Genomic DNA, 60948 nt, shown 5'->3' on the forward strand with positions numbered 1-60948 from the left:
TTTCTTTTTTTTTTCTCCTTATTATTTGAATTAAATTGTTGTATTTTGTGGGTGGGAAAAAATTATATCTTTACATAGTTACAAAATCCAACCCCTAAACACAATATAGTTTTTTTAGTTTATCAATTGGGATCTCACCATCCACCTTAGAAGGATAAGTGCTCCAGTGGAGGAATAAATGATATATGACATTATTTTGTTATTAAATATTATATAAAATAATAAATAATTAAAATTAAAAAATATTTTATGGTTAGATAATAAATTAATTTCATATAACACGCCTGATATATCTCCAAACTTAAAAAAAAGAAAAATGAGACTAAATCCTTAAACTTTCAATTCCATGCATAGATTTTAAAATTTTAAAAATATATATCAACAGAATGATCAGCATATTTCATCAACAAAAAAGAAAAAATGAATATTCAAATTTACACCGCTGCTATTTTGTAACAGAATTTTTATTAGTTTCGATTGAGATTTATTAAACACAAATTAAAAAATTTATAGAACAGTGGATAAATGACAATTACGTAGGATGATGACGAAGCTTTCACAATCATCCTGGAAAAACTCAAAAAAAAATTCCAAGTCACACAAGGTCGCACGATTTCCATGGTTTTCATTTGGATATGGGCTGTTGTCAATTGCGAATTGGTTGGATCATTGTTCATCCAACACATCCACGACCAATAATCCTCTGCTTATTTCAACTCCACCATCCACGGCGGCCGTCGTCGGGACACCACCTCGCCGGCGATAACCCAACACCACCGCCGCGCCTTCATCTCCACAAACAATGGCCGATTTCAGCTCAACCTTCCATTTTCTTCTAACTTTTCTCCTTCTGCTTCGCCCCTCTCTTTCTTCTGCTCCGAATCTTTCGGAGCTGTTCGAAATCTGGTGCGCGGAACATGGGAAAACGTATTCCTCCGCCGAAGAAAAGCTGTACAGGTTCGGTGTTTTTGCCGATAACTATGATTTTGTTTCTCATCACAATAATTTGGGCGATTCTTCTTATGCCCTATCTCTCAATGCTTTTGCGGATCTTACGCACCACGAGTTCAAGGCTTCTCGCCTCGGGTTTTCCCTTTCCGCTGCTTTGCGGAACTCGCAGCCGGTTCCGCCGCAGGAACCGTCGCCTCCGCTGGATGTTCCTGATTCGTTAGATTGGAGGAAAGAAGGAGCAGTGACGGCTGTCAAGGATCAAGGAAGCTGCGGTATTTTTATATGCTATGTTTTTTTTTTTTTAGAGATTATAATGAATTCGATTGAACAACTCTGTTTGTTCTGCTGCGGATGTTCAGGAAAAAAAAAAAAAAAAAAAAAAGAAAGAAACCCTAGGGTCAATTTTGATGATCACAATGCATTATATGACCTGGGAATCCCTGAAAAGGGGTAAATTAGCTTTAGAATATTGCGGTTGCTCTTTCAAATCCATTCCAAGAAGCCATTTGTAGTGGGAATTGTGCGTGGAATTCTTCTGTTTCTTGAAACAGAACATCATTGTATTTAATCCATTACTTTTGAGGTGCCGAAGTTATGCTGAAGCTTTGCTCATCTAAATGGGGGCAAACTGATGGCTCTTGTTTTCAGGTGCTTGTTGGTCTTTCGCAGCAACAGGAGCTATTGAAGGAATCAATAAAATTAAAACGGGGTCTCTTATCAGTCTCTCTGAACAAGAATTAGTTGATTGTGACAGATTGCACAACTCTGGCTGCGCAGGAGGACTTATGGATTATGCATACCAATTTGTGATCACTAACCATGGGATTGACACGGAGGACGATTATCCATACCAAGGTCGTGATGGATCGTGTCGTAAGGACAAGGTAATAATTCATTTGTCATTTTGAGGGAAGTGCTTTATAAACATATGGATGAAAATAACGTATTTCATTTAGTCTCGTCATGCCTACTATCACTAGTTATTTCGGTTTTTTACTAGCAGTTTAACTTTTAACTTTAACCTCAGCTTTATTTATCGGTCTAAACAAGATACGACTTATTTGATTGAAATTAATTGAATGCGCAATTCTAAAAAAAGAAACATTTCTGTGTCTTCCTCATTCATAAGAACAGGCTTGAAACTGTTAATAATACTTCTTTTACTTTTTTGAGTTGTTGGATCGGATGAGTTGTTCAAACCTTTTGATCTCTACCTGAACCGATAAGAAAAAAGGATCGCTTCTTATGGACTAGTTGATAATAATTCTTATATAATCCATGGCCATTTATAAATTGAAAATGCTATGCTAGGATCACAACAATTGCTTGCTGACTTGCATTTTGTGTCTATTGAACTTGCAGCTAAAGAGGAATGTTGTGACCATTGATGGCTACATTGATGTTGCTCCCAGTGATGAGAAAAGATTGCGGGAAGCCGTAGCAGTTCAACCTGTGAGTGTTGGTATATGTGGCAGTGAAAGAGCCTTTCAATTATACTCAAAGGTCGGTCATATCTCAACTGTAGTTTGATATTGTTCCGTTCGTTATATGTGAAGTTATTACAAAATCAAGAGCTGTATTTACTTGATAGGGAATTTTCTCCGGCCCGTGTTCAACTTCTCTGGATCATGCTGTGTTGATTGTAGGATATGGATCAGAAAACGGAGTTGATTATTGGATTGTGAAGAACTCATGGGGTAAAAGTTGGGGAATGAATGGTTATATGCACATGCAGCGAAACAGTGGCAATTCCGAAGGTGTTTGCGGAATCAACTTGCTTGCCTCATATCCAACTAAAACTAGTCCCAACCCTCCTCCCTCCCCTCCTCCAGGTCCAACAAAATGTAGTCTTCTTACTAGCTGTGCTGCTGGGGAGACCTGTTGTTGTGCAAAGAAATTTCTCGGCCTTTGTTTATCATGGAAATGTTGCGGATTGAGCTCTGCCATATGTTGCAAGGACGGTCGTCATTGTTGCCCCTTCGATTACCCAATTTGCGATATGAAGAGGAGTCTATGTCTCAAGGTTTGTTCTTTTTCTCACTTCTTTGCGATATAGTGTTTGAGATGAAAAAATCAATTTACTCCACAAACCAACTCGATTTCTTATCTTGTGTTGTTTTCTCCCTTCAAATAAGTTCAATCATTATCTAGAAATGGACCCATTTGCATAAGCACATGTCAGAAAAGAAAAAGAAAAAAACATAATATAACTCGTCTCTTGTTAAAATGTTAGAAGTGTTTTCTTGTCTCTGTTCTCTCTTTGTTTTCATGCTCCAGACTGACAGTTGATATCGTCTTTGGCAGCAAGCGAGAAATGGTACAACAACAGAAGCACTTGAGAAAGCGAGTTCTTCTGGAAAATCAGGTTCTTGGAGTCCTTTCTAGGGGTTGGATTAAGCGGTTTCATTTATAAAATGAATAAGAGCTGTCATTCTTGTTACTATTGTGTTCTAATCGGTTTTAGCGGCCATTTGAAGCCTGAGAGGTTCCTTGAGTTCCTTTCTCATTGTACTTTAGAGTTTTGTGATGAGACTTTTTAAATATTATAGACTTGTTAGGATTTAAATGTGTGGGATTACTATCTAACTTTATTAGTTCATGTATAATTAGTTCTTGTATATTTGATGTGAAATGAGAATTTATTTCTTTCTTTTTATTTAGAAAGATTTTTATATTGATATATTACTATTTAATATGATGATTCAAAGCTGACTATTCTCACTTTTATGACCATTAGTGTATGATTTGATTAAATGGAAATTTTCAATTTCACTTTCGTATATCCGATGGTGGAGATGAAAATTGTATTATTATCACAAACTCTGATGCATTTTTATTCTGTAAATAGTGAAGAAACTTTTAGGGATTTATCGAAAGCACTTCTACTTGTTAAAAGTACGTCTCCCTCGAAATTATCATGCTCATGTATTACTATCTCAAGTCAAAATATTTTTTAGATTGCTTTCAACTCTAAGTGTTTGATAGAGAAGTATTTAATAAGCACTATTAAAATTATAAATCCAAACGTCAAGTTAGTTAAATGTTAAGCTTCTTTTTTTCGACTAAAATGATAGCAACTTGTTTTATAAGCACTTCACAATCAATCAGTTTCGAAACGAATAAAATGAATTGATGAACTTTATTAGTTGCAATTCAAAACACGACGTGCCTTTATAATCTTTTTACTTTACAACTAAAATAATATCTTAAAAACTCAACTACAAAATTTATGTTTTTTCACTCAAGTGGCTGCCATCCTTTTGTCTCAATAAAACAAAGTATCATAATAGTATAGAATTATTTGTCGCGTCTACACGTTAAATTTTTAATTTTTATTAAATACCACTAACGTCAAAGACTTAGGTAAAAAAGATATAAAAGAGTTTCCCGGCACCAAATATTGTAGGATCATATGGTTACCCCGTGAGATTAGTCGAGGTGTGCGTAAACTGGCCCAGACACTCACGGATAATATATATATATGAAAGAAAAAAAAGGATCTGCGTTAATCATATGTAGGAAGAGTATTATAAGCATTTATTGATAAGCATAATATTATTTTCCCTACAAATGGAAGAAAAAGAAAAGACCACAGAATTTCATTTTTCCAGAATTGATTATTAATGGATCATATCGTTCCATCCCCAGCTTTTTAATTAGTTCTCTAATTTGATATCAGAACAGTTTGAACAGAGAAGATTTGGAAGTCCTTTGGCTTCCAAGCCAGTGTTGCATATGAACTCCAATGGCGTCCAAATACAAGCTGCTCCTCCCATGGAAGCCAACCACCTTGCCCTCTGTCGTAGTCGAGGTGAAAAACGACCCTATCTCCTCCCCGAACGGACCAAACTTCCCTCTGCTCGTGTGTAAAGTAAGCGATTTTATAACTTGTTGTCTCTCATCTTTACTGACGTAACCATAATATCCTGATATACAAGTCAACACTTCATGTGGATACTCCAATTTTACCTGCAAACACAGCCAGAATAGATTGATAGGGCAATTGTGAATGTAATATTGTCAGGAGGTGTTCAAGGTGTTAAATTTATTAGGTACCCGATGTACGGTTGTTCCGCCGTTTCCTCCATGCTTAACTGACCAAACTGATTGCTTATTTCGATCATATTCAATTTGGATCGAACAGAAACCTTCCAGAGACCTCGTCAAGTATATCTGTTTAATACCAGAAAATACTCCATCGTCCCAAGGTTTCCCACCATCCCCGCCCCATGGCCCGGGTCCACAGGGGGCTGGTTCTTTCACTACACCGTGAGCAACCTATGAAACAAAATCCATAAGCTCTTTCATGAATATACTTATACCAAACATATGTTAACTCCCTCCCTTTGTTCACATCCCAAATGATTAGCTGAGTTAGAGAGTACCGCTTCAGCTGATCCTCCTTTTGACGGTGCCAGTTTCTTACTCCAATGGGCACTCTCGGTTCCGAGTGATGGTGGTTCAGCAGGAACAATATCACTGCAGGGAGGACGAGACAGCGGGGTCACCTTTCCTTCTACCACGTGCACGCCAAGAGCATCTAGGAACAAACCTTTCCTCCCATGAAAGCCAACAACCTTTCCTCCCTCCCTGACGTTGGTACTAAAGGGGGTTCCTAGTGCCTCTCCGAATGGTCCGTACTTAGTTTTTGTAGTATGGAATGTGAGTGACTTGATAACATTAGGTCCCATGTACATTACAGGTCCATAGTGTCCAGTTACATGAGTCAAGATTTCGTATGGATAGTCGAAGATAACCTGCAAAATGGTCACTGCGATAAGAGAAAAAGACGGAAAGAGATGTAATAACTGAAATCCGATACAGCGTGCCTTCTGATAGAATATTATGCACCTTGTCATGTTTGAATCCTCCAGTTCCACCAGCTCGGCTTCCCCATATAAATTCCTCATCGCAGGCATACAGAACTCTTATGTAAACAATTCCAACATTGCGCGACACGTTTATTTGTCTAATACCAGAGTAACATCCATCATCAAATGCTGTTCCGCCCGAGCCACCCCAGGGTCCGTATGGTACCACATTTTCGACTTTTGATGGTACCTTCTTAACAGGCCTCTGAGATTGACCATAACCAGCCATCATTTGAGTTCTATCCTTACAAGAGTAAATGTGGGAGGGAAAAAGAACATACTCAAAATGAGACAAATAAAGGTGTAGAAGAAAAAAATTTCATCTCACCTTGTCTATGGATTCTTCATCACTTGATTCTGAGCTTGAGGAACTAGATGCTTGTTTTGAGGAAGTAGTTGGAAGAGGCTTTCTGAATTCATCCTTCTGCCTTACAGCAAGAACAATATCATAATTTTGGCCAACACTTCCTTGTATAATTGAATAGGCTTCATTTTCAGTCTTATTAGCGACATAATTCTGTGATTGAATCATTGCTTTAGGTGGCGTTTGCATCTGAATAGGCTTTAGGTAAACTCCAATGGCATCCAGGTACAATCCGCTCCTGCCATGGAACCCGACAATCTTGCCCTCAGCCACTGGGAACGAGAAAACTGTTCCTAGTTCGACCCCATAAGGTCCGAACTTCCTTTTGTTGCTCACGAAAGTAAGGGATCGAACAAAAACTTGGCCAAATGACACGAAGCTACCATAGTGTCCACGGATCATAGTCAAGTACTCATCCGGAAGTTCAAGCTTAACCTATAAAACCCATAATGAAAAAATAGTACATACAGACTCTTATAATCTTCATCAATGGCATCAAAATAAAACCAACTCGAATCATCATTTATGTCAATTTTAAATCTAAATTTCATTACAGAGAATTACAGTATTGATTATCATGCTGATAATCAATAATCCAACAAAGTATGGGGGGGTTACCGTGTCAGTTTTAGTGCCTCCATTTCCTCCATGTCTATCTGACCAAATTGAACTTCCCTTCACATCATATTGAATCTTAATGGAGTCGATGCCAGCTCCATGACAAATTACCAACTGCCTAACCGTCGAAAAAACTCCATCATTCCAATTGTTTCCACCTGGTCCTCCAAAAGGTCCACCCGGGACTGGCTTAATTTTTCGGGAATCATCAAAACTCTGTGAGAAGAAAAAGCAAAAACAAACTTCTAACTGGTTGTGTAAAAAGCGCAGTGTATACAATCAAATAATATGAGCAAATGATTAGCAGCTACCATTGTTGTTACAAATAAAAAAGACTGGAATTGTGAAGAAAGAAACAATTTTCTTGAACTTCGATGCCTTTGCACGATTGTGGTGTGTAAGGCGGAGTGTGGGGAATTTATTTGAGCCAAAAAGGCAGAGAACAGAATCAAGGGTTTCCAAAGCTTTTCAAATGATGGAAGAGATAGATTCCAATTTTCACTTTGGAGGGGAAAGATTTAGTAAACAAGAATCTGATCCCTGGATAGCATAGAAAAATATAAATATAAATGTAAAAAAAATAATAATAATAAAAAAAATCAGCTTTTGCCTATGGATTCTAATCTGTTAGGCATTATTATTATTCTCACATTTGCATGAGTCCTCCCTTCTTCTTTTTCAAGTAGAATATGGCGAGTTTCTTTTATCATCCAATGCATGGCATAATTGGAGACACAGCTAATTGTTGTGCCTATTCCTCCTAATAAACAATGGAACGAGATTTCTCTTTTTGACAGGCCATTAACAGACCTTGAAGATGAAAGTTCAATCCTGTGGGATTTGACATTTCGTACTAAAAAGTGAATTAAGTAGGCATAATTAAAGAATTCTCAACAGATCTCTATATTGGCTTTTCCCTACATATCAACCCCCCGGCGGCTCTGCAGGGAGCCCATAAACCTAACATCCTCTTGGAACTTAAAGCCTGTTGATACACGTACAAGCTTTCTTTATATGTGTGCTCCATCATGGCCTATGAAGAAAATGATAACTAGGATGGAGAAACTTGACAATCAATAATGCCATGTTCACTCATAGAAGGACATACCTGAACTATCAAGCAGCCATCCGTATGAATAGTTCTCAATACCAAAAGTAAGCATCAATCAGAACGGAGTAGAAAATCATTCTCGGGTTTGAAGGAGCTAAACTACAGAGGGAAAACCATACCAATTGAACATGAAGCTAGAAAATGACTCATGCTCAAGACGTGGGAATAACCCAAATCATGAAATACTTTCTCAACCTAGGAACTCTTTCCATAACTTAATCAAAATACCGAGCTAACAAAATTTCAAGGATCATTTCAACCTAAATGTCTCATGTCATTTCCCACCTGCAAGAAACAGTAAAGTATTCACCCAAAAAGGCAAGTATTGTGTACATGCTTGACTGACCAGTATTAAGAATCTGTATGAATTATGTTAATAAATAAATAAAATTACGAGTACTATAAATCAAATACTTCAAACTTAGTAGGTTCCAATAAAATTTATTTGGTCACCTATAAATAGATGGAGCACCTGTCAAAGTGTGTCAGACTCATGAACAATTAATTCTCAGCAACATCCATGATCCAAGTCGTACTGGAATCAGTCCAGCCAATCTTCAGAATTTGCTCTTTCCCTGGGATTCCAAATTTCATCTCTTCAAGCAACTGCCCCTCTTCTATTAAGGGGAACCTGATTCTACAAACAACTTCCACATTGTGCTAAAGGCTACCAATAATCCCCACAAGAACAGTGACCATTTTTGAAATGGTGCAAGCATGTTGAGTCACTTAAATATATGTCACATCCATGAGCCAACGAGACATATTTGGCCATCTGATGACAGTCACCACATATTCTCAAGTTTTTCACAATCTTTATATTTCTGGGGGTGTGAGACGAGCCAATAAGGCCAAAAGCAAATGCAAATTTTTCACAGTGGAACCCACCAATTTTTTCTTCCTTCTGTTCTTCATCGATAGAAAGCTGATGGTGATTATTAAATTTCTTAACTTTTCCTACAGTGTTTTTTATCCAAGTATTTAGAATGTCAAATTCAGACTGATCACCAGTGACAAATAAATGGACTTTGTTCCTGACTTCAACCCAGCACTGTGCAGTACATTTCTTCATCGCACTCTCTTTCCCAAGCTTTCTCACTTTTAAAGCTTGTTCAGATTTGCCGTATAAAGCATATGCCTGTAATATTAAACGGTAAACCACATGATTATCAGGCTCCAATTCAAGTAGGCGCTCGGCTGCTTGTACTGCCAAATGTAAATTCCCGTGAAACCTACAGGCAGTAAGTAAGCTGGTCCAAATAGAGGCATCAGGTTCTATGGGCATGTCTTCGATGAACTCTATTGCATCTGTAAGCCTTCCGGAACGTCCATAAAGATATACCATACCCAGATAATGATCTAAAGTTGGTAGAATTTGATGTTTTTCAGTGATGCTAGAAAAAACATGTCTACCCTTGTCTACCATCCCAACAATGCCATAGGCATGAATAATACTAGCCAGCGTCCCTCGATTTGGCCTAATTCCGAACCTTTTCATCTGATCAAACAAATCAAAAGCAGCATCTGAACAACCATGTAAAATATATCCTGCAATAATTGAATTCCAGGTGATAATATCTTTGGATGACATGCCATCAAAGATTGTTCTTGAATATTGAATGTTCCCTGACTTGGCATAAGTGTCTATCAGTGAGTTTGCAACAGGAAGCTCTGATTCTAGGTTTCTGCGCAGCACGCAACCATGGATTTCCTTTATTTTTCTCTCTGCCATCACACTTGCACAAGCTGGTAAGATGCTCAAGATAGTCACTGAATTAGGATTAAAATAGAGAAACTGCATTTGTCGAAATACTGCTAAAGCTTTGTTCTTTTCACCAAGCTGCTGGAACCCAGCAATTAGAGAATTCCAGGATGCTGTATTCCGCTTAACCTCCCCATCTTTTTCCATAATTTGAAAGAGGTTCATAGCTTGATCCTCATCGCCATTCTGTATACATCCTGATATCATCACATTCCATGTAACGACATTAGGCAATACATCTGATTCCCTTAATCTCACAAAAAGTTCATATGCTTTACCACAATATCCAGCCTGACAATATCCTCCAATCATTGAGTTCCATGTAAAAATGTCTTTTTCCAAAATCATGTCAAAGACATGGCGAGCAGCTTCCAATTTTCCGCATTTGGAATACATGTCAATAAGTGAATTCCCAACCAATACTTCATGAGAAATTCCCATTTTAACTGCAAAACAATGTATTTCCAACCCATTTTGCAGTGATTTCAAGGATGCACAGGCTGAGGTTGCACTCGTAATAGTTATAGCATTTGGTTCAACCCCACATAGAATCATCTCCTTGAAGAAATCCAATGCTTGACTAATCCTACTGCTTTGAGCAAAACCTGAAATCATAGAAGTCCAAGTATAGACATCAGGGGTTATCCCAAGACTCTCCATCTTCTTCTTCAATTCTATAACAAGATTACAATTCCCCAACTGGCTATAACTAGCAATCAGTATGTTACAAGTTACCAACCCTGGTTCGAACCCTTCATTACTCATTGCATCAAGCAATCTCCTAGCTTCATCACCATCTCCCTTCTGGCAATAGGCAGATATTATAGCATTCCAAGAGACCCCATCTCTTTCGTCCATGTTCTCAAAGAACTTCCTTGCTAGACTCAATTTCCCACATTTTACAAATGCCGTCAGGACAGAATTGCTCACACGCATAAAACAACTCATCCCACATCGAATAACCACAGAATGTATCAACTTCACAGTTTCAAGATCCTCGCAATTCCCACAAGCCCGAAGTATTTTTGGGAAAAGAAAAGCATCAGGCAGTACCCCATCTCCCATCATCAAAAAGAAAAGTTTAACTACTTCTTTCCACCTCTGCTCTCTCGAATATGCACCTATCATGGCCGACCAAGTGTACAAATTCCTCTCCCGCATTCCATCAAACACCTTACGTGCATCTTCTAGAAACCCACATTTAGCATACATGCTAATTAGCTTGGTCTCAACAAATGGGTTTACCTGATCGACTAAACGCACACGAACATGAAGCTCGCGACCCACTTCAATAGAATTCACATCTATGCAAGATTGAAGCAAATTGATATACGTACTGGTGCTTATCTTAGACCCACGTTTAGACATTGCATCAATGGCAGTTATGGATTCTGAGAGGAGGCCGTTGTTGCAGAGGTACCTCAAATGGTCGTCATTAAACTTTGTACTGATTTTATGGGTGAAAAATATAGCAGTTTTACTTGGTTTTGGGGAGAATTTAAGCGGTTTGGCTTTGATAATTGAAGCGGGGACTGGAATGGGAGGCTTTGTTTGGCAAGGAATTGCCAGTTTCTCCATTATTGTTAATCGGAGTGTAGCTTCCTTCCCCCGCACTTTTCAAATGCTCTCTGGTTCTCAGCTTCTTAATTAAAACAACGAAATGAAGATGGCGCAAGATTTGCTTTGTGGACGTACAGCCTCCTCCACAAACTCCAGTGGATACTGGATGGGGCGGGTGGAAACTATTGGATACTCTTTCTTTAAAACAGTTAATATATATATTTTTTTTTTTTGGTAAAATACATTTCTAGTCCAGTTCTGTGCTCCTAAATTTAAAAAGTAACACTTTAGTTCTGACGGTCGTTGAGTCAATTTTACCGTTAGTTGAGGTGGTAATTTTTATTTATTTAAGTTTAGTTGGTCTTTTTTTTAATTCTTTTTTTCCCCTCCCCTCCCCCTCTCTCCTCCAACTTCTTCCCCCTTCTTTCTCTGCCAGATTCTTTTTTTGGCAGCGATTCTGCCATTGGCATCATCGTCATCGTCTTCTTCATTTGCTTCCCCATTCAATCGATTGCCTTTGCCATTGTTCACGCTTGTTTTCTTGACGGATGAGAGATTATTCTTCTGAAAATCTGTACTCGAGGGTTTTGGAAGTAGATGAAATTGATGAACCCAGTCGGGGGAATTAGAGTTTAGAGCAAGGAAGGTCAAAAGAATTGGAAAATGGGGCACTGTGGGTGGAGAGAAAGGTGGGATTTGGAATCTGGAATGAAGGATTTCAGTTGGATTTGGATTTGGAACGTTCCATGGAGGTGCCGCAAGCAAGAGAAAAAGGGAGGTTGGATGAGGGGAGGGAAAAAAGAAATTAAAATAATAATAATAAAGTTAACTCAACCTAAATTAATATAAAATTAATAAAATTTTTCACATCATCACATCTCAAATGACAGTCATTTTTTCTTTAGTCAAACTAACGGTAAAATTAACTCAGGACCATTTAGAACAATTTCTCCAACCTCAAGAATTAAAATATCTGTCCCCTTTTAAATTTCAGGCACCAAATTGACACATAGCTCGACTAAAAGTGTAATTACCCTCTTTTTTTTCAATATAGTTTTTTTTAATCTTTTAGAATTTCTCAAATTTACTCTTAAGGTTTAAAAAATCGATATCAAACAAAATATTGAGATCTCAATTCCATCAACTGTAGATGGAAATATTAATAAAGTGTCAATGTAGATTAGATATTTTTAAAAAATTATAAAAATAACAAATAATTGTTTCACCATTTCTAACTAGGTTAAAAATTATTAATATCAATATTATATCTATATAAGTGAAATCTTGTTGATATTTTTTATATTTTGTCAATATTTTTTTATAATGTTATGAAAATGTCGATTTACCTCTCACGTCGATGTCGAACTATAGATATGTGAACTTGTCGATATGTCGACGAATATTTAACATATGTTACATTTTGTTAACAAAAAGTTTAGGTTCAGAAATATCTTATATTAGTAACGATTTAGTCCCTACGCTGTAATACACAATAATTTAATTTTTATGCTTTCATCGATCTAGTTGTTAAGCTTTTATATGAAACAATTTAGTTTATATAGTTCAAAAACGAGTTAGTCCTCGTTAAAGTATAAAGAAGTTTCTTACACACATATATCGCCATTTATAGAAGAAAAAAAAACTATATCTTCAAAGGGGATTGCAATTACTAATGTCTTAGACTAATATGGACTAATTAATTATGATTAGATTGGAAGCAAATATTCCTAAGTTTATTTTTCTGCAAAACATTATATTAGCATTACGCCCACTCAAAAGTAAAAATGATTATTTACCAAATTATCATTTTTTTTCCCTTTGTGAATAGGCCGTTTGGCATAAGACTAGAAAACAGAAACTTGCCACGAGAGATAGAGACTACCTAGCTCATTTGATAATTTGATAATGTCATTTGTTTACTGTGTTATCTTTTTCGATCAAGAAAAATATAATTATATTTATTAATTATTTTTTTATTTTATTAGTTTTTAATATTTATTGTGTATTTTACAAGTCAAAAAATATTAATGTTTGATCAGATTATTTTGGTCACTATATTTTTAAATTTGATTCATTTTAGTCTTTTTACTTTAAAATATTCATTTTAGTTCTTATACTTTCAAAAAAATAATTATTCATTTTAGTTCTTATACTTTCAAAAAAATAATTATTTTAGTTCCTATATGCAAAATTTTAATGCACTGCACATCTTTAAAGCCCATTAATGTAAAGTAATTATTATATTTTAAGAAATATATTAAGTGTACAAAATAATCACTTTTCAAAGTACGATAACTAGAATGAACATTTTGAATAAAATATATCTAAAATATATATAAGTTGAAAGTACAAGAATAAAAAAGAACATTTTGAAAATATAGAGATCAAAATGGATAACTAAAATAGTATCTTTAACCATAAAGTTTTTATCTATATTTTGGAGGAAAAAAAAAATCATGAACTTGATTTTATTTTTACACCAGTTTAGAAACGTAACTTAAAAATGAGAGCTATCTAAAACCAAGCTTATAAAAATAGATCAAAGTGCTCCAAAAAAAAGCTGAGCTCAACTGTTAAAATATTTTGTTACTTATTACATAGCCAAATAGGCAAATACCCATAAAAGCTAGAATATCACCTAAATGAAATACACTCAAATAGCACAAATAGTGAGGCCTTAGCCTTAGTGCTGCTTTATATACTAAAAAGCAACAACAACAAATACTTTTAACAAATCATAACAACTTCGATTCTTCTAAGTTCCATTCCAATAATAAGAAAATAAAAGCCAGGAGAGGGATTAAGAAGTTGCTAAACAAGCTGAAAGAACATCTCACTGTACTGCTACGAAGAATTAGATTAAAAAAAAACAGTGAATTCAAGTTCTTACAGAAGAATAATGAAAAGTGTGCAAAAATGTCATTCAATTTCAGAGCAGGTGCCCCCATTTATTCCACATTGAAACCTGAAGCTTCTAGCACCAGAATCACAACTGAGAGGTGCGCACATGATCCAAACTTAAAAAGGGGAAAACCCAAAAGGCCAAACAATTAACATCTTTTAGACACAGTTTCATCCACAATTAGATCAAACTCCAAAGCGGAATCACCATTGCACCAGAGGGATCACATCCTCCAAGCAGACTGTCTAAGCAGTAGAAGTAGCAGCGGGAGTAGTTCCACTAAGCTCTAATATTTTCTTCGACAGCCCCACTTTATCAGCACCAACGATCTTCTCAATTATTTTCCCTTTTTTCAGGAAAACAAACGTTGGCATTGCATTAATCTCCCACTTGCTAGCAACACTCTGCAAAGGAAAAACAGTACCCATCGTTTGAAAAAGGGGATCAAGTCATCAAGGAAACAGTTCCCATCCCAAAGCAAAAAAGTATTGATTTAATACAATATATGGACTGTAAAGAGCTAAAGTGATTCAGTTTCTTTACGTTCAATTCGTCAACGTCGACTTTCAGGAAAGCGACATTTGGGTTATTCTTAGCCAATTCTGTGAAATATGGAGCAATTGCCCGGCATGGCCCGCACCAGGAAGCAGTAAAATCCACCACAACCTATCAAACAAAATTTTAGAAACATCAGCAACAAAAAAAAAATGGACGCATACTACAATACTTGAAGGTAATACAGAAACCACTCAAGCATAATCAAACTCAAAGGCTTCTTATAAAAGAAACACGAAAAGAGTCATTAGATAAAGATTGAAGAATACAAATCAAAAGAATCCACCAATCGTTAAAAAGACAAGGTCGTAATCGGCAATTTCAACGCTTCAATTCCAGATGAATCGAATATAACTAGCCAATAGATTAGACGCAATTATATTATACGTAAACAACATAAACCCTAACGAATCCCATCGCGACTTCTACCAAAACATCGATCAGTCTCCAAATAAAACAAAAGGCAATAGCGATCATTAAACGTAAAAACACTTGAATGTCCCCATCCACACAATCCAAAATTCGACCGGAATCAATTGGAAAGTAAAAATGGAGACATAAAACCATACCAGTTTCTCAGAATCCTTCCATTTTCCTAATTGTCCCTCCCATTCATCTATCTTATGACACGCAATCACTTGCCCTTCTTCAGCCATTGATGTAAACAGAAATCGCAGTCCTGCAAAAAGTCTTCCCCGTATCTGTGAAATTGAAACGATGAAGAGAGACGCGGATGGGCAGGGATTTATATAGCAAGCGGTGGGGCAGGTCTCCGGTTCGTCTCGTTTTTACTAAATTACCCAGACTTTTGAAGTTTTATTACAGAAATGCCATCGGGTGAGTTTTTGTTTCCTTTCTTTTGTTTTGCTTTTTTGTTTCATCAGTGCAACGAGTGAATATTCAAATTTACGAAGATAGACCAAAAATTGTTAAATCGAATTGTACTAAAAAATGTATGACTTTTTGTTCGTAGCGACAAAAATCCAATTTTTTTTAAGTAAAATCCAAAAATACTTGATTGAGCTCGATTCAAATTTAAAAACATATCTACTTTAATTTTCAAGCATTCAAATTTATTCTATTTTATCAATTTAAAATTATTCATAAGTTTCTAGAAAGCAACCATAAATATTTAGTTGATATCACTTTAAATATATGTATTAACACGTTGAACGTGGACAATAATAAAGTCACAAAATAATTGACTAAGGTATATATTTGGTGGACAAATTTTATGGCTAGAATAATAAAAAAAAGGATAATTTTCTAAGGAAAAAAAATTAAAGACTACAATATATATAGAATTTAGGCGAGAGATTGAACGGGAAATATATTAACATACATGAAAATTGAGCGAGAATTTTAGAGACCAAACCGCTAAAACGAAATTTAAAACATATATTTATTTGTTTATTTTTAATCTTATATGGTGTCGTTATCCCCAAGCCAGAACAACCAACGGGAAATGATAAATAATATAATAATAATAATAAGAAAGAAGGACTCGAAAAAGTCAAGGCATGGGATTCTCCGCTGTGGGCCATGATGACGAATGAATGGGGTGACGCATTGGCCCATAATTTTCTAAGTCTCTGTGTGGGCTTTCTCTCAGGTGGAAATTTAGGCCCATTAACAAAATATAATCTCTATTTTTTAAAGAGAAAAATAGAAAAGAAAAAATATACATCGTCCACTCAGAGAAAAAGAAGATTCTGGAATTTTGACATTTTTTTTTCTCTTTTGTTATTGACGACGAGGAAGATGTAGAATGCAAATATAGAAGGAATTTTGTTTCTTCTAAAGTTAGATTAGCTACGTGGATTGATGGGGTTTGTTTATTACCATGAATTGAGAATATTTGTTTAATAATATATTTTTAAAAAGAAAACTATATTTTTTAAATGCCACTCTTTCTATTTCATTACCAACCACACATAAAAATAATAAAATTATAGAACTCCAAAATTGATGCTACCACCCGAAAGGAATAAACTTTTGCATTTGAATGGATACTTGAAGATGCTTTTAAATAATAGAAAATACTTTCTAAGAAAAATGTATTAATAACTTACGTTTGTTCAAGTGGGCAGTGGCACTCTTAAGTGAGCATAATTTAACAATAATTGACATATATTCTAACCAACAGATTGTGAATTCGATCTGCAACTTCACATGTTATACTAAAAAAAAGTTGGCAACTTCAACATTGCAAAAAATAACGATTTAGACATTGATATTAATTTTTAATAAATTATTTAATAGAAACTTAATGAGGGCTTATTTTTTGTCTTGCACAGACAAGTACTTAAAAGCTATTTGTAGTAAGTTAAATGTGAGGTATTAAAACAGATTTAAGCTCTTAAATAATCAAGAAAAGTTAAGATAAGAATTAAAATAGTTTTTTATACAAAATTTAAGGACTAAACTAAAATATATGAAAATTGAGAAGCTAAAACGTAATATTTCAAGTGGAAAATCAAATATGAAAATTTAAAAACTAAAATAAAATCTAAACCTATAAAATATATATAATATTTTTAGATGAATTAATTTATTTGTTTTTAGTACTCAAATGAATTTATTTACTTATAATTAATATTTCATAGTTAAAACTCTATACAAATTTTACAACTGCTAAGTAGTAATTGGCATATACTTCAAATCAAGAGACTGTGAATTCGAATCCCCTATCCAATCTATATTTAAAAAAAGTTACATTATTCTATTCTTGCATGTCACAATCTTTCTTTTTAAGTATGTCACTTATTTAATTTGTTTCGTCATCCATGCGTAATTGTTGTTGGTGCTCTTAAAGCAGTGACTATCAATGAGTTTAGTAAAATTAATTTTTTTGTTCAAAAAAAATATTTCTAAAACAAAAGGCATCTTATAAATATAGATAAATAACAAAAGAATGGTATTATATTCTATGTTTTCTTTAGTATAGAAGTGTCATTCAACTTGCATTTTATAGGCCTATTTATACAAAAGTCCTAATGTACAATTGTTATTAATTAATAAAAAATTACACTAAATAATACAAAATAAATATGTACTTACAGAAGTCCCATTACAATGTGTGTTTTGTTTTTTTTCAAAAAAGTCAAAACTCGTGGGCTTTAATTAAGTAAGAAATTAGACTTTTTTAGGTCTGAATGCATTTTATGCAATTTTCCTAAGATTTTAAACGTAATCATACATATATACACAAAAATATATTCCCTTTTTGTTATGTTTTTGTAATAGTGAATTTCAATTCCCCCCGCATATTGCACAAAAAAAGAAAATTCCAACTTACCTGAATTGATTACAAATTTTATTTAAACATTCAAACATGTTCCCTTTGATATACTTTACTTTAAAAAAATGATTATTTTAGTCATTCATTTCATTTTTTCTATCACAATTTTGTTTTGATCATTCATTTCATTTTTAGTTTCATTTTTTTTCATTTTTCTATCATAATTTTAACACGACAGTATATTCAATATATTTTTTAAAATGTAAAAATTACTATGTAATAAATTATTTCAATTACATGTAAAATTTTGTATTAAAATTTTGAACCAAAATCAAAAGTAAGGACTAAAGCAAACATTTTCAATGACAGGAACTAAAATTAACCCCGAACCAAGACCAAAAATGCAGGGACAAAAAAGGATTTTAACCTATAAATAATTACACCCCAGAAGAAAAAAATAAATAAATAATGAAAGAATGCGAAGATACGGAGAAAGTATTCATAGGAAATCTTTTCCAATTCCACAAAATTTCTAAAAAAAATTAAGATATTCTCATCATCTTCTTTCTTTTTTTCTCTAAATTTCTACTGACTTGACTCAAGTAAACGTTATGTTAATTTGAAGATTCACCATGGTTAATTAGAGACTAAATTGAAACATCCTAAACAAACTTGGCGGATAGATTATGATATATTAAACCTTACAAATACATACTTTTACAAACATGTTTAACACAAATAAACATCTGAGACACAATTGTCATTAAATCCACAAGTAGAACAAACAAACTGGAAAGGAAACCAGAATCACCCATCAAACCATAATGATAAACCAAGCTGATTGTGTTCTAAGCAGCAGAAGTAGCAGCGGCTGGTGCACTCAACGCTAGTACTCTCTTCCCCAGCTCCACCTTATCTGCACCAACAATCCTGGAATTTTTAACTTCTGCCCCTTCTTTCAGGAAAACAAAGGTCGGCATAGCAGTGACCTCGAATTTCTCAGAAACTTCCTGCACAGAAACAGAAGCCACTGTTAGAACAGTTCCAACTCCTTCAAGAATATCTCGAGTAATCTAGTTTGGGAAAGAGTTGAAAGGGCTGGCTCAATTTTCTTTACCTTCACTTCATCCACGTCCACTTTCAGGAAAATAACACCGATGTGCGCCTTAGCCAACTCTGCAAAAATTGGAGCGATGAAACGGCATGGCGGGCACCAGGAAGCAGTAAAATCCACCACGATCTATGTATCAAACAATATTTTAAAAACATCAGGAACGTAAAAATGGACACCGCAACCATAGAGCTGAAACTAAATATAATACAGCCAAGTACAGTAATACAGAAGGATCGAAGAGTATAAATCAAAAATCTGACATATAAATCGGAAGATTCCGTAAATCGTCAAATCGAACTCAGTAATTTCAACACTCCAATCGAATGTAACTTTCCAAGAATAGAGAGAATTAGATTGAATACTAGGCACGAGTATTCGTAAATATCAGAAACCCTAACGAAACGATCGCGACTTTTCCCAAAACAATCAACAATCTCCAATAATAATAAGAATATGGATAATAGTGCAACAGCAATCGTTAAACGTGAAGAAGTACTTCAACATACACGATTTATTCATCAAATCCAAAATTCCATCGAAATCACAAACGAAAATGAATCAATTGAAAAGTGGAAATGGAGAGTATGAAGGAGCATAAATCATACCAGTTTACCAGATTCTGTTCCCTTCTTGAGTAGATCATCGAATGCCTCTACGTTATGAACCCCAATCACTTGACCTTCTTCAGCCATAGCTTTGAACAGAATTAGGCGTCCTGCAGAAGCTTCCCCTGTATTCGAAAACGAAGCGATGGAGAGGAACCGTGAAGGACGGGGGGCTTATATAGAGAGAGGGGAGGCCCGAGTTCACCAGCTATTACCCATACATTTTGACTTTTATTACGGAAATTGCCATAGTGTGAACGAAACAGTGAAGCGAGCGCATCTGAAAATCCAAAAAAGCAAAAAAAAAACAGTGAAAAAAAGTGAAAATGCATTTATCCACAATAGCGTCGTTATTGGTTATTTATTTCCAAACGCCGGTGGGAATGGAAAAAGGAAAATAATAATAATAATAATAATGAAAAGGTAATGATAAGAATAAAGATTTTGTTAAATTACAAAATATATTCCTAATCTTAGCAATTTGTTTAAAAAATATTCATATTCTTTCAAAAATGGTTTAAAATATACACTTTCAATACCCCTCCGTTAGTATTTTCAATGAAAATTTGACATAAAAATTAATGACGGTAAAAAAATTTTATAGGGACAAATTTGTTGTACCGTCTAGTAATTGTTTGAGACAAATTTCTGCATTACTTATTACGTTGTTCCAAATTATAAATTCTGTTATCTCAAATTTTGTTTAAAATATTTCGAATGATGGTTCAAAGAGCACTTTTCAAACATTTATGAAAATTTAATACAAAACTTTTGAAAATATAGAGATATTTTTATTATTATTATTATTATTATTTGGTAATTTAACCTAAATATTTAAATTCTATTTAAATTTAAAAATTGTTAATTTAACTTAAAGTTCAAGGGCAAACGTTTAGATTTAGGTGAATTTGAGTCAATCCTGTTCCCTAAAGTTTGTTAGACAAACCTATAAATTTCTACGCTATTTCTCACACTATTCTAGGACACTTAACACTTGCACTCGGAAACAAATTCCCCAAATTCAAAATTCATAAACCTTTTGAGTTAAACTTCTCAGCCTCAGCGTTCTCGTACTAAAATATTTGACATACACCCAAAGTACACTTAAAAATATCCAAAACGAGCATAGTTCAACAGTAATTGATATAAATTTTTGTGAGTTCGAACTCCCATCCCAATTTGTTGTACTGAAAAACTATACTTTTCTATTTTGAAACTCTAATAAAATTTGTTAGGAATGATTTTGAACATTTACCTATTTAATTAAATTAAATTAACGTGCCTATTTAGAAATCAACTGTTAGTTTCAAAATATCTTTTCACGTAAATTTTTAAAAACAAACAATTAAAATAAAAAAAATTGAATTCAAACAAAAACTAAATAATAGTAAACAAATGAAGAGGTCAAGCCGCAAAAGGAATTGTATTCTCTGGCATGGCCCACTAAGGCATTAGATGGTGAAATATTGGCCCATAATTTTCTAGGTTTTGATGTGGGCTTCTTGCACGCGTGAACTTGGGCCCATTAACGCGTGAATATAGTCACGTGTTTTAGAAAGGGAATAGGAAAAAGACGAATAACTATGGAAAACATTTTTGGATTGGTGGGACCTTTTTCTTTTTATCAATTCAATTGAAAATACTTGATAGATAAATAAATAAATAAATAAAACTATTTTTAAATGTCTCTAATTTTATTCCGTTGTCAATCAGCAAAGAATATGATACTGAATAGTAATGTTATCATTTTTAAGAAAACTTTTTAAAATGATGAAAAATATTACTGTACTTGAGTCATTAAAAATAAAAAGAAAAAAAAAGGAATTTACTAAGACATAATTACATGGGTCAAATATAATTTGCAAGTCTTCCCAATCCGTTTCAAGATAAAAATCTCTTTTTTCAATTGAAATTTTATAAAAACCAATTTGAGCCGATTATTTTTAGAAGTTACTTTTAGAAATTCTATTGAAAGTACGTATATTCTCAACCAGATCGAGTTAACCATAAATGATTTATGGGGTTTTAAAAGTAATTGTCATACACAGAAAATCAGAAATTGGTCGACTGTAGATCAGAAGGAACTTGGGAAGCAACCGGCGGAGAACCAGACCAGACCGAGTAAGGCTCGGTCCCGACCCCTGCTCGACGCCGAGCCGGACTCGACCCACGGTCAAGCCCGATGGTCATCCACCTTTGATCGACGATTCTCTTTGGGTCTTGCAACTACAAATTAGGACTCCACTGTTCTGGAACCATTCTTTGATCTATAAGTAAGCAATGCATCCTAATCCTAAGAGGCAGGAAACTCACGATTTCTCAACTCCCCTTTGCTAACTTAGTCATCGGAGTCTGTTTAGATTGATTCGGTTTTGTAGGTTTCAGCTCCCTTATCATCAAGTTGGGTGTGTGCGAGAAGGTGAACCGGAGGGTCAAAATCATTCAGTTATCCTTAAAAAAAAGCTATATTTGTAATTATTTTTATTAAAATCAATATTCAACTAATACAACTAAATATTCCAAATAAATGAATACTTTGAGTTGGACTAACTGGCTCTGGGCTCGGGTGATAGAAACAAAAGTGGGCTTCTGAATCTCAAGTGGGCCGGCGATCTAATAAGTCTAGGGCGACGGCCCATTATCGAAATCGACCCTAAATGGGACCAAATATATAATTAATTTAATCTTTCTGAGATTTGAAAATTGGGGAAAACACGAAACGGAACGGAAAGTCAAGCATCTGGGAGACAATAGAGTGTACGCCTTATCCATTTCGAGAAACCCGAGGAGGTGGGTGTGGGACCCACCCAACCGCAGCCAATTTTTGGAAAACACACCTTTTTCTTTTCCCACCCCCATGATATTTTTTTTTAATATTATAAAAAAAACATTTATTATGTAAATATAATTATTTCAAAACTAATTATTAAAATATTATAGTTTTAGTTTGGATAAAGCGAAGTAGTCTTTTCAAAGGATGACTTCGTCCAAATAATAAAACGTCTGTCTCTTGAGATGATCTTATTTTTGTTCAAATGGTAATATATTGTTTTTCTCGACTTTGGCACAGTTACCAGTTACAATAAAGTTGTAAATATGTTTGTGTAAATTACATTGCAGACAATAAAATAGAATGAAAGAAAAATGGGTTGAAATCTACAAATGGAATTATTTATAGAGCATTTGTTTGGTAAAATGTTTTTAAAAATTTGTTTTCCATGATTTTTAGGTTTAAAAAGTGCCTTTTTTTCTTCCTTCTGAAAATAGTCTTTAAATATATATATATGTTTGTATTTCTCTTGTGCATGTATGTAGAAAAACAAATACTAAAATCTTAGTTCAGTGGTTAAAATATCTTATTCTTTCTTTAGAGGTCGGAGGTTCAATCGTAAATACACATTTATACTAAAAAGCAAAACAAAATATCTAGGAAAGTCAAATCTTCACTCCTAATTTATTGGTACGCCCTCTAAAGAAGAAACATGTCAGCCGAAGTAGATTCACTCAAAATCTAAGAAGTTACATAAAAATTAAAAAAAGTAATCTTAACAAATTTTAGGTACCAAATTAACCATACATGTAAAAAGTTTTTAAAAATCAAAACTATACTTTTAAACTTTTTTTAGGATCAAACATAGCTTAGCGGCATCTATTCATTTTTTTTAAATTGGAGGTTAATTTCCCTACCCCATGAAAAAAAACTATTTCTTTAGTTTACGAAATTCGTATCATATTTCCAATTTCATTAAGTAGCAAAAGTCCAAATCTTCAGTTACATCTTCATAGTTTTCTCCTCCTTTATTATCAATTCATTGTCTCGGGATAGAAGTCTAAATACAGTGATAGTCAATTAAATATACAATACGAAAAAAAAAAACTAATAGAACTAAAATTAAATTGATGTTTGAAAATTGTGTAAGATTCTTGAACTTTCTATTTTAAGTGTAAGATTCTCATAAGGGCATATCTCTATCACATTTTTATCCTTCATTTTCTCTTCCATATATTTTCAAAAGAGTTCTTTTTTTCTTTAAATATTTCCAAGTTCATGCCATACAAAACAAATATAACTATTTAAATATTTTCAAACATCATTATAAACTTTCTTATAAATAGGACATGACATCTAACGATGACATCTGGATTGGATGCATAGACACGCCAACATAAACACACGTCAGAGTTCAAATTCTCAATCCTCACATCCATGGGTTGTACTAAAACCTGATATAGGAGACAGAATCTATCTCGAAATTACGGGGACTAAAGTTGGAAAGTTACAAAATGGAAGAGGGTAGTTGGAGAAATGTAAAAGAGTAGAATTAGAACGACAGAGAAAGTGAGAGGGAGAAGGTTGAGAAGCCAAAGTGGAATTTTGTTTGGGCAGGTGAGCTCGTGTACAGAGGAATATGCAGCCATGTGTGTGTAAGACAGAATCCCAGAAGAGCTCCTCCCATGGACACGATCTCTTCCATTCATCTTGCCAAGTATCACCTCCGGCCACGTTTCACTCCCATTTTCTTGCTCCCCCATTCCCCTTTTTCCCATTCACATTCACTTTCAGTTCTCAATTTAACTCTCTCCCCCACGGCCCCCACACACGCAAACACTCTCTTCTTCTCTTCTCTGAATGTGAGTGATGTTGAAATCCAGCAAGCAGCAGCAGCAGCCGAAGAAGGCATCCCAGGCCAGCTCCAGAAAGGGCTGCATGAGGGGCAAAGGGGGCCCTGAGAATGCCTCCTGCACTTACAAAGGCGTCCGCCAGAGGACGTGGGGCAAATGGGTTGCTGAAATCCGCGAGCCCAACCGTGGGGCTCGCCTCTGGCTTGGCACCTTCGACACCTCCCATGACGCAGCCATGGCTTATGACAATGCCGCTCGTCGCCTCTATGGCTCTGAAGCCAAGCTCAATCTCCCTCACCCTCAGATTCCCCCTGCTGCTTCTTCTTCAGCTTCCTCTTCTTCCCACAGTGCAGCCATGGCGGAAGATGCTGCTGCTGCTTCAATCCCCCATCAGAATCCTGCTTCAGAAACACCTCAGAAGTTGGGGGAAAACAACAGCACCATGAGATTTGGGGAGGACCAAATGGAGGGGCTTTGGAGGTCCATGAGCATTAGCATAGATGATTCCATATGGGCAGAGGCAGCCATGTCTTTGGACTTTCCTCTTATGGAACCACATCAGGATCAGGGGATATTTGCTGCTAATTTGGTGGACTCAAATGCCTGGGATACACTCCAATGGTGCACATGATATTCAAGAAAACAAACAACTAGTTAACAAGGCTCGCTGGAACACAGGAAAAGATTATGTTCAAACTAAAAAGTGTAATTATAAGTTGTATTGTATTTTTCTAATGGTTGGATTGGGATTGGGATTGGGATTGGGGTTGGGGTTGTATCATCATAATAGGATCGGTAATAGGTTAGGCCCAAAAATTTTCCATATGCTTATTTTTCTCTCTGGATTTCTTCCGTCTCTTCGTTGGTTTGGGGTTGTTTTGGTTCAAATCTATATTATCCTGTAAATAAATATATAAAATTATTGTCGTTTGATTTGATTTGGCACTAACTAATTTTTTTTTGGTTTTTTTTTTATGCAACTTGCAAGTGAGGAATGTCGTCTTCTTTTTTTTTTTTTTTTTTTTTTTTTAACTTTGATTGATGTCATCATCTCCCCTTCAATAGTCTCGTGCTTTTTTGCAAGTGGGGTTCTGATGTTTTGGTTATTATTTCAGTTTCAGTTCTGTTTTTACTGTTTTTTCTGATTCTGTCCTTTGTTTATATTTTCAATCTTCCAGATCAGATGAGGTGAGAGGAGATTAAAAACGAAAAAAAGGAAAAAAAAAAAAAAAAGAAGACAAGAGTATGACACACATGGACAACCAAAAACTCACACATCCAGAGAAAGTTGGAAGTTCAAATAAATGAAACTCATGATTCAGATACCAAATTGAGCCATTAAAAGCTTAAAGCTTAATCCTAAGCCTACTTTTTCGCACGCCATCCCTTTTAATGGAACAATAAGATTTAATCTGATGATAGCAACAATCTGAGCCATGAAAACGTCTCTCTCAAAGAACAGTTTTCAGGCTGATGAAAGGTGACTCACTTCAGAAGATTCTGGCAACACTGTTTTTGTCCATCGATTATGCAGCCATAAGGAATCAGCTTCCACAGCATATCCATCTTGGTTCCGATGCCAAGAAAAGTGGGCATGAGTTCTGTTCTTTATGTCCAGTATGCCATGGCCGAAGCTGGGTTCACGATAAGCCGAGTAGAACGGCTGAGGGTCAATCATCCTGCATATAGGTTGCAAAAACCAGAGTTAATTTTGGTAAATCTGGTAAGATTAAACTTGGTTCTTAAAGAAAAGCTTTGGGGCAACAAAAAGCTTACTCTGTTACTAATCCTTCTGAGTTTCCTCCATCTCCAATGGTTAAATAAATTGGAGCATTTGGGTCATGGACTGGACTGCACATCCCATTTTCAATGTTGTATGCTATATTTGATATTCGTTCCTGTTGTGCAAATTCAGACGTTCATATGATTAATCATTACAAAACATTAACAAGCTGCTTATTCTATACATCAAATGGCAGAATTCTGTTAATTCAGTTCATATTCTACCAAGAGAACCAGTTGGATGCAAGCTATGATGGTTACCATGGCAATTATATGTAGACGAGTGTACTTACAGTTCGTTCGTAGGCATGAACATGACCAGCAAGTACAACATCGACTTTATATTTCACGAACCATGCCTCGAAAACCACTCTCATGCTTTCTCCTTCCATGTAATGGTGGACATAAGTGCTGTACATTGGACTATGCATAAGAACTATGAGCCACGGAGTCTCGTCCCTGTTTACCTTTGGCAGCTCCTTCTCTAGCCATTTGTACTGAGGGCTGCTTTTCACTGCGAGAAAAAGGTGGTAAAAAACACAAGTTCGAGCGTGCAAAATAAACCTTTTCATAGTAAGCCTACAAAAAATCTGTAAGCAGGAACAGAGCTGAAGTTGTGGAGGGGCTGGACATAAAGTTCAAGTTAAACTCATATTTTGGTCTCTAAACTTTTAAAATGTCTAGTTTAGTCACTAAACTTTTAGAATATTAAAATCATTTTGGTACTTGAATTTTCAGAAGATCTATTTTAGCATGAACTTCAAAAAATTTACCAATTTGGTTCTTGTTATTTCTATTACTTTGCAACCCAAAGTCTGCCACTCAATACCCATTTCACTCTTTAATACAAGTCCATATAATACACACACATATTTAAAGTCATGTTATTCCTATACTAGTTAATGCTAAAAATTTAGGGCAAAAACAAATGTGGGATATTTAAGGATTAAAATGAAATAATCCCAACAATTATGGACTAAAAATGGGATTTAAACCATCTTGTACTACAGATGGCTCATCCATCTTGTACTGTGATTTGCCCACTTTATATGGAAATCAAAGCCAATATACTCTATAATTAAGCTTAACAAGTTATAAACGGCAAAAGGAAACGTACGTACCATATGATGAGTAAGAAGACAAGACAATTATATAAGTTGAAGCTCTCTTAATAGAGTACCAAAACGGAGAGGCACCATCTGTGGCATTATACGGAACACGGTAACGATGCAGAAAAGGCTTAAATTCTTCAGTTTCACCCTGAAATATGACCAAAAAAATGCTGTTCATGGTATGTTCCAAAGGTTTGATTGAACCAATTAAGTCAACATTAGGAAGAGGATATATATATATAAGATATTTACAATTTCAGGAACGCAGTCGAGTTCATGATTCCCTGTAGTCCAAATCCAAGGTTGATAAGCTACACTTCTTTCTACGAACCTCGCCCATGTGTCCCACCTGTTGTTATCGTGGAATGGATGGCGGTCTGCATAAGACAGGTCCCCAAGGAACAACACAGCCTGTCCTTTTCTTGGGTTCGATTCATAGTGTGTGAGTGTCCTATTGGAATCATATGTTTGACCAAGATCTCCTGCGCAAGATGATCAAAGAGGGTAAAAAATAAATCTCATGTCTAAGAAACTCAAATCCAACAGAAAACAGTGTTATGTGTTTGAAAGGAAAATGTTTAAGAAACTCAAATCCAACAGAACAACAATGTTACGTGTTTTAAAGGCAAATGTTTAAGAAACTCAATTCCAACAGAAAAACAATGTTATGTGTTTGGAAGGCAATATAAGAAAGAAAGCTACCTATCAGACCAAAAGTATAGGGCACATCAGGGCCAATCTTAGGAGGAGTTGTGAACCAAAATCTTCGTGTTAGACTTCCAAACCCGATAATGTAAAAGTATTTAGTATCATACTGCACGGATCATAGGATCAAGCAAATTAAGTACTCTGTTTATATCGTTTTCAAATTCAGAATCAGAGTTCATGAGAATGTAAAAGAAGTACAATCAACAATACGGCAGATACCTCTAAATTGTCAATGGTGCAGTGGTGGATGTAGCCAGATGTATAGTTGAAGTACTTGTAGGAAACAACAGAGCCTTCAGCTTTGTTTCTATTTTTACTATTTTCAGCCCAGTAAACCACTCTGTTTGAACCTGGTTTATCTGGTGTCACCCAAGAGATAATTACACTCTTACCCTCAAGATCCCCTTGTGTTATATGAACCTTCAATCAACAACAAAAAGGAAATCAAGCTCAATCAGATTCAAAATGACATCCAATAACACACTATCGGTTCTGCAGATTCAGCCCTACTTAAAATGCCTCTTCTGATTCTATCTATCATCAATTAATCGAAAGAAACGCTCACATTTGTTCTTCCTAGAATTCTCAGAACAAGCGAAGAGAAAATCGAAGGCAATATACTTAAAATCCGAATTCTGCTTCTAATATCGGGAAATCGGAGAAGAAATTCACCTGTTGAGCGGCATTTTTACCAGGAGGAGACCGAAACACGTCGCTATCGAGCGGCATATCCGAGGACACATCTTTATCGCGAACGAAACCGCTCGTCAATCCGGCATTACAAACGCCAGAATCACTCAGAATAGAACCAAACACAGCAAGAACAAGAACACCAGCACGAAGCATGATCGCCGCCATCGATCTTCCTCAGATTACAATATACAAGTCGATTTTCCAAATTCCAGATTTGGTTTTTGTAGTGAATTGATATTATCAGTGTGGTCTAATTCCTTCGCACACTTCAAGGAGTGTGAGCGGTTCGTTCGAATCGATATTATACAAAATTAGGAGGCGATTTGATCAGAGGGAGAGAGCGAAGGAAGCGCGAGAAAGAGAGAGAAGCCATGTGTGAGCGAGAGATTTGAACAATTGGATTACTGCCATTACATATCAAATCATCGTTACAGTTGCAGAAGCTTTCACTGCAAAATCTGAACATCCATAACTCTTCCATATCATGGACCAAGGGAATATGCAATTTTTGGAAAGAATATGCGGGTCCGGAGCCGTCTTATCTTATCCAAAGTTTTAAATGTGAGTTAAACGTCACGTCAATTTCATTGAAATATGGATAAAAGTGAATAATCTAAAATAAAAATTTTGTAAAAGTAATTTAAATTAACGACTAATTATTTCCACTTTTTATAAATAAATTAAAATTAATTTATACTAATTTCAGGTATATATTTAAGTGATATTTTATTCAGATTGATGTCAAACTATAATTACATAGAAATGTCTCACTATTTGGTTTAAAATTTTAATCTTAGTAATTACAAAATCAAACGCGACGAATGGATTAAGACACTTATCTTCAATTACTATTCAGGATAATACTATTACTCAATTAAACAATAAACCATTACGATCCATTGAGTTACTATATGTTAAAGTCATGAGTAAATTTACAGTTCTACACAAACCAAAACCAATAAAAAAAGATTACTATCCAATCTAAACCACAGTGGCCAAAAGATAATTTAACTTCCTTTTAACGAGGTGGTTGTTTGTAAAATGTAAAGTAGTATTCCTTAAAAAAATGAAAATTCTATTTTAACCTTGTCAAACTTTTAACTTTATTATTCAATATGTGGTGCTTTTATGAACTAGAAATTATCCTTATAACAAAAGAACTATTCCTACGGGGTATCTTGTCAATTTTTTATTTTACTTTTATAGTTTCTTTTTTTTTTTAAAGGGAAAAAACAAGGGAACAAAATTAACAAAGCCCGTCTAAACACTCATGAGCCAGAAAGGAAGATAACTCGGTCGGCCAACTCTCCAACCAAGTCCGGTGTTCTCGTTGAAGGAGAGCCCTCCTTTGCCAAAAGATCAGCAACTCCATCCCCTTCCCTTCTTGTAAATAGGACAGAATCGGACGCTTCATTTTGTCTTCCCTTCACTGAAACTTTTATAGTTATATACTTTAAGTTTCTTAATTTTTTTTAGTATATTCTATGTTAAATAGGATTGGATTTGAATGTAGAACTTGTTCGAAATGTTGATATTAATAGAAATGTCGAAGTCTAAATTTTACGAATATGTCAATAGATATACCGATGGATATTTCGAAAAAAATCACAGAATTTGTGGATATTGATGCAAATTTTTTGAATTAATAAATAATATTTTAGTTGAACTCTAATTAGCCCATAATTGATTATTTTTAACCATCGTATCTAAATATATAAGTAATATACTTATGAAAATGTCTGTTCGATGAAAACGTCGAAACAAAATCTTATATACATACATGAAATTATTTAAATTAATAAATTAAATTTCATTGTTGCCTAATTATGTTTTATTGATAATTTCTAATCTAATATAGCATTTAGTTACTTAATTTTTAATGAAATAATCGTAGAAAATTTTAAAAATAAAATGTATTATATACAAATGGTGGAGATATATGAAGTAGAACAAGTAAATTAATATAAAAAATATGACTTTTGGATGATCTAGTGTATTATCTTTTATAAATTTGATTGAAAAGTTAGACGAATGATTGATTTAGAAATACATTTAATTTGAAATTGAAAATAAAAGTAGATAAAAATAAAGAAGTTAACGTACTAAAAGAAATAGAAAAAAAAAGGAAAAAAAATTACCTTTTAGACTTGTTCCACGTCGAAGAGGTTCCAAGCATTAATAATGTACCAATATTTAGAGCTTTTTAAGCTTCGAATGATGGGCCTAAATATTTGCTTTAGTACAAAATATTTTGTTCGATATTTTGATAAAATTGCATTATGTCGTGAAATATCGATGATATATGGTCCAACTAAATAACTTTTTCTTTTTCATTACTTCCACGATCGTGCCAACAACACTTGTACTATTGAAATAGTCTATAGAGATGTTCCCAGAGATGTTGCTTCTTCCAATGATACTATAATTTCTATTCCTATCTCTTTATTCTCTCTTTTGTTCTATCTACATTAATATCGAGGAAAAATCGATTTTTTCTGTGTAATGGGTTGAATACCTCAAAATATCAACTGACATAGGTGGTAAGTTCCAATCATCACCTTAATTATTGTATTAAAAAAATAAAAAAAGACATGTCATTTTTTTAAATTAGTTATGTTTGAATATGAAAATTAATCGAAAATAAATCCACACCGTCCATTTCTTCTCATTCTCTTTTTTTTCATAAATCAAGCCATTCATTAACATCAACAATACAAAACATATATATAAATATAATGGGGTTTTCGGGCTCTGTGGCCCCCACACAGTAGATAATCACATTCATACCCCTGGCCCCACCATCTCTCGCTCTCCATTTTCCCTCTTCCTTCTAATTTTCAAACTAAAAAAAAGAAAAGAAAAAAGAAAAAAGGAACACACTGAAGTAATTGGCGAAGCTTGTTGTAGGAAGGACACGTGTCGCGAGGGAGTCAAAAGTTGGGCGTGTTTCCGTGTGGCTGGTCAAACATTTTCAGCCGAAGGATGGAGAAGTGGGGCGGTAAGGGACGGCTTGATGTGGGCGGTTGTTCTGTTGCTACTGTGCTCCGGAGCGGACTGGATCACTGCCCTTGCCAACAAGAATTTCTTCTCTTCGCTCTTGCCCCACAGCACAAGGTAGAGCCCCGATATAATCAGCACCGCCCCTATGATTCTGTACATCCAACCCCATACTTAATCAATCTGTCTCCCCAATACTAAAGTTATATTTCATTTTTTGTTAGTTCATCAACTAATTACACAACAAATTTTAAATTTTAAAATTTTTATATATTCATTCATAAAGATGATAGACGGATTTCGATTTGTTTGTTTTTTTTTAATGTTCAAGTGAGATCATGCTTTTAATTGAACAATAAAAAGTCCATATCTTTTCCAATTATTCTAAATTTTTAAAAAAATATATTACTGATTTTGTGTTAATAAAAAAAGGCTCATAGAAGTGTCGGTCGGACGAGGAGAAGTCGAGTGAAAGAAAGGGGACGGAGACGGACCCTCCCAAGTAGAACTCTTCGCCCAAAGCGAAGGAAGCCATAACAGCGACAACGAAGGTCTGAACCGGTTGGTAGACCGCTACGAAAACCGGGCCGCCCCTGTCAATGCACCAGATCTGAACCGCAAACGCTATCCCCGAAGCCACCACCCCCTAGACCAAAAAGAATAAAAGACATTTATTTAATTAATTAAAAATATATTATTCTGATTAATTAAATCGAAAATACTTACACAGAGGAATGCAACGGAAAATAGAAACATTTTAAAAAATTAATGTTTCCAATTTTTCTATGTGACTGACCGCGTAAACGATGCTGAAGGCTTCAGCGCCGGAGTGAAAGAGCCAGGCCTGAGTGTCGCGCTCGAAGGCGACGGCGATGATGAAGAATTGGATGAGGCCGAAGAAGCAGGTGAAGGAGGTGACGGAGAGCCGCGCCGGGTATTTTTTAAGCACCGGCGCTTGCAGGACCAGCCACGCCGACCACGACAAACAGTGGCCGATTAAGTAGACGCAGCCCAGGGTCCAGCTCTTTCCCTTTGCGTCCCCTAGTGACGGAAACATTCCTCCCGTCGCAGCCACGGCCGCCGTGCCCTGCAGCGTCACCGTCGCCGTCGTGGCCGGGCTGTATATGGTTGGACCTTTGTACAGTGTGATCACCGTGGCTCCGGCCACGCAGCATAGAGTTCCCAACACCTTCGCTATGCCGTCTTTTCGGTTCAGTCTCACCTGCTCTATCCTGATCTCAAAGCAACACCAAAATTTTGTTTACAATAAAGCAGCCTTGCCTCGCTCTGCATGTTTTTTACTTTTGGTTTCTTTTTTTTTTAATTGAAAAAATTTCCTAATAAATGGAGATGTTATTCTTGAATCACATTGTGAGGTATTGTTTGCATTTAGAAGTCTCAGTTTCCATTCAAATATGAACACTTTCACGCAAGAAAAAGAGTAACAATAATGAGTTGCTTATGCATTAATAAATTTGAAATTTAAGAGAGATATGAAAGTATAAATTAAAAAAAGAGATAAAATCAATTTTTAAAAAGTATTTATTAGGCTAGAGTGTTCTCCCTTGCAGACCATCGTTAAATTATGATAAATAGGAGAGAAATAAAAGTATAAGTTCTATTTTAAAATAATAAACTATCAATTTTTCAAGGTCAGTACTTAATCTCTTAAACAGTTAACAATTTCTTAATAGTAGTGATGGAGAAGATAACACCAAACCATAAACGCTCAAATAATATAATTGAATTTACCTGAGAAGTGCAGCCATGAGGAACGTAATGGCAGGAACAGAATTCTGTATGGCAGATGCAAAGGTGGGGGAAGTATTATCCAAACCCAGCAAGTAAAACCCTTGGTTGGCTGTGATTCTGCCCACGTAAAAAAATAAAAATCCCCACAATTAAACATATAATTAATTAAGAATATTACAATTATTATATATAACATTAATTAGTGTTTAATGATATCAGTTTCTTTTGGTTATACCCAACAAGAGCGAGGAAGAAGAACTGAATGACGAAGTTGAGAGTGAGCGCAGGCCTATCCTTCCTGTCCACACAGCAAAACGAAAACGGCATCGTTTCATCAAATGAAAAAATGAAGAGACAAGAGAGAGGGAGTTACAAAGGGATTAGAGAGGGTACTTTTCGATAAAATATGCGAAGGGGAGGAGGAGGAGCAAAGCGATGACGTTTCGGTAGACGGGGAAGACGAGTTTACTGATTCCCATGTTGAGGGCAGCTCTAGAGACGACATGAAAACCGGCGTAGCCGAATTGCAAGGCCAGCATGGCAGCGTGGAGCTGGAACCTCTCCGGTATGGAACACGACATTCTCTTGTCGGAGACCGACCCGACGTCCGCCATTGTTGATGGAGGTCCAGAAACAGCAAGAACAAGAAGAAGAAGAAGAGAAGATGAAGAAGAAGGTGGGATGGAGAGGTATAAATATGGGAGGGAAAGAGTGGGGTTGGCCCATTGTGGGCCTCAAAAATATGCTGCATTCGTCAAAGGTTTGAATTCTGTTTTGGGGTTGTCTTCCACATCATTATTCTGCTCAGCTAAAACACAACCGCCCGTGGCAATGCACAGCCTATCCCAACAAAATACTCACCATTTATCTTCTTCCTAACTATCACTACAAATTTGATGCTTTTTTTTTTTTTATAATCTTTCTTGGGTTGCGTTGTGGCTTGTGGATAGTGGAGCCAAAAAATGAAGTACTAGACGTTGTAGGGCTACTTTGGCTAAGAGTGTAGCGTTGCAGCGCTGTTGCAAAGTGATGAAAAAAAATATGCTTGCATTGCTTAGGCGAGAATTTTGATCGTAGAGCGTTGTCATCTATCCATTCTCGTGATTCTTATGTGAGAGTTTTCCATTTTTTATATTCCTAAATAGTCATTGTTGTGGTTTCTAGAGAATGTTCTAAAGTGAAAATATGACACATCGTAATCTTCTTATCGCAATAAGACTTGTCATTTGTGGAAGATTGGACGTATCTTGAATTTAGGAGATACCTGTCTATTTTTTATGTTTGTTTTTCTATCCACATCTAATATTTCTTTTATTGTTAATTAAATTGTGATTGATTCATTTTATGAAAGGGAAACTAGTTAAATCTCGACTATATAGCTCTGATTGGAGAACTAAACATTTTATTTCTAGACAGATTCATCGCTACTAAAGTTTAAAAAATATAAAAGAAAAAATTCTCTTCTCTCCTCATTTTTCTATAATCTCTCATACTTGTCAATAACATGTATAAAAGTAGACAGCATGAAATTGATGCTCACCAATCAATAGAAAAATCATTTTCAATGGTGACCAGTAAGAAGATTTTTATAAATTAAAGCATTTTTCCATAGAAAATACCTACATTTCTAGGAGCTGGTGACTCCCATTAAAAAAGTTTGACTAACTCATTATTTAAAAAATTATTTATTTTGTATCTCACTTAACTATTAAACATTCAAGGGTGGTAAATATAAATTAAGGTGTGATATGTATTTTTATTCCTTTATTATTGTTATGAAAAATTAAGGAGTTTTATTATTGGAAATATGGGGGGAATAATAATGATGGTATCAGTGTGTGTGGGGGAAAGAAAAGAAGCGATCCAGATGGTGGTGCGCGCACGAGCGCTGGTGGTGGGCACTCCTCCCATGCAGGCCCTTCTTAATTCCCCCACGCCCAACCTCTAAGCATTAAATATTCGTAATACAAAAATAATTTTAAATTCCTTTTCTATTATTCTATTTTCTTTCTTCTTCTTGATCTTCTTCAAATTTTAGTATAAAAAATGTTTCTAATAGATTGGTGGAATCTTTGACTTATAAGATAGGTTACTCATAGCCAGTTTAGACATTAAGCTATGTCTGAAAGTATTATTCAACTTCTTGTTCACTAAACCTATTGCATGTCTTTGTTAAATATTAAGTTTGTCTAATGTTTTTAATAATAATCTTAGGTGGAATTGTATTTTGTGTCAATTAGATATTGAGTTTAGTAATTAAACATACCAGATTTTTACGAAAACTAAAAATCAAAATCCTAAAAGAACTTATGAAGAATGTTGATATACACCTAAATGAATTAAATTTACCAAACCTGGTGTGTGGTGTTTGTCCAACACATTCCAATGTTTAAGTTAGACTTTATGTTTTTGTCATGTTGAACAGAGGAAAAAAATTATACATGCAATTGCGTGTGAGGATTATTTGTCACATTTGCCGCCCTATCATTCAAGCTATATGAGTTTTCTAAGAGCAGAGTGATAAGTTCCTAACTCAAAACTTTAGGACAATCTCACACATTATTGACAATTGTCGGTAAAGTATAAGACTCTCTTTGTCCCCTAGTCGAGGCTTGGTTTGTCTTCTTTCTGTTCCAGCGCCTCGACTAGCATTGTATCTTCCTAACACGCTTCTGTAATTGTGTCTATTATCTATTGATCCATATATGTATAGCAATGTTTATTTAAGTATCTAGATCTAAAAATGTGCTTTTAATATCATTAGTTAGGCAGTAATAACATAATTTGCATGTTGGACAAATATTAGCTAATTTGACGCAATATAACCAAAGAAAAGAATAGATCTTTAACAAAGTAAGATTTACAATAACATTTTTTTGAAGCATTGTATGAATTCTCTCTAAAATATGTCACTCTATTTTGTCTAACATTATTTATTCCTTCTATCATTTTGTTTGCCACTTATATTTATTTGGATAGGTATATGTCATAAATCTCATTTAGCTAACGTACCTGTTAGCTACAAACACTACCTTGAATTTTAAGGACGTAATTAATTTTTTTAATTTAGAAATAATTAAATAAATACAACTACAAAAATCAGTACACTGACTCTATGATCATTAAAGTTAAAAATAAAATTGAAAGTTGATTAATCAAATTAATACTTTTCTAAACAATAAAATTAATTTTATTGTAATATATAATGTTTTTAATTACAAAACCATATTAAATTTTTGTTACTTTAAAAAGCTAAGTGCATGGCATAATTGGGAAATAAATAACAGATATTCACCACTAGGGCATGTTGGGTACCAACTATAGAAAATTGGCAGTTCACCAAACAATCCTCGTTTCCAGGGAGTTCATCTTTGCAACTTTTTTTTTTTTTCAAATTACTTTATTAATTTCTAAAATCTATAAGAAAGTCTTAAATTTATATGGTTTATAATTTTTTAAAAAATCTTATATATATATATATATATTAATTTATAATTCTTTTAAAATATAAGAAAAAAACTTAATTATGCTTCTCTTTATTTTCTTTTTAAGAAAAAAAAAAGTGTACGTTTCCACCGAAGTTCGTTTTTCCTTTTTTTTTTTCCTTAATATTAATCCTTCGCTTTAACAGACAAGATGCACCCCCTCAATACAGACCATCATCATTTCAAACATAACATTAAAAATAAGTATATATTTGAAAATAATAATAATAATATATGTGACATTTTGATGATTAAAAAGGGGTTTTTAAAATGATTTGTTCTATTTATCTGACAGCCATATTTCTCTGTAATTATTAAAAAAGGAGAGGAGTATTTGCGGGTCGGAGCGCATGACCCGGTCGGACACCGGCCCGACCACGCCAGTTGTGGATGTTTTAATTGCATTTTGTCCGCTTTGACTCGGGTTGGTCAGCCGGGTCTCTTACACACGCCCGACAGCTATTATGATATCTTTTTTCATAAAATTTTATTTCCACCTTAAAATTTTCAGACATTCTCTGCAACAAACAGCCTTTTCACTTTTCACTTTATCGTTTCTCAATTTTTACTCTAATCATTAATAATAGGACGATGACATTGGGATCTCAATTTTGTAGATTTATAGATAGATATTTTGGTAAATATTGAAGAAATTTATAAAATACTTTTTAATTAATAAATAAGTTATTTTTACTTGAAAATAAGGTAGGAGTCATATTAGTAGTTAACCGATTGATTTTCAATATCGATATTACTCTTTAATTTATGTGATATGCTGATGGATATATATCAATATATATTGACGAATATTTGAATCATGGACTAATTTCTATGTCATAAATTAACTATATGTGGAATGTTGATCGTAAGGGACCGAAAGAGACTAAAATTATTTTGGTTGGTTTAGAGTAAATTCCAAATACTAAAATAGAATTTTTTTTAGGCATGAGTTCAAATTCTATAATGCGATTGTCTTAATTTTTTTAATACAACAATTGTGGAAACCGGAAATCGAACTTCTAACTTTAAGGAAAGAAGTTAGGTACTTGAACTGCTCATGTTAATCGTTGCCTCGAAAAAATTTAGTTGAGAAAATAAAAATGAATTTAAGGTATGTATTATAAAAATTAAAACTTTAGACTTTCTAACATTTCTAACTTTTCTTTATCGTGATCTTCTGAAAAGATCCCTACGGTTGAAAATGGAAGAGGGATGGATATCTTGTCTCCTCGGTGGATTCCTGTGGGATTTCTTTGTTTAGGGCAAAGAGGAATATAACACATCCAAAATATTTTTCCAATCCCTTTGCCCAAAATAATAATAAAATAAAATAAATTTCAATGATTTTGTACAATTTATATTTATTTTAATTAGAAAATCTCACAACAGTTTAATATAAATCTAATTATTTTAATATATCATAAACTTCATTTACATATTTTTATTCATTGACTATATTTTGGCACCATTGTGGACATTGATATTAGAAAAAACTTTAAATCTCATTTTAGACCTTCTGAACTTTTGAAATTATTTTATTTTGATTTTCAAACTTTCAAAATATTCCATTTTATTTTAAAATTTTAAAATTTATTTTATTTTAGTCTTGGAAGGAAATTTCAAAATATCAATTTTTATTTCTGAACTTAAAAAGGTTAACCATTTTGATACATGAAGTTTTAAATTTTCTATTTTAGACTTTAAAAATAAAGTTTCAAATACTATTTTGATCCTTGTAATTTCGACTTTATTTTATTTTGGTCCCTATATTTTCAAAATGTTTATTTTGGTTCCTGTACTTCCAACTTTTGTTTATTTTAGTTCTTATATTTTCAAAATATTTATTTTAGTCTTTAAACTTTTAAAAGTGACTATTTAGATCATTATTTGTAAAATTTTAATACAAAATTATATGCAACGAAAATCATTTATTACAAGTTATGACTACATTTCAAGTAACATTTTTTACTATAATTTCAAGAAACTTATTAACCGAAGTGTTGTACTAAAATTGTGATTGAAAACAAAGGCATAAGAAACAAAATAAGGGGACCAAAATGGTCTATTTTTAAATGGTATAGAGACCAAAATAGAAATTTCAGAAATAAAAAACAATAAAAACAAAAACAAAAATAAAAGACAAAAGTTAAAAATATATGTCTAAAATGTAGATTTTAAAAGTTCAATGTCGAGGGAATCAAAACTAAAAAATATAAAAATATAAGGACCAAAATAGGTTTTAAACCTAAAAAGAATTAACTATTTTGATCAGTTTTTAAAATTAACTATTTGATTTGATCCTTCAAAAATCAAAATGAGATTTTTAGATTTAAAATATTTATATAAAGCAATAAAATTAAATTCTTGGTACGAGAAAATACAACAGCCCATGTGCAAAAAGACACGTGGCATATGTTGAATGGGTTGTGGTCCAACTTAGGTTTTGGATTCTCTGGATCCGTCCACATGCTCACTGGCTTCTTAAAAGCTCAGAAGAAAAAAAAAAATCAGCAAAAGTTCCAAATTTCAGCTTTTAACTTTTGTGGATTTTTTGTTTGAGGAATTAACTTTTGTAATTATGTTCTTTTTTACCCTCCCAAATTAATTAAATAAATAACATTGCCTCGGGAAAAATGATGACTTTTTTTAATAAATTTATTATTATTATTATTATTTATAATCATAACATGTGGGTAGAGATTGAACTTATAACCTCGTTGGAGATATATGACAATTACCGTTAAATTATGTTCGCTTTGATTTTTTTTAATAAATTTATTAATTTACTTTTCTAACTATGGTGGTATATAAAATTTCGGTCTGTTATGTCATTTATATATGTTAGAATTTTGTATAAAGGTGAGTGGAAATTTGAATCCACGATTTCTTTCGTCAATAATTTATGCCAATTGGACTATGCTCATATTGACATATTTAAGATAGTTACAATTTATATACTAATAAAAAAATTTACACAACTTCTTTCAAAATAAATATTAAATATTATTTATTTATTTAGATTGATGAATAGAGTGTTCACCGAATAAAACATTTAAAATTTTATAGATGCAAAATAAAAATAAGTATGAAAGTTAAGTAATTCAAATAAAATAAAATAAAATATAAATAGTATATTGATCACCTATTCAATCAGATTTCAAAACTAATATTTAATTTGGCTAAATTTATTATGATTAAAAATTTCTTTCTCATGGTTTAAAAAAAAAAATTTGTTTTACTCATTGTTTCAATTCATGCCTATGATATAAACTCAACCGGAAAAGACGAATTGGTAATAAACATCCATTAAAAATTTGATTGATTAATTCATATTATTTCTCTCTCTCTCTTTTTTTTTTTATACAAATTCATATTGCTTGGAAAACATTGTTTACAATCTTCAAATTCTATAACGAATTAATTTTTTGTATATCAAATGTTTGCATTTGTGTATAATTAAAGTGTATATATACATATATATAATATTTACAATGATAATATTGTTATGGAAATTAATTAAAAAAATATTTGACAAAAAAATTAATTTGATATTTAAAATTGCAAATTTTAACATAATTAAAACACTAAGACCTCATTTAATAATCATTCTATTTTTTATTTTTAAACTTAAAAATTATATATATTTGATTGCTCCTAATTTCTTTGTATGTTTTTCACCTTCCTTAGATACATATTTGAATTCCTAGCTATAGAAAGTAAAAACAAATTTATAAAAATCATTTTTTTTCCAATTTTCAAGATTCAAATTATATTTTTAAAAAGTAGAATACGAAACAAAAAACACAAAGGTGGAAGCAAGGTTCAAAATTTAGCTCGATGGTCGCAACATCGACATTTGGGGAGAAAATCATTTTTCCCCCATGTCGTTGACATGTCGACCAAATGTCGATTTTTTTTTTTGCATTGAATCCCTAAATAAATATGGATCCAAGGTGGTCTTCTAGTTAGTTGAAACTTAGAAGAAGATCTGTTGTTTTTCAAGAAAAATATAGATCGAAAATTTTGAATCAAAACAAGAAGGATTTCTGTTCAAAACATCTTTCAATTTTGTGTAAATTCAAAGCTTGTGGAAGAGTAACAGAAAAGTCGAAAATAATAGTAAAAAATTATAGGATTTTTTCTATTTTTCTTTTAAAGAAATTAAAATTAAATTCTTATCCTTTAGATTCAAAAAAGGAAAAAACAAACGAACAAAACGTCAAATTAAATTTAACTATAGAAATCTAATAAAATCTTAAAGAAATAGATTATAAACAATCGATATATAAAAAACTTAATTTAAATTAAATTTAACTAAAACATCTAACAAAATCTTAAAGTAATTGATTTAAAAGAAAAACAAATTTTAAATTAAATTTAACTGATGAAATCTTACGACAAACAAATAATTTAAATCAATTTAACTAATTATTATTAAGTTTAATTCTTATCATTTTAGTTCAAAAGGAAAAAAAACCAACAAACTCAAATTAAATTTAACTATAAAAATCTAATAAAATCTTAAAGAAATAGATAATCGATTTATAAAAAACTTAATTCTTAAACTAAATTTAACTTAAAAAAATCTAACAAAATCTTAAAAAACATATAATCTGACTTAAAAAAAATTAAATTGAAATTAAATTTAACTAAAAAATCTAACAAAATGTTAAAGTAATTGATTTAAAAGAAAAATAGGTTTTAAATTAAATTTAACTAACCAAATCTTAAAACAAACTAATAAAAGAAAATTAATTTAACTAATTATTATTAAACATTCAAATTTTAAACCAAATCTAATTTTTTTAAAATTATTCCATACTTTATATAGATCTATATTTCACATATTTTGTTCAATTATGTAATTAGATTGGATTAGAAATTATCAATAAAAAAGCAACATTGAACTTTAATTTATTGACTCAAATAATTTTCATATATGTATATGATTTTGTTTCAACATTTTCATGGTGACTATTATGATGCTTAAGAGTGATTAGTGATAGGTTAATTAAACTACAATTACTGTATTATTTACTAATTTAAAAAATTTCCATCAATATCTTCGTAATTTTTCTCCAAATATCCATTGACATCGACACGTGGGAATAGTGTGTTTAGACTTAATTAATTTTTAAAAACTGAAAACAACAAACGAAATACAAAGACTTAAAATATGGCAGATTTTTTCTAATTGTTCATGGTTGTGCAGAGAGTGCAGTGTTTTTAACTTTTTATATTTTATTTTAAAGTTTTAAGTACTACTTTTCTTAAAAAAAAAAAAGGTTTGCATTTGATTTGTTTCAAAATTTGTTTTTTCAGTCAACCTTTTTATGTTATTTTAATTCCATTAGTTTTTTTTTAGTACAAATTCCATTAATTAATCCATCTATTTCAGGGAAAAAAAACCTACAAGTTCAGTTTCTTAGTTGATTTTTTTTTTCAATATATTTTAAGTTTTTAACCCCGTTTTTTCAGTATTAATATACTTTTATCAGTCTACTATTATCTTTAATGGTAAATTACAAAGTATTTCATTATTTTTTAAAAAAGTTTATTTTTGTTACTACAATAATTTAATATATTTTTAAAGCCGCTTATTTTTATAATTCTAGATATTTCTTTTATAAGTTATATATAGCCAAGTCATTTCTAGTTTGAAGTAACTTATTTTAAAATTGTAGATATTATTTACAAGTTCAATTATATATTTATATATAAAAACACTCAAGTTCACGTAACTTTTTATGTAAATATCTTTGAACTTCATATCCATATAATAATGTATACTAGTTAACTTATAGTAATTCAAAACGAGCAAAAACTTAATTATCTAGCTATAAAATCAAATAGGCGAGTACTTAAATATATTAAAAAAACGTTTAAGCCAAAATACATTCAACTATAACTAGAATAATTAGTGAGAATAAAAATAGTTTTGTTTAACCACAAGAAAAAAAATAAAAATATAGTTAATTAAAAGTATTAATGTAACAATTTATTTTATGTTACGCCTGTGCTAGAAATGTTGATTTATAAATGATCAAATAATATATAGTTTTCCATTGACTGTTAATTTTGTCTGTAACAACAAAAAGAAAAGTGAGTTTTTTTGGGGTGTAATAATGGGAGGGCGCAGAGGTGATTAGAATTGAAAGTGAATAATTTGCAATCTAATGATGTTTTCATAAGAGAATGATAGGCATTGATTAATTAAATTGGCATGCTGATTTCTACATTTTAGGGAACAAAATCATAGATATTTTTGTTCATCAACTCCAATCAATAACCAATTTGAATGTAAAATCATTTTCGAAACTGAAAGTGTATTTTACTTAAATACATTCTCATATAAGTAAATTAAATAAGGAAGATTTAAACCTCCGAACTTTAGATTTTAGAGCAATAAGTAATATTTTGATCGCTAGTTGAATGAGGTTCGTATTGGTAATTAGGTACTATACTTAGCTATATAAATTTTAAAAGGAATAATATTATATGATATATTATTAAGAGTAGTGTTTTATATGCTGAACTAGCATCCAATCTTCCCTATACCTTGCTATATATGTCAAATTTGGCTCCAAACCGTAAGTGCAAGCTAATTCTGAGATACCAATATTTAATTCATTATATATATTCACAGTTATATTCTTTATTACGTGGTGGTATACGTCTTTTATGATATATATAGTTGAGGACGATCCCAAACTATCAAAATCTTACTCTTAAAAGTTTCACTTGATTGGGATAATTAAATTAGTTCTAATTCATTAACAGGTTGGATTCACTCAAGCACACAGTCTCTGAAATAATTGGTATAAGTTAGAATTTAAACTTATCTCCACCACACTAGGTTGCATTATTGAAGATCCGATAAAGGAGTGTTTGTATATCTCTCTTATGGAAAAAAAAAAGAAAAGAAATGTTTTATGGACAAACGTTTTTGGTGCTGTCCTTTGGCATACACATCGCTAGAAAGAAAGAAACAACCGAACCTTCATGGGAGCATCCAAATCGATAGTTCAACTATGGGATGATGTCAGAATTGTTGCTTCATCTTGGTCAACTAAATCGTCCCTTTTTTGTAATTATGATATCTCTAATATTGTTCTAAATTGGTGTACCTTTATGCAGAGCCTCTTGCTAATTTTGTTGTATGTTTCTCACATACCTTCAATAGAAAATTTTCTCTCTTTTTTTTTTAAAAAATAAAGTTAGAATTTAAACTAAAATCTCGTAGAATAAAAACTGTGAAGAAGGGGTTGAGTGTATTGAAATATTAAGGGCTAAACAAGTTGGCCCTTCAACTTGATGGGGTGCTAAAGTGGTCCAAAGCAATTGAGTCAGCAACCATTGGCTAAGGTTCATTGGCCGACATGTTAAGGGCAGTTGTCCCAAAAGAGCTAAGTAATGTGGAACATGTTTGGATAATCTTAAACTAATGTCTTGGAGAGACATAGATAGACATGCACGAACAGAACCTAAATGAGACCACATGATCCCATTTTTAGACCTTTGGCCCCTCTTTATCTATTGCTTGAGATGTTAGATAGTGAAACTTCACGCACATTAAAAGAATTCAGTGACATCCAAAATGTTTTAACGAGTTCGGTTAATCTAAGGTTATATTAAGATTTCAGTTTGTACGGTTCCAGTTTGATTTTTCAATTTGGTCTCTCGTAGTTCTAAAATTTTGATTATGGTATATATATCTTTAGGGTATGGGAGAAATCTCTTAAAACATTCTTGCTACCATTACTAGATATTAGCACTAGCGTTCTTATGTGACACGTTTTATTTTTCGATTTGGCAAAAAGAGGGTGATGAATGATTCAACGTTTAATATAATTACATGTGTGAAGGGTATTGAATATCAATCATAACAACTCGTTCGAGCCCTGTACTGGTTATAGTGTTGTTAAGCCCAAACAACGACGAGTCCTGGTTATTAATCCTCACAGCTTTGCTTTTGGTCGTTTCACCTAAAAGGCCTTATACCAATATATGGAGAGATGTTGTTCCCTCACTTATAAACTCATGATCTTCCCCTTATCGAACTAATGTGGGACTTTGGATTGTAATCTTGTACCATGACTATCATCTTTCGAAGCTTTGTTATTCGTCACCCGAAGATTCTATCAACATAGCCAAGTCAGGAGCATGACTTTTATCACTTGTGTTAAGACAACAATATCAAAAGTATCTCTACAATATAGTATGATATTGTCGGTTTTGGGCATAACTTAGCTTTGCTTTTGGTTATACCCAAAAAGCCTCGTCCCGTAGAGGCGTTGTCCCTTCACTTATAAACAACACACATGTAGGACAACTTTGGTTACCATCTCAATAATTAGACTATGTGTTTTAGGTGCGATAATAGTAATTAAAATGGAAATATTAGAGTAAATTATATTCTCTTTTTCTTGTGTGAATGCATGATCCATCATTACAGCTGAATTTTTTCTCTTCCCAATCTTTTTGACTGCAAAAATCTGTCTTCAAATATTATAGCACTAAGATGAATTGAGTGCATCTAAACCTAAAAGAAACCAACCAAGTGGCCTTTTCAATTCTGACCCATAAAAAACAAAGTCTTGCTCACAAAACAAAATGTTGGCTCTCCGAGAAATTTCACTCAACAGCATAAAATACTTTTTAAAACGTCATAATTTTTCAATTTTTTTTTAACCATAGCAATAGCTTTGACTTATATTTTAACATCACATTTAAGTTGAGGCTTTTATTGAATTATAATATTTTTATAAAATTTTAAACTTTATGCTATATTTAAAACTATATATATCTATATTTTATGCTATTTATGTAACTACATCTCGTGCTCGTTTTATTTGTGTGGGATATGCCTTTTGTCACTATCATTCATATCTTTAGGTAGTGGAAGAAGAAGAAGGTTTTGTCGATCAAAGATAAGCATTCCAAATTGCTCTCTTGAAATCTACAATCAAAACCAAAATTGACTCTCACTTTTTAGTATTTGGAATCTTTATTTAGGCTTTGAATTCCAAAAAGGAATCAATTAGGAGTTTTACTTTGGATTATTATTCTTAAATTGATATGATATATATAACCTATTGATCATGGTAGAAAAAAGTATACGTTAGGACAAAATAAGGTGGCGTACACAACATATCCTTCTTTTAAGCAATATGCATCAAATTTCCTGTTGTCTATTTCTTACTATTGGTTCGTCACTCCGATCCAAATAAGCCCACTTGTCATATATATATAATCATTTAGACAATCCAAACTCTAAGGATATGGTTGTAATTTTTTTTTAAGAAAAAATTGTGGGGATAAGAGATGGAATCATCAATTTTAGAGATGAGATGTCTAGCTATCTTCTAACAGCTAGCTACAATTAATTATTATTATTTTTTTTAAATTTAGAGACACAAGACAAACTCAACCACCAGAAGAATTCATGAACTAATTAAATTCACAAATTAACATTTTCTCTCTCTCTCTCTTTTGATGGGTTCCTACAATTAGTATCCACGTACATGGGAGTGTGATAAAACGACACAACCCATTTATTCAAATGGCATCATTGCTGTCGAGAGAAAATGGTGGCAAAAGCAGATGCCTATAAACCATTCGATGAAATGCCAAGCCGAGAGAGAGTCTTGATCAGAAAGATGAGCAATGGGAATATATTTTTAAGCAAAACACTTGAAAAATTTTCCATTTCCCAGTTGGTCACTTTCAACACTAATTAGGCCATTGGGGAGTGGATACGAATTGGAATCTTATTTTAGGAATATGTAAGTGGAATTCGCACAATGGCCACACATGTACGTGTATTGATATTCGTGAGTGTCCGGACTAACTTACGCGTACTTCGACTAATCTCACAGAATTCGGAAACACAAAGAAATTACTAATTCCTAAGGTTGCATTTAAACCCATTCTTTTTAAATTAATTAATCCGTTTGGACCAATGAATGACTCATGATGGTTATATATATATATATATATATATATATATATATATATATAAAATGTAGGTATATGTAAAAAGGCCCTCCCTGGACATTATAATAATGCAGTATAATTTCAAAACCCACTCGATGAGGCTCCATCGTTGAGTCTTGGCTGATTAAGAAATGTGGCGTGTCATGATGACAACTCTGAATTAGGGTTTGATCGTGGGGAAAAGGCCATGCAAATTACAGTGAACTTCTGTAATGGAGGCTCGGATTAGGGTTTTTAAGTTTTCTTTTTTTCTTTTTTTTCCTCTTTTCATTTTGTTTGAAAGGTTTATTTTAGTCCCAAAATTTTAAATGTGTAATAATTTGGATGGTTACTTTTGTTTTTATTTTTACAAGTTAATAACATATCATTGAGTCTATGTATGAAAAGTATGTATTATTAGACCACATAGGTTATTAAAAATTAAGAGTATTGGGTAAAGCAATTTTAGGATGCAGAATAATATAATAATGATTAAAATTGTTACTTCTTTTTAAAGTTGAGCATTGAGGGGCTAAAATAGATATTAGGAAAATTCAAATATCAAAGTGATTATTTTTTAAAGTTTAAGGACTAAAATAAACATTAAAAATTTAAACACAAAAATAGAATTTTATTATCGTTATTATTATGATTTTACTCAAGTCATTTGAATTTTAATTATTTTGTTTAGTACAACAGGATGGGTGAGAATTCAAACTCAGCCTTAAATGTTAGATGAATCTTTTTCGGAATTTTGAAGATGAAAATATTGCATATATATATATATATATATAATCATTTTCTCAACAACATGAAATATTATATTCTTAATAAATATTGTATCGTCAAATGAAGCTTTTATTATAAATAAGAAAATGGTTGGAATATAATCTTAGTCTGAAAAGTACTAGTTTTAGCTTTATTTCTAGTTTAGTCGTCCATAAAATTAAAAAAGAAAAAAGAAAAAAATCTCATTTGTAGTTCCTAAATTTCAATGAGTTCAAAATTCAAATAAAAAGCCTATAACAAAATTTGATGTGACCCATTTTTTTACTTCTTGACATGTTGATGGATCTCTAACCTCCATGAAAGAACTTGAGGAAATCTTTAGCTCCATTAGTACATGGAGGAATTGTTTGATCCGAAATTCATGCTCATATGGAGGGGGAAATTAATGGGCAACTTAAAAAGGAAAAGAAAAAAATTATGAGCTAGCTGAAATTTAAAATAAGAAAAAAGGTTTAGAAAAATGCATAATGACATAACAGCTTACAAAATTGCAAGTGTTAGGGCTAAATAAAATAAGTAGGATAGATTTAATTGGGCAAAAATATTACTTGAAAACAATTTTCCATGCCAGTACGCAAAAGATTAATTTTCATATTCTTTTTCTTTATTCTCAATAAATAAACTAATATTTATGTTTTATCATATTTTCATCTCATGAACTACTGATTACACATAGATGATAATCAATTATAAAAATAAAAAAAATAAAAAAATTATGTCATTTTTCCATTAATTCCTAACTCAAATTTAACCAAAATTTGCGTCAAATAAAACCCTTTAAACTTTAAGCACAAAATTATAGATGTTATCAAAATTACTACTTCCTCGGTCTTCAAAATTGACCTTTTTTTTTGTAATTATGACATTTCCACAATTTCTCTGAACTGGAGCGCTTTCACTTAACCTCCTCTAATATTTTATGTTTTTCACCTACGTTTTTGAATGAATGGTGTTTTTCATTTCAAAAACAAAAAAAAACACAAAATTATAGATAAGAATAAACTCAATGATCCAAACTAACATTCCTTTTTTTTTTTTTTTTCAATAATCGCCCGGTTTACAAAAACTCATAATTAGTAGAAATATCCCTCTCGACTGTCTTTATTGGCCATTCGTAAACTTAATGAACCGACGTCACTTCTCGATACCTTCGTACTCCCAAATATCTTCACAAAATGGCATGATATCATCTGCTTTGAGCATATAATCGTCACAACTTTGATTTTGGTTTCACTCGAAAAGTCTCATATCAATGAAATAATTGTCCTCATCTATATACCATGGATTGCTCTCTTTCCTAACCATACGAACCCAAATATCATATCTATTACATAATTAAAAAGAAAGAAGGAAAAAAAAAGAAGTCTCATTCCCAAAGAAAAAAATGGGAAATGATATCATGAAAATCTATGAGATATAGCATGGTTTAATTTTCAAGTGTTGAGAATGCGCATAATGATGAGAGAGTGGGACTAAGGCCATACAGAAAGGCATCTTATATTGAATTTAGTGTGTGGTTTGCTTTGCTTTGCTGCTTAAGTGGCCGGCCGCCTCCTTCTATTCTCTAAACAAAATACTTCACATAAAATTAAATTAAAAGAGAAAAGAAAAATTACGTTTATTTAGTTAGAAAAGGAATCAAAAGTCTTTTCCATAGGTGGAAGGATTCAAATTTTTTATTTCTATCATTGCGGTGTTGCATTACAAAAGGGAATGTTTATCTACTAATTCTTTTTTATTTCATAGATTTCTTTTTTAAATGATTTCGAACTAAAAATTAATTTAAGAATTATTTATTTTGGAAAAAAGGGTTAAGAATATTAAGAAGTGTTTTATGAGAAGACATATAGAAAAATTTTCGTGGGGTGAGCTTTCAATTGTACAGTGGATGGTGCACCAAACATTGTACATTTCTTTGGGAAAAGAGAAGCCCATAATTTAGTAAACAGGTGAGCTGTTAACAAAAGGTATTCAAAGTATCTCACGTATCTCCATTAAGTATGATATTTTGTCTGTTTTGGACATACCACGGCTTTGATTTTGGTTCCACTCAAAATGTCTCATACCAGATAATTGTCATCTCTTATATATCATGGATCATTCCCATCTAGTCAATGTGGAACTTTGTTTGCATTCCTTACAAACCCAACATGAACGGCGAACATGCGTAATTGACACCTATCGAGAACTTGATAATATGAAAAAATAAATCTCAACTTAACCTTTTAATTTGAAGTAATTACAAATCTAATATGAAAAAAAAAATCTATAAAATAAATGAAATTGCATAATCCTAGCGTACAAATTGGTCAGATTAAGCATTCAATGATGGATCTATTTCTAAGATGACTACTATTAGGAAATTAGTTTTTTGAAAAGAAAAAAAAAAAGAAAAAACTCTTTATTTGACAACACAAATTTAGCTTAGTGATAATTGACACCTATCGAGATCACAAATTCAAATCCCCTCCATTTCTTTTTTTTCCTCAGTACAATAAATATAGAGTATGAAAATTTGAATCTTTGACTTAGACAAAAATAGATGTTATTTGTTGCCGAACTGTGTATATTAATAGTCGAATACGTTCCTTTGTTCTTCCTTTATATTTTTCCCCCTCCTCTAATGTGCTTCTTTTGTCATCAGTTCAAGTTGGAGGAGCTTTTTGTAAGTTTTCTCTCTAAAAATTCATTTGTTCTTCATTTATATTTCCCTTTTTTTTTTCTCCTCTAATGAATTTAAATTGGAGCTTTTTTTTACTAAGGTTTTCCTTCAAAAAACTCAGATGGCACTCCTTTATATTGTCTGTCCCTTACTTTCAATTTTCAACTTTTTTTTTCAATTTAATACCTCTTTTCAAAATTTGTACTCAAATTTTATACAAAGAATAAAAATTCTTTAATACAAATTTATGACTACATTTAAAAAAATTATTGAATAAAATATTATATTAAAATTACGATCATCAGAAATTATATGAAATGAAAATGAATCAAACGTTTTGATATGAAATTAAAATGAATGAATCAAAAGTTTTGAGAGTGTAAGAATCAAAATTGACGTTTAAAAAATATAGAAACTAAAATAAACCAAAACTAAAATTAAAGAGATCAAAATAACACTTTAAAAACTTTTTTTTATAATGAAAACGTGTCAATATAAACATATGCTGCAGGCAACGAGACTTTGTCCTCATCATATGTTGCTGTAATGGTACATACATAGATGTATGCTGTATCCGTTGGTCAAGGACCTAATATCTTTTATCTACACCGAATCACAAATGTTGGAATAAAATTTCAAAGTTTCACTAAAGCGAGCATAGTTCGTTAACATATATCTCCAATTAAAAGATTGTGAATTCAATCTCTCACCCCCACATGTTGTACTAAAAAAATTTTTCAAGATGCGGAACTGTTTACCAACCTTCGAAAGCTAAGATTGAAGCAAAGATTGAACATAGTAGATATATCCTATTAATGTGAATGCTAACAATAAACTTAACAAGCTTCACCAGTTTAAATATCCTGGAGGTAATTGAATTCAATGACGACGATGCAAGATTTATGCTCATATTCAATTCTCAAAAAACTCATAGAATTTTAATATCTTAGGCGAGGATAGATTTTCAAAACCCATATTCCTCTTACAAAAATTAACCAGAATCAAAGTCAATGAACAACTCTGTTTCCAACATCTTCCCATGCTCGTAAGATTCATTATACAGATACATTTTGCAACTCCTGACCTTGTACAGTAATTGGATAAACATGACATAATAACTTCCCCCAAATTTCATTCCACCTTTGGTTTCACTTCACTTTAGTATAAAGCTAACTAGCTATTATTTTTGAACCATTTTCTTTCCATCCTCCCATCTCTCCCTCCCATGAAAATATAACAAACCAAAATCTTCTTCTCTCTTTGATTTCCAGATTTATTTCAGATCGTTTCCACCTACCCCAAAAGAAGGGAATATGTAAATAAAATGATACAATCGAAGACTAACCTACTCTCCGCCGGTCTCCTCGACAGACTTCTTGTATTCGGGCTTAAGCTCGTACGTTCCTTGATTAGTCCCTCTTTTGTTGTAGACACAAAGCTCGTTCAGTATCTCTTTCAAGAATTGCTGCAAAGAGAAGGAACCACAATTGTTCTGAGAACTCAACCGCAATTTATGTACCACTAAAGCAAATAATAAATGGGTTAAGTTACAAGTTAAGCCCTAGAACTAAGGTTCTAGAACTAAGGTTGGGTTTATTTAGTCCACGTCCTTTGAAAAGTTTATCATAGATCATCGAACTTCCAAAGTTGTCTAGTTGATTTCTATATTTTTTAATAGATCTTATCATTAACGATTTTGTATCTAATAAGTTTATATTGTTACTTTCGTCACTTTAACGTTGTTATGTAGCACTCTGACTATGTTGTTAAAGGATTACATGGTGAGTCGATTTCAAGTGGATTTAGTGATGTAAGCATTAAAACTGAAGTTAACGACGAGGACATAATAGACATAATTGAAAGTTCAATAGCCTATTATATTTTTTTAAGCACAGGGACTAAATAGACCCAATATTGAAAGGGAAGAGACTATAATTATTAGAACTTTTTAAATTACAACAATTAAGTAGACAACCTAAAAATTCATAGATCAAACTTATTATTTAACCTAATAACTATGATGAAAGGAGATGGCCACAAAATTTATAATCTGTAGTGAACATAAAAAAAAAAGTAATATTACAAGACATCAATAAAGGAGGAAAAGATTAGTAGACATACTGCAGGTTGATCAGTCTCTTGGACTAGCTGCTTTAGGGCCCAATTCGGCTGTCTTTCAAATAGCTTGAACATTATATCTTCTAGTTCCCCACGATCCCTTCTAGTTCTTTTCACGTCTGATTGTTTAACTGGTGCCACCTTCTTCTTTTCCTACCGTAAATGATTGATCGTAAAATCGTACTTAGAACGTGAAAGTTCAGAAGGTTGATGAAAGTCAAAACAGAGCAAAGATATACCTTTGAAGTTGAGCTGATCAAACCAACCATCCCAGGCATTGGCCTCATATGAACTCCACGGTCATTGTCTATCACCTTACCAACACATCAGGGGAACGTAAATTGTTAAGTTGTGCAAACATAGAATGCTAAAAAGGGCTAAAGAAAAGTTTTAAAAAAGGCTCCTGATGATGTACTTGTATTTGTCTATTCTTAACCATGGACTTGTTTGTCCTTTCACGGCACAATTTCCCATACATTTCAAGATTTTCACCATGAGGCTTCATATCGAATTTATGTTCCACTTTACCTTCCATTGACATCTTACCTACAAAAGAATTTTTTCGGAGCAATCTTCAAAGAGTCAAAATCAATAATGAAGACTCAAAATGATAAATCATTAGCTGACTACGACCAATGCATCTCCATCCAAACTTTAAGATTATGCTTCACTACTTGGCATGTTCTATTATCTCATTACATGAACAAAATTTCAAATACCATTCCAAATATAGGCAACAGGAAATATGTATAAGAAGTGTTTTCATCAATGTAGTATATTTAATGACTCATGAGGGAAAAAAGGTACACACCAAGATTTTTGTAGAAATATTTTTACTCTACAAGCGTTGTCTCGTATGAAAAATCGATTATAGATCAAATTTTACAGCATGAAACGAGCTCCAGCAAAGGAAGACTTTGGTTAGACATGCAAGCAATCCAGTCACAGCTGGTAGGCTAGAAAGAAACCCAGGGAGCTGTATAAACAAGACATGAGAAACGAGCTCAGAACCCAGATACAATTCCCTTCCTTTAAGAAGCTCATTAATTCTCCAAGGTATCTGAATCTGCGTATCAGATTGATTCCCAGCAAAAAGTTCAATAAAAGAACCAGCATCAGAAAGATTGTGGTCGTGGAGGAACTGAAAAGCTTTTTGAATCCCTGCAGGAACACAGGACAAAAATGTTCCAGCCTGAACCAGCGCTAGTCGTTTTATGAAGATTTTGTGCTGAAACGCTTGGGAGTTAGCCATTAGGTGTTTCCCATGTGTTATTAAGGACGTAAGAAATAGTCAATATATTTTCATTCTACAAGAGTTTAAATAAATAAAAGTTGGCAGGAGTTCTATCAAATCGGTTAAGAGTTCCAACAAAAATAGGTTCGTCTTTCAAGGCTACTGGATCAGCTGGTTGGACTGTTAAGTATAAGAAATTACGTGTCAAGTTGATCACTTCCTTGACGGGGTCTTTTTCTGTATATCAAATTTGAAGATGACAAAAGCAGCTATATTTTGGGGGTTTAGAGTCTTTCTTACCATTATATAAAGGAATGTTGGAGGGAGAACCAAGATACCTGCCCCCCATGTCATGGAAGATGGTGTGTTGGAGGAGATTATTTTGATGAACTCGATGAAAAATCTTCAAGGTAGAATTACCAAGACCGTGAAATCTTCTAATAGTCTAACGGGAGATATATCTCTCATTGATATCCATCTCAGTAATGATGACTGCACTTGGTCCAATATCAATGCTCCCATCTTCACTAAAACAGACAGTTTTTTGGTCTCCTCGAGCTGGTAGGATTTTAAAAGGAAGCTTTGGTTGGCAAGCTTTCCAAAATCACTCCGTCATTGTGCTTACTCTCTTTGTTGTCTTAAATGGAGCTCCACGCCTTTTAGATTCCCAAAAAAATCTGGCTAGACTACCCTTCTTTTATGGGAAATCTCAAGTTAGTGGTGAGATAGCCCTCAGGTCATGGGTGGCTAGGTTATACCTTCATTTAGCAGTAAAGCCTCAAGCCTTTGCAAAGTTGGTGGAACAGAGAGGTTTTCAGGGATGTCGCCAGTTGCATTACATAAATCATTCCCTAGACGAGACAGGTATGTAAATCAAAATTGTTGGAGTGTGTTGCAAACGAGCAGAGAATGTGGAGGACTAACAAGCTGAAAAAGGGAGATAGAACTCAAGACTTTTCCCTACCTGGATGTCTTCTAGAATAAGAAGGGATTAAATTTTATCTCTTTCTTGATTGTTATTAAAGGTGAAGTCTCAATGTTGAAGAGGGGGTGGTGAACAATGATTGATTATTTTAGCACGTTATTTTCAAAAAACAACAATAAAAGGTTTGTCTTCCAAAATGTTCATCGCAGACCCATTTTCTCAACTTGAAGTGGTTGAGGGACCCAGGAAAGGAAGGCATTCTACTAAGCAGCTAAAATGCTTGTTAACCGAAATCTTCCTAGACCAGGCCAATGAGGTATGACTGCCGATGTGTTGAAAAATAATGGAAGCGGAACACTTCCGAAGAAGACTTCTAGAAAGAGTTCCAAGATTTTTTTGAAAGGGGGTTGTCAACAAATGCACCAATGAAACTTAAAGACAATGCTGCCATGGTGAGTTGGACCAATAACTATAAGTTTAGACACCTCCTCCTGTATAAAGTAAATTCTAAGGTGTTGGCTGAAAAATAAAGTCCTTAGATAGTTTGAAATTACAAAAAGGAAGAAAAGTCGAACCTCAAGCCAGGGAAGATTACAAAATCCTTTCCAATAGACATAATTTGAGAGTGTATATGAAGGAACATAACATTTACAACAAAAGAGCATAAAAAATAAGTCAGCAAGAGCATAAGATTTTACATCCAACGAATTATCTTGGCAATCAAATGACGTAGGGTCAAGCGATTGTCCCGTGAGATTAATCGAAGTGCACTCAAGCTAGCGTAGACATTCGCAAATATAAACCAAAAAAAAAAAGAGATGGTCAATTGACTGGCTCAAGTGATTAATGATTATCTCCATTAATCCAAACTATTATTTCTCCCTATTTAGAATCCAGTCGACGTTTGCAAAAAGTATGGAGAAGACCCTAAGAGATTTCACTTGGAAGAGGAAAATTTTAGACAAGGCAGTCACAATTGGATAAGAGGAAATTGATTGCCCACTCAACTTCTCTCAAGGGCGCAGGGGTTGGAAACCTTACACACAAAAAAGAGGCTACAGAATTTTTGTGGAGATACATCAACGAGGAGAATTCTTTAGGAGAGTGGAGCAGATATTGTTCCAACCCTCTTGGATGGTTCAGAAAAAAAATTGGAGGCAACCATGTAGGAAGCTTATGCCATCAGAATCTGAGATTAGGGAAAAAAAAAAAGAGAGAGATTTCTTTCAAAGTTGAGAACAGAACAAAATTTGTCTTTGGAAGATATTTGGGTAGATTCCAGTATACTGAGTACCTCCTTCCCAAGAATTTATGATATTATCAAGGATATCTGGAGAGTCTTAAATTTGAAGGAGGCTTCTTCAAGACGGATCAAGGAGAGGACCTATTCTTCCAACAAAGTAAACTCTATCAGACTCTGAACTGAAAGAAGCAGCTCTTTTATTGTAAATTGGGACAACTTATTTTTTATATAAGAAACATCAGAATATATTAACAAAAAGGTCAGGGATAACAGCCTAGGAGTCAGGTTGAGGGAACCCTCGCTGTCAAAAGAAAACTAGAAAATCAAAGTTTTCCCATCATTATCACGATGGCGCCGTACTTGCATAAATCTTGTGGTTTGAACACCACCAAGGTAGTATGTTGTACACTACCCCCCAAAAAAAAAAAATTCTAGTTGACAATCTATCTTAAAAGATTCTCTGATTTCTATCTTTCCAACTAAGCCAAAAAATAACCCTCACAGCACAACCCCGCAGAATTTTGGCTTTGCCTCTAAACATCTCTCCACCAAAATATTCCAGAAGCCACAAATCCACCTTCTCTGGAAGACAACAAGCCAAATCAAAAACAGCAAATAGGGAAAACGAGGCATGCTGAGCAGAGGGGCAGAAGAGAAACAAGTGGTCTAAAGTCTTTTCTTGGGAAAGAACAGAGGCACTGGGCAGCAAATAGGGGGAAATAACGGCCACCTAGGAAATTCCTTTGAAGCTTATCTGCAGTGTTCAAACCTCTATAAAAACAGGTCCACACAGAAAGAATTCACTTTCTTCGGAGCTTTGAACCTCCATATATAATCCACCAAGGCCAGCTTGGCATTCAGCTTAGTGATTGACGTCAAATATAGCAGGAAAAAAGACCCCAGGATTCCATCTCCCAAAGCATCCCGTCTTTGCCAACTCCAATTAGATAGAATATCTAATTTCTCAGCAAATCCAGCCCACCTTGGAATTTCTGTGTCAAAGAATCTTCTCCTAATCCCTAAGTCTCAAGTCTGAGACAGAGAGAGAGAGATCTAACAATCAGCAATAACCGCCCCTTTTTAGTAGATAAAGCATAAAACTCGGGGAAAACAGTGGCAAGAGGGGTCTCCATGGCCCAAGAAATCCTCCCAAAACCGACTCCGCTGCCCCTTCTCAGCTTTGAATCTCATGAGGCCCTAAAAACTGCCTAAACTCAACTCCAATTGCTCTAAGTTGAGTACTCTACTGACCAAGCACACTTGGGGTGGCAAGTTCCCAAAACAAATTTAAGTTTTACATTCGGTTCACGGTATTAAAGATTTGAAAACACTCGAGAGACAATTCAAAAAAAAATCCCTTCCACTATCTCCCCTTAGATTTGTCCTAAAACTAAGAAGGATGAAAAGGCTATAGACCACCTTTTCATTCATTGTAATTTTGTAGCTAACTGGTAACATCCCTTTTGAAAATTTTTGGGCACAACTGCTGTTTCCCTAACAATATTGCAGATTGGCTCCCAGTAACTGCTCTCAGAGTGGTGACTTAAAATCCAAAATCTTATGGAAAAGCACAGCTAGAGCACTTTGTCCATTTGGAAAGAGAGGAACAATAGGATATCTGGTGATACTGTTAAGGCTAAATGCACCACGTTTGGCCTCTCCATTTTGAGTGCCTCTTATAGGGATTTTTGTAACTACAGCAGCATTTTTATTAATTTAAAATATTGAGGCTTTTCATAACCTCCTTGGCAAAGGGATAACTCTTCCCTCTGGCCTCTAAGTTGAATGAATTTCTCTCTTCCTTGTCGAAAAACATACATAAATTTAATAAAAATTCTACAGCACCATCAGTCAATATTAATCCTCACAATAGAGAAACCAATAACCAAATCAGAGGAAGAAACACTTCCAGATATCAGGAATGTTCACATAGATGATAGAACCACATTCAGGGTGACAGCATAGCCGAAAAAGAATGGACTACAGAAGTGGATTGTGATGCTCACCTTGACTTGCCTCTGAAAAGACGCACATAGGAACAAAGTCTTTAAACATATTTAAGGAAAAGCTTTTTGGCACGTTTCCAGTCTCAGTTCCAGCCATTTCCATCTTGAACTGAGGTTCATTTTGAAGTGTGTAAGGAAAATGGTGTTGGAAAGAGAAAAAAAAAAAGATAAAGCATCCCAAAAGGTTAAATAATGAGCCACAGGTCAAAGTCACAATTATTGCTGGATATGGAGAAATAAATAATTTGCTTCCAATACATAAGTTTATGCGTGTGCAAGTACAAATGTGTATATGGTCCAGCAAACAGTATAGAAGTAACGAGCACAAAAACATCAAGATAAGATCAACAAAAGCAGTAGAAATGAGGTGGAAAATATAGAACAGCACCGTATAAATATCAGAACATATAATAAATTGTTATGAAAGATCAAGTTTTAATTAAGACGAATGACAGAACATAAACAGACAATACAAACGACCTATGAAAATTTTGCTACCTTTCTGCTTTTGCTGCCTTAGAAATCACTTCAATCCAACTAATTTCCCAACTGAAAATTGTGTTTTCTAACCTCTCAGGCATAATATTTGTAGTATAAATCATCCAACCAAGTAATGATAAGTTGATTGGTCCAATGTCCAAAAAGACTATGTTCTTCCAACACCACTGGAATGAGAAATATATTTGGATCCACTTATTAAACGAATTTAAACTTACTTGGTGTGGTGTCTCCACAATAAAATTAAAGACTGTTTACTTCATCTTTTATGTGGCCTCTTTTCAAATCCAAAAGCTCGTGCTATATGGGTGATAGGAGTTAAGAGCACTCTCTGGTCAATATGGGAAGAAATAACTTCAAAGATTTTTCCCGGGAGGAAGAAAGATGGGAGATAGCTTAGTTTTCTTTTATGAGAAACCAAACTTTCATGAGAAAAAATGAAAAAATACAAGGGGAAGACAAAAAAAAAACAACCCCCCAAGATGGGAGATGACTTATTTTAACACTTCAATGGTATACCATTTCCACTCTCTTATGTTATTAAAATCAATTCAAGATCCTTTTTGTAACCTCCCAAGTATTTTCATATCATCAATGTAAAGTTAGGTTTATTATAGTAATAAAAAATAGACCGATAGAGAGAGAGAAAGAGAGAGAGATGCTGATAAAATGTAATACATACAAAAACTCGGAACTTGTTTTTCAACACAGAAAAAGGTGGACTGGTCTTTGTTCACTTCACTTTCCTTGCACATAATGCACTAGCACCAGCTTGGAGATAGAGTGAGAATATGTAACTTGAATGTTGATACCACCGTGAATGAGCTCCCAAGTGAAGATTTTAGCTCTTTTAGGGCACTCAACCTTCCAAATGTAATTTCAAATGAAAGCATCAAGGAGAGGAGGGGCCTTAACCAAATCCATAGACAAGGTTTCATTTCACGGCACACACCAATGGAGACCTCATCCAATATCTTTGCAACCTTTAAAAAGTATTTAAGCTTCATAGCAAACAGTCCAAAAGACTACTTAAATCTTCTTGCGCATTAGAGGCCAGGGCTCAGTACTTACGACAAACAAAGTAACGGCACTTCCCTTCTCTAGGACAAACTTGGCAACGAGTATCATAGTGTCAATTATTGAAGTAAATGCTTATATTCCCTTTAGCAACATGGATAAGGAGAGAAGCAAGCTACCTCTCAGACCTCAGGGGTCAAAATTACAGTGAAAGAAAATCTAGGGTTCTGCAACCACACTCAAGCATCGATCAAATTAACAATCAGGAAACCAGAACAACATCAATCTACAACACTGGAAGCCAAAAAACAAGCTGAGATTACTCGGAAAAACGCAGAAAGAGTTTAATCAGTAATAGTACACCACGTGAACATCAATTACAGGTCCTAAAAGTACCTGGAGAGAAGAGGACTCGTCGGATTGGAGAGGATCGAGAGAAAGGATGACCTTAGCGAGAGGAAGAGTATCAGAGGGAGGGTGAGACTGCCATGACTTCGCGACCAGCAAGGGGCACTTCATCAGCCACACTGATCTGTCCGCCTTCCCTGTATCCAAGTTACTGCTACTGCCGCCGCCGCCGTGCTCGTCTTCCATATCCATCACAAATGACCAATCCCTATCGTCGGAAGTTTCGCCGGCAAGTTGTCGGTTACTCTGTTTTTCGTAGACGACGGTGGCGCAAAAGGCCGTGGACGGTACTGAACTGGACCCTAAAGAACTGGAAGGCGGTGGTCGGAAGGAGCTTTGATACTACGCAATCGGTAGCAGAAGATTATCGTACAACTGATGTAATCTGGATCCTGGATTCTGTAACAAGTGTCTCTGTTCCGAATTTTGACTTTTTTGTTATGCAGACAGTGACTTATCGTGGTATCGGCCGCTTCTGATTCTTGCTCTAAATAAGACGAACGTGTGTTAGATTTACTGATATATATATCATATGTCTTGGGTTCATCGAGTATACGGCCTTTTTCGTAATTTTTTTTGAAGCTTTAATTTTATTCAAGCTATTGAAATGTCCGTTGAAATTAAGCAATAGAACAAAGTATACCGGTGTCTAAATAAAAAAAGGAAGAAAAAGCCAACATTAACATAGTTGTTAGCGATGAATTTCTTGAAGTGAAATTTGGAATAAATGAATTTGATTTGTATTTATATGTATAAGTGTTATAATCTTCTATGTATAATTATCTGATACTTTTGATTGGTGAACTTGTTCTCGTATTGAAAATATTAGTTTCTTTCAGTTTCTAGATTTTTTGAGTTCTTTGATTTTAAGCTTGTTTAGAGATCGATTTATAGCTTATAAAATTCTTTAGCTTGCAGCTTGATGAAGTTTTCGTATAGCTTAATGAAGTATTCGCTTGAAGTTTAATGAAAGCTTTGCTTTTTAGCTCGTTGAATTATTCAGCTTGTAGCTTGATGAAGTCTTTAATTTGTAGTTTGTTGAAGTTCTTCGACTTGTTGCTTTGTTGAAGTATTTGAAGTTTTCAACTTATCGATGAAGTTCTTAAGTTTGTAACTTGTTGAAGTTACATTATTGGTTGGGCTTGTAGCTTGTGAAGAGTTATTCGGCTTGTTGTTGACAAAGAGAAGACCTAATTCTTGAAGTCTCGTAGTCTTTAGTTCTTCGAGTCTTCAATTCTTGAAGCCTTCAACTATAGTCACTTACGAA

The 60948-nt window shown here is 33.4% G+C and overlaps 8 protein-coding genes and 1 pseudogene across 9 annotated transcripts; 2 read left to right on the forward strand and 7 right to left on the reverse strand.

Moving 5' to 3' along the window:
* Positions 1–595: 595 nt before the first annotated feature.
* XBCP3 (xylem bark cysteine peptidase 3) lies at positions 596–3607 on the forward strand. Its single transcript, XM_022288668.2, has 5 exons — positions 596–1223; positions 1600–1835; positions 2314–2454; positions 2543–2974; positions 3256–3607. The coding sequence occupies exons 1-5, from the start codon at positions 803–805 to the stop codon at positions 3334–3336; spliced, it is 1311 nt and encodes a 436-aa protein (XP_022144360.1). The 5' UTR covers positions 596–802; the 3' UTR covers positions 3337–3607.
* An 858-nt stretch (positions 3608–4465) lies between these two features.
* LOC111013974 (Mannose-binding lectin superfamily protein) lies at positions 4466–7301 on the reverse strand. The gene is made up of 7 exons (XM_022288549.2): positions 7116–7301; positions 6805–7020; positions 6151–6621; positions 5803–6027; positions 5337–5708; positions 5008–5229; positions 4466–4920 (listed from the first exon to the last, which is right to left on the reverse strand). Exons 1-7 carry the CDS (start codon positions 7116–7118, stop codon positions 4627–4629), a joined length of 1803 nt encoding a protein of 600 aa, XP_022144241.1. The 5' UTR covers positions 7119–7301; the 3' UTR covers positions 4466–4626.
* LOC148209423 (Pentatricopeptide repeat (PPR-like) superfamily protein) lies at positions 6884–11436 on the reverse strand. 2 transcript variants are annotated; one of them, XM_088127607.1, is made up of 2 exons: positions 8388–11436; positions 6884–7020 (listed from the first exon to the last, which is right to left on the reverse strand). In XM_088127607.1, exon 1 carries the CDS (start codon positions 11253–11255, stop codon positions 8583–8585), a length of 2673 nt encoding a protein of 890 aa, XP_087983733.1. In that variant the 5' UTR covers positions 11256–11436; the 3' UTR covers positions 6884–7020; positions 8388–8582. The 2 variants fall into 2 exon arrangements, with proteins under 2 accessions (XP_087983733.1, XP_087983734.1); XM_088127608.1 differs by having other exon boundaries at positions 6885–7020; positions 8369–11436.
* Positions 11437–14058: 2622 nt separating this feature from the next.
* LOC111013902 (thioredoxin H1) lies at positions 14059–15422 on the reverse strand. The gene is made up of 3 exons (XM_022288453.2): positions 15264–15422; positions 14683–14805; positions 14059–14543 (listed from the first exon to the last, which is right to left on the reverse strand). The coding sequence occupies exons 1-3, from the start codon at positions 15348–15350 to the stop codon at positions 14385–14387; spliced, it is 369 nt and encodes a 122-aa protein (XP_022144145.1). The 5' UTR covers positions 15351–15422; the 3' UTR covers positions 14059–14384.
* Positions 15423–18598: 3176 nt separating this feature from the next.
* Positions 18599–19816, reverse strand: LOC111013893 (thioredoxin H-type 1). The gene is made up of 3 exons (XM_022288435.2): positions 19655–19816; positions 19053–19175; positions 18599–18945 (listed from the first exon to the last, which is right to left on the reverse strand). Exons 1-3 carry the CDS (start codon positions 19739–19741, stop codon positions 18784–18786), a joined length of 372 nt encoding a protein of 123 aa, XP_022144127.1. The 5' UTR covers positions 19742–19816; the 3' UTR covers positions 18599–18783.
* Positions 19817–23771: 3955 nt separating this feature from the next.
* LOC148209424 (dehydration-responsive element-binding protein 2D pseudogene) lies at positions 23772–25014 on the forward strand (annotated as a pseudogene).
* Positions 25015–25554: 540 nt separating this feature from the next.
* On the reverse strand, positions 25555–29051 carry LOC111013972 (purple acid phosphatase 2). The gene is made up of 8 exons (XM_022288547.2): positions 28552–29051; positions 28099–28299; positions 27874–27985; positions 27424–27653; positions 27181–27319; positions 26353–26573; positions 26054–26175; positions 25555–25956 (listed from the first exon to the last, which is right to left on the reverse strand). The coding sequence occupies exons 1-8, from the start codon at positions 28735–28737 to the stop codon at positions 25743–25745; spliced, it is 1425 nt and encodes a 474-aa protein (XP_022144239.1). The 5' UTR covers positions 28738–29051; the 3' UTR covers positions 25555–25742.
* Positions 29052–31202: 2151 nt separating this feature from the next.
* LOC111013973 (protein WALLS ARE THIN 1) lies at positions 31203–33986 on the reverse strand. The gene is made up of 6 exons (XM_022288548.2): positions 33715–33986; positions 33557–33619; positions 33322–33438; positions 32366–32801; positions 32064–32215; positions 31203–31723 (listed from the first exon to the last, which is right to left on the reverse strand). The coding sequence occupies exons 1-6, from the start codon at positions 33933–33935 to the stop codon at positions 31534–31536; spliced, it is 1179 nt and encodes a 392-aa protein (XP_022144240.1). The 5' UTR covers positions 33936–33986; the 3' UTR covers positions 31203–31533.
* Positions 33987–51148: 17162 nt separating this feature from the next.
* On the reverse strand, positions 51149–60090 carry LOC111014025 (Transcription initiation factor IIF, beta subunit). Its single transcript, XM_022288620.2, has 6 exons — positions 59670–60090; positions 57759–57867; positions 52766–52896; positions 52590–52664; positions 52354–52503; positions 51149–51697 (listed from the first exon to the last, which is right to left on the reverse strand). Exons 1-6 carry the CDS (start codon positions 59871–59873, stop codon positions 51578–51580), a joined length of 789 nt encoding a protein of 262 aa, XP_022144312.1. The 5' UTR covers positions 59874–60090; the 3' UTR covers positions 51149–51577.
* Positions 60091–60948: the final 858 nt, after the last annotated feature.

Source organism: Momordica charantia, assembly GCF_013281855.1.
Source record: "Momordica charantia cultivar OHB3-1 chromosome 8 unlocalized genomic scaffold, Mcharantia_2.0 BLBB01000008.1, whole genome shotgun sequence".
In the NCBI taxonomy this organism is placed as follows: domain Eukaryota; kingdom Viridiplantae; phylum Streptophyta; class Magnoliopsida; order Cucurbitales; family Cucurbitaceae; genus Momordica; species Momordica charantia.

What these genes read in the sequence shown, in the direction of transcription:
- XBCP3 (XM_022288668.2), top strand. Translation starts at nt 803, where the DNA reads ATGGCCGATTTCAGCTCAACCTTCCATTTTCTTCTAACTTTTCTCCTT. An exon ending in CAAGGATCAAGGAAGCTGCG is followed by an intron (nt 1,224 to 1,599) that starts GTATTTTTATAT and finishes TCTTGTTTTCAG; the next exon opens with GTGCTTGTTGGTCTTTCGCA. An exon ending in CCTTTCAATTATACTCAAAG is followed by an intron (nt 2,455 to 2,542) that starts GTCGGTCATATC and finishes TTTACTTGATAG; the next exon opens with GGAATTTTCTCCGGCCCGTG.
- LOC111013974 (XM_022288549.2), bottom strand. An exon ending in GAGGATTCAAACATGACAAG is followed by an intron (nt 5,709 to 5,802) that starts GTGCATAATATT and finishes ACCATTTTGCAG; the next exon opens with GTTATCTTCGACTATCCATA. An exon ending in AAGGAGGATCAGCTGAAGCG is followed by an intron (nt 5,230 to 5,336) that starts GTACTCTCTAAC and finishes TTTGTTTCATAG; the next exon opens with GTTGCTCACGGTGTAGTGAA.
- LOC148209423 (XM_088127607.1), bottom strand. Translation starts at nt 11,255, where the DNA reads ATGGAGAAACTGGCAATTCCTTGCCAAACAAAGCCTCCCATTCCAGTC.
- LOC111013902 (XM_022288453.2), bottom strand. Translation starts at nt 15,350, where the DNA reads ATGGCTGAAGAAGGGCAAGTGATTGCGTGTCATAAGATAGATGAATGG. An exon ending in GGAAGGATTCTGAGAAACTG is followed by an intron (nt 14,806 to 15,263) that starts GTATGGTTTTAT and finishes TTTGTTTGATAG; the next exon opens with GTTGTGGTGGATTTTACTGC. An exon ending in TCGACGTTGACGAATTGAAC is followed by an intron (nt 14,544 to 14,682) that starts GTAAAGAAACTG and finishes TTTCCTTTGCAG; the next exon opens with AGTGTTGCTAGCAAGTGGGA.
- LOC111013893 (XM_022288435.2), bottom strand. Translation starts at nt 19,741, where the DNA reads ATGGCTGAAGAAGGTCAAGTGATTGGGGTTCATAACGTAGAGGCATTC. An exon ending in GAACAGAATCTGGTAAACTG is followed by an intron (nt 19,176 to 19,654) that starts GTATGATTTATG and finishes TTTGATACATAG; the next exon opens with ATCGTGGTGGATTTTACTGC. An exon ending in TGGACGTGGATGAAGTGAAG is followed by an intron (nt 18,946 to 19,052) that starts GTAAAGAAAATT and finishes GTTTCTGTGCAG; the next exon opens with GAAGTTTCTGAGAAATTCGA.
- LOC111013972 (XM_022288547.2), bottom strand. Translation starts at nt 28,737, where the DNA reads ATGGCGGCGATCATGCTTCGTGCTGGTGTTCTTGTTCTTGCTGTGTTT. An exon ending in TCGACTGCGTTCCTGAAATT is followed by an intron (nt 27,320 to 27,423) that starts GTAAATATCTTA and finishes GTCATATTTCAG; the next exon opens with GGTGAAACTGAAGAATTTAA. An exon ending in GTCTTCTTACTCATCATATG is followed by an intron (nt 26,574 to 27,180) that starts GTACGTACGTTT and finishes TTTTTCTCGCAG; the next exon opens with TGAAAAGCAGCCCTCAGTAC.
- LOC111013973 (XM_022288548.2), bottom strand. Translation starts at nt 33,935, where the DNA reads ATGGCGGACGTCGGGTCGGTCTCCGACAAGAGAATGTCGTGTTCCATA. An exon ending in TTCTTCCTCGCTCTTGTTGG is followed by an intron (nt 33,439 to 33,556) that starts GTATAACCAAAA and finishes TTACGTGGGCAG; the next exon opens with AATCACAGCCAACCAAGGGT. An exon ending in CCTTCAGCATCGTTTACGCG is followed by an intron (nt 32,216 to 32,365) that starts GTCAGTCACATA and finishes TTTTTGGTCTAG; the next exon opens with GGGGTGGTGGCTTCGGGGAT.
- LOC111014025 (XM_022288620.2), bottom strand. Translation starts at nt 59,873, where the DNA reads ATGGATATGGAAGACGAGCACGGCGGCGGCGGCAGTAGCAGTAACTTG. An exon ending in ACGAGTCCTCTTCTCTCCAG is followed by an intron (nt 57,868 to 59,669) that starts GTACTTTTAGGA and finishes AATGAACCTCAG; the next exon opens with TTCAAGATGGAAATGGCTGG. An exon ending in TGATCAGCTCAACTTCAAAG is followed by an intron (nt 52,504 to 52,589) that starts GTATATCTTTGC and finishes CATTTACGGTAG; the next exon opens with GAAAAGAAGAAGGTGGCACC.